Here is a 72,089-nt window from a genome sequence, read left to right on the forward strand (position 1 = left end):
GAGCACTATCAAAAAACCCCTGAAACATTCTGCTTAAATAACTGCAGATCATTTAGATTCTAAATTGCTGTTTGATTGGCAAAGAATTGAGGTTTTGCTGCTGCTCTTTTTATTATAGTTTGCTAGCTGAACCATGAGTACAATGAGTATAAATCAAATTACATTGAAGTTCTTTTCACCTTTGAAAAGAGTACAAGGGTATCTATTACCATTATCACTAGAAATAATTAGAAGATAACCAGTGAATTAATTTTCTAGAGGAAGCAGGGGCCATTCTCAGGCCTAGAAGTCAGACAGTGGCCCCAGGTAAGGCCACTGGGCAGCAACTGAAGGGCCATATGAGCAAGAGTGCAGTGCACTTACTGATGGGTGTTTTGTAAGATCAATTTGGATTTGAGCTTGAAGATTCAGTGTTTAATACTCAGACGGGCATGTTTTATTTTGCTTGGAAGATGTCCTATAATCATTGTGGAGATTCTCTCAAGATTTGGAGGCATTTCAACATATTGCAGAAAAGCTGTTACATTGAAAGAAACACCTCAATCCTAATAATATATTTAATGGCTTCAGAGGATCTTATGTGAGAGATACAAAGCAAATAAACTGAAAAAAGAAATGGAAAACAAATTGGGAAGACCTCAAGGAAAACCCCACAAGTTTTATTATGGTCTATTGAAAAGTGGTACCAGCCTACTTAAAAGAGGTAAAATTTGAATAACACATGGACTTTCAAATACCTGTGTTCCTTAACTAGGCCTTGTTAGGTGTGTTTATCACAATTGGCATTATCTCTAAGAGTCACTAACAGATGTTATTCTTTATCTGTTACCTAAATTCTAGTTAATATATCTTAGAAGTATTAATTCAGAGGTGAGAAAAAAACGTTAAGTTGTACAGAAAGATCATTAAGAGCATAGTGGAGCTGGTGGAGGTACGATTTGGTATAAACTCTTGTGAGTAATTAGGTGGTAATGCAGCAATTTTAAGTGTATATACCTTTTGATTCAGCAATTCCCTTTCTGTGAATGTAATCTATAAATATCTCTGCATATGCAAGTAAAGATTTACACATTACAGCAATATTTGCAGCAGGAAGACTATAACACAAATGCCCAGTAGGGGGCCATATGGACAAACTGTGGGGAAGATACACAAGGGATTAATACCGACAACATGGAAAACTAAAACTGAAAAAAAACAACCTGATTTTAAAACGTGCAAAGATACTGTACAGCAGAGATTGGCACAACATAGTAAATCAACTAAATTTCAATTAATACAATAATAAAAAATAATAAATTTGCAAAGGACTTGAATGACATTTCCTGAAGACATACAAACAGCTAACAAGTGAAAAGATGTTCACTCATCACTAGGGAAATGCTAATTAAAGATCACCACCCCTCAACTAGGATGGCTGCTACTTCATACTATTGGACTATATACTTTGAAATGGTTAGAATAGTAATTTTTATGTTATCACAATCAAAATTTTTTAAAGGATTTGGGAATATCAATTTATGTGTTTCTTCTACCTTTCTCAAGTTTTCTTGGAGAAATTTAAATAATATATGAAAGTACTGGATACATGATGGCAGTATGAAGAGACTTGCCTGACTCTTAAAACGACAGTGTTTAAAAATGTAGAATTCAGTGTTTTTTATTTCTGTAAAACTAGAAGTATTTAAATTTGAGTTGAAATTTCTTGTGTGGATCTTAAGGACTATAGCATTAAAATTTCACTATTTACTATCTTTATTTAAAGAAATAAAAGTAAATTTTATCTCCTGTAATATTAAGATCAGTTTAGAGTCTAAAGCTTCTTCAGTGTTGTCAAGGCAGTGAAAAAGAAGCTGTTAACAATTTTTTTTTCCTGTGATAAAAGAAACAAGTTGATCTTTCTCAATCGCCCTTTATATTTACCAAATAGTATTTAGTACTTTAATACTTAACCTACTTTGAGATGAAACAGTGAAAGCATTTCATGGGACCAAAATATGCAACAGCTATTTCTTACATTTTAGCCTAGCACCCCATGCTAGAATAAATCTTGGATAAATTTATTTCCATGAAAACATGACTGATCATGTTCCCTTACTTTCCCCTATAGTTTTGTGTAGTTTTCTGTTCCGTATATGATAATTACTAATATTAACATTTAGTATTTATATTTGTGTATAATTAGTTAGGCTCTCATTACCTAATCTTACATTATTTATTTATGCAGTAAGTTTCCTGGTATTACTGATAGGCAGATTAGAGAGAAAAGGAAAGGTAAAAGTAGAAATTAATAAATTAGAAAATATGAGTTCGGTGAAAAACAACAGCTGACTCCTTTTGAGTTATTTTTGTGTGCACGGAGTCTTCCTTGCTATACCTTGGGTTTTCTCTAGTTGGGGCGGGCGGACTTATTACAGTGGCTTCTCTTGTTGCAGAGACGGGCTCTAGGCTGCGCGGGCTTCAGCAGTCGTGGTCTGCGCTCTCAGTAGCTGTGGCGCACGGGCTTAGTCGCCCCCAAGCATGTGGAATCTCCCCAATTCAGAGATCTAACCCATGTCCCCTGTATTGCAAGGTAAACTCCTAACCAGTGGAACACTGAACGTCAAATATGAATTCACAAGTGTGACTGTATCTTCCTAAATTAGCAAATTTAAGCTGGTAGCTAAGTTAAATAGATAAAACAGAAGAAACAGGAAAAGTAATCAAGGGCTTTCAAGAGGGTAAATCTGGCATACCAGAAATAAAAGATGAAAACTCTTCAACTCACGTAAATCTAGGATGTGCTGTGTGCTGTGCTGTGAGAGACCAGAACATTTTTCATTATACCCAACTATTATCAACCATAATTTATCAATTACATTCATTAAACTTTAAGAAGTATCTTCTGTATCACTTATGGATAGGACTTCTGCCTTTAAAAGTTCTGATATCTTGAGAGTTGGAGAAAAGGATATCAGGTCATGTTAGATAATTATTGTTAGTATGAGAACAGTAGGAGGTAGGAAATTACTGGTTTGGGGAGAAGGATGTTGATCTGCTTAGGGATGAAGTATAGTGATATGTGTAAATTACTTTGAAATATTTTGGCAACACATAATGTATGTACATATAAGTACAATTATACATGTATGTGAAAGTGAAAGTCGCTCAGTTGTGCCCGGCATATGCATATACATATGTGAAAGTGTTAGTCAGTTGTGTCCAACTCTTTGAGACCTCACGGACTAGAGCCCACCAAGCGCCTCTACCCATGGGATTTTTCAGGCAAGAACACTGGAGAGTTGCCATTTCCTCCTCGAGGGGATCTTCCCCACCCAGGGATCAAACCTGTGTCTCCTGCATTGGCAGGTGGCTTCTTTACAACTGAGCCACCTGGGAAGCCCAAAAGCTAGGATAACTGATAACAAAACTGAAAACATAGCATTAAATCAAGACGATCACTGAGGTCCAATAAAAACTCTCAACTCAGGTGAGCTTCCCTGGTTGGCAGTATTTGTATTTATTGTTATTCACTAATGACAAGAGACAAAACATACCCATGACTTCCCAGGGAATAAAGAACAGAATCTCAGTGTTTTGTACTCTTGTGGACATTTTGCCTTGGCTAATTTGAACCTGTATCTTTACTCTGTAATATACTGTAACCATGAATATACTCATTTCAGTTGAGTTCTATCTTTCCAGTGACTTATCAAACCTAAGAATGATTTGGAGCAACTCCTCAAGCTGCAATTGATGTCAGAAGTGAGTGGTCTCAGGGGGACTGTCTTCCCCCTAACTATACGGTTGTTTAAACTGACATAACACTCTTCAGTGATTCCCCTCCCCTTGAGTATGGGTGGAAATAGTGACTTGCTTCCAACCAATTATGTGGTAAAGGTTATGAGATACATATGATTACGTGTTCACTGTTAGGTGAAATAAGACTGTTGCACCCTCTTGCTGTTTTTCCCTCCCTTGCCAGCAGTGAAGTGCTGACATGCTGAGGGCTGCCAATGCTGGCCGGTTCACATGGCAGGGAACTGAAGGTAGTTTCTAGCAGCTGAGGACAATCTCTGGCCAACAGTCAGCAAGAAACTGAAGTCTTCAGTCTTATAACCGTAAGAAACTGAATTCTCTGATCAAGTCTCAGATAAGACTGCAACCCCAACTTACACCTTGATTGAAGTCTTGTGAGATGTTGTGCAGAACCATCCCAGAATGCTGATCCAGAGAAACGGTGAGATAATAAATGTGTATTATGTAAGCCACTAATTTCATGGTAAGTTTAATGCGGCAGTAAAAAACCAATATAGCCCAACGCTCTCCACCATCATTGTTACACATAAGCACTCTGACTGTACTATCTTCTCCATATAACTAATCATAATCCTGATCAAATTAATAACCAATAGTTATACTTTGACTTCATAAATACAGCTGAGCAATATTCTCAAACTAGACTATGATTTTCTTTTCTTACACAATTTTTCCTGGAGTTAAAAGAAGCTTGAATTTTTTTGTTTGCCCGATTTTTTATTTATTTATCATACTATTTTCTATTTTATTTATTTTTATTTTATTTTCTATTTTATTTTTCTATTTCTATTTTATTTATCACTGAAACTCTTCTCCAAATGTCCAATGATTAGTATGTTCAAACACATTAGGTTGTTAAACAAGATACATAAAATTGCACATAAGCATAAAGACTGGTAAGTTCAAGAAGTAAATTTTAAAACCTCACTCACTAAAAGACACAAAAAACGATACAGACAATCCACACAGAAGTTATTCGTTACATGAGAATGACAACAAAATAAAATGACGATGAGAAAACAATAAAATAGCCAATAAGAAAATGTGCAAAATACATGAATAGAAAAAGGTTAACAAGCAGCAGCTCCGTCAAGTTGAATGCTGCCTGAGTCCAGAGGAGAGAGGGTAACATTTTCGTCCTCTTTTGAGTTTTGTACCGTATGTGTATTACTGCCTTTTCAAAAATACATATAAAAGTATTACTGAAAGTAAAAGAAAATAAGTTATGTTTTATATTTAGCCATGTAGTAAAGTATCCTATATTTTTCTATAAAAGATAATCAATTTCCCAAGACATGCAGAACCGATTTTTCCACTTCCTTCTTACCTATCCTAACACATAGGACAGGACACTGCTTCCAAATATATTCATATGTTCAACAAAATCTACCTGTTCATAGAGGCAATGATCATTTATAACACCGTCTCTTGCCACCTTCCATACATTTGTGCTAGGTGAGGAGTGCTGTTCAGTAAGTGCTTGATGAATTTAATTGAGGTGATCTGTATTTCGTCCTTCTTTTCACCTCACTCTGATAAAGCTTTTATATTTTACATACTTGTTTTTAAAAGATTTACTTATTTATTTATTTATGGCTGGGTCTTCGTTGCTGGGTCTCAAGTTGCAGAGGGTAGGAGCTATTCTTGAGTAGTTCGAGGGCTTTTCACTGTAGTGACTTCTCCGTTATGGAGCACAGGCTCTGGGGGGAGCTGCAGCACACGGGCTCAGCAGTTGCGACTTGCAGGCTCCAGAGCTCAGGCTCAGTAGTTGTGACACATGGTTAGTTGCCCCAGGGCATGTGGGATCATCTCAGACCGAAGATCAAACTCGTGTCCTCTGTATTGGCAGGTGGATTCTTAACCATTGGACCACCAGGGAAACCCTTAAATCCTCCTTTGCTTCTATTAAATAATCTCTTTTCTAGGATAATCCATCCTTTTATATTGATTAGACTTTATGAAGACAAACTGATGGCTGAATAACTATATTCATTTTAGTCAATCACTGTTGTGAAACATTTCAATTATTATAAAGTCACTCTAATTCTTGGATTCTTTTTAAAAATAAAATTTCAAAATTCATAAAAAACTGGAAATCCATTGTTTTGCTCATATTCAATTTGCTTTGACAGAAATTCTTTACTTGGCTTGTCAATTTCGTCTCGAGAGAAGAGATTGACATCAGGAATGAAATAATTCTCAAGGTGTTCTGTCTTGAGGCACTGAAGAAAGTATGTCACACAGTTATCAAAGCAGAGCTCCAGATCCTCGTAGTCCCACTGACTGTCACGTGGGTCCCGGGTACAGATGTGAAAGAAGGCCGTCTTCACATGGTAAGAACAGAAATTATCCAGTCCCCTTCGGTTTCCAAACTTTTTTTTGAGTTGTTCTAAAAGGTATTTCATCAGCTTTAAACACTCTTTTCTGTTGAATAGAAAAGAGAGGCATTTATTTTTATTTCTTTACAACCTTTTTCATTCCACAAAGAACCTTAGGCATCTTACAAGAAAAACATACAAAGATATAATAAACAATACAGATATTATAATACATATAAAGACACACAAAAAATGGTAAAGGTATGTATGTGTGTGTGCATGTTCAGTCACTTCAGTCCTGTAGGACTCTTTCTGACCCTATTTACTGTAGCCCACCAGGCTCCTCTGTCCATGGGATTTTCCAAGCAAGAATACTGGAGCGGGTTGCCATGTCCTCCTCCAGGGGATCTTCCCAAGCCATGGACTGAACCCACATCTCCTGCACTGCAAGTGGATTCTTTACTGCTGAGCTACTGGGAAAGCCCAAAGATATGTATAAATAATATAATTAGAGTCATTCTAAAACCTAACTATTTTTTCAAATACATACTTCAAAAGTTTCAAAAACATTTTCTCCTTTCCACTTCCCCATTCCTAGCTTAAATATTTTATTCTATTAGGATTGATTCAACTACATGAAAACTAGCAGATATTTACATTATTCATCAAGTTATTTGGTATTTAGAAAAATCTTGTTTTAATTTTTATAAAATCATTGTCTTATTTTGATTTACATTAATCATTGTTATTTTGGTAGCTGACAAATATAATGTTTATAAAATTATTAGGCCTTATCAACAACATACTTTTCTTAATGCTTGCTTCAAAGCCTGCATGTGAAGCCTTAAAGAACCCCCTATGCTCACACTTTGGGCATCCTTGCTTTAACCTTTTAACTTTTGTGATCCTTATTCTATTCAACTTTGAAAGTGAAGGTGACAGTCGCTCAGTCTTGTCCTACTCTTTGCAACTCCATGGACTATATTCAGTCCATGGAATTCTCTAGGCCAGAATACTGGAGTGAGTAGCCTTTCCCTGCCCCGGGGGATCTTCCCAACTCAGGGATTGAACCCAGGTCTCCCACATTGCAGGCAGATTCTTTACCAGCTGAGCCACAAGGGAAGCCCAAGAATACTGGAGTGGGTAGCCTATCCCTTCTCCAGCGGATCTTCCTGAACCAGGAATCGAACCGGGGTCTCCTGCATTGCAAGCGGATTCTTTACCAACTGAGCTATCAGGGAAGCCCAACTTTAGAAGCTCAAATGAATGATTCTTTTCAAAACTCAGTTCTTTATCGTATGTATGCTAATCAGGAAAAATAATTACCCACATCTTAGTGCTGTTTCAAAGTTGGCTTGTCATTCCCTGGCCTTCTTCATAGCTAAACCATCTCAGAGCAAGCACCAGCATCTAATAAGAGTGGTCCTTTGGTCTCCTCCCATTATGCAATATTAATATTCATTACCTTGAACCAACCAGAACACTAAGGCAAACCCAATTGTCATGCCTAGTCATGACTAGTATTCACACCCTCCACTCTCTCCTGCTCTCAGACATCCAGAGCATCCAGGCTCAGGTCTATGCTCCCCAGCAGTCCCTTTTTTTTTGTAAAGGTTATTTTTTTTAATGAGGATCATTTTTAAAGTCTTTATTGAATTTGTTACAGTGCTGCTTCTGTTTTACGTTTTAGTTTTTGTGCCTCAAGGCACGTGGGATCTTAAGCTTCCTGACCAGGTATCGAACCCACACCCTCTGCATTGGAAGCTGAAATCGTAACCACTGGACCACCAGGGAGGTCCCAGCATCACCTTCTAACAACACTCCTTCCTTAGTCCCTTGGACCTGGTGTCCTTGGTTTCATGCTTACACTCCAATACCCCTGGTCAATGCAGCCATGCGCTGCCCCCAGAACTCAACCCAGCAATGGTAATCTTCAGGTTTCAACTGTGGAGTCAGCAAAGAACTAAGCATTCTATTGGTATGTCTGTCATTTACAAAATAAGGAGGTTACCTGCAACATTTTACTCCATCAATTTCACAGCACGTTTTCGATTGTCCGTGATTTTTCAAAATGTCCTTTTCAATGTGAGAGAAGGACAGCCGCCATGTTTCTTCTTAATATCCAAAAGAAAAACAGAAAAGCACTTTATCAAAAACATCCATTTACAAACAAAAAATATTTAAGTGATTTCCTTCATTAAAATATAATTCTGAAAAATTTCTAGGGGGAGATAGACCAAAAGAAGTGAAGAGATAAATAATGTGATTGCATATTAAAACAAGTGATTTGACCAAGCAAACAATGGGCCAAGACAGAAAACAATCAGGGGAAGAAGTCGGAGCTTAATATAGTGAGCCATGGTAAGATCTATTGCTTTTTACGTGTTGCTAAATTCTGTTTGCTGATGTTTTGTTTCTATAATAATTTGCATTGATTGAAATTTTTTGTTTATTCTTTTATACTATCCTTGCAAAGTTTTAGTATTTATGCAAAATGAATCAGGGAACATTTCCTTTTTTTCTATTTTTTGGAAGTTTATGTAGGAATAGAATGATTTCCCCCATCTCCCCAAGTTTTACCATGGATACCTCTGACCATCCTATCACTGTTGAGTTTTAATACCAGGAATTGGTTTTTAATTTTAAAAATCAATCAACACAACCTGTCGCATTAACAGAACAGGGGAGAAACATATGACCAACTCAACAGAAGCAGAAAATGGAGCCAATAAAATTTAACATTCATTCATTTTAACATTCATTAAAAGAAAACACCTTTCAGTACTTTAAATGCAGATGGAACCTTGATCTGATGCTAGCAATATGATAATCTAACATAAAAAGTTGAAGTTTTTTCTTTGAAAACAGGAAAGCAGGCTGCTATCTTCATTTTGTTTGACACACAATGGCTATCCTAGCAAGCACAGTAAGAGAAGGAAAAACAGGGTGATAGCACTGGAAAGAGAAAAACAAAGCCATCATCACTGATAGATGATACAATCGTTTATATAGAAAATACAAAAGAAGCTGAATGACAGGTATGCATGAGTTCCATATATTCTTCAGTCTACTTTTCTGTTGTTTTACAATTTTTCATAATGTTACAACTGCCTATGAGTAAATCTGATAAAAGATATACAAACTTTCTGTGGATAAAATTCTAAAACTTCACTGAAAAGTATTAGAGGCAATCCAAATAAATAGAGATGTGTACCTGCACATGAATTCAAGACTCATTATTATAAATATATCACATCTCCCCAAATTCATCTATAGATTCAATGCTCTCACAATCAAAACTCCAAAAAAAAAGTGTTTGTGGAACTTGACAATACCAACATTTTTATAAAAATAACAAAGGGTCAAGAATATCTAAAACACTCTTGAAGAAGGACAGAGTTGGAAAGCAAATATCGAGACTTATAAAGTGACATTATATATGACATAATGGTATATAGCCCATGGACAGACAAAGATTTTGGGGGGACAGAATAAAGCATATAATATGTACACAGTATACAGATAATAAATATATGGAAAAGGTGGCACAGAGAGAGGTGTGCTCACTGCTGCTATAGAAATCCATTTACAACAATCCATTCATACCATTCTGGAAAAGGCAAACTGCAGAGATGGTAAACAGGTCAGTGGTTGCCAGAGATTTAGGATGGGGAAGGTTGAGTAAGTAGAGGGACTTTTCAGGGAAGTGAAACCATTATGTAATTATAGATAATGATGCAATGCATTTGTCAAAACCAATAGGACTTCATGGCTCGAAGAGTGAACCTTAATGTACACAAACTGTTAAAAAGTCATTTAGACGGTCAGGGGATCTCGGGAAGGAATGCAGACTGTGAAAAGGGGCTCTAACTGTATTGCAAACATATGACACAACCTCCCTGAAGGGGGTGGGGGCAAAAGGTGCTGACCTAAGTTACTTTGGAAACAGAGTCTGTAAGACTGAAGGCAAAAGGAACTGGACATGTGCACTCTGCACACAGGGGAATGGGTTTGCAATTCTGAGCATCCATATGTGTGGACGGGAACTGAACAAGGAACGATGGACTAGGCGGGTGGCAGGTGGCAGGAGCCAGTTTCTCACTGTTGGAATAAAAGGTTACAGATAGCAAGGAGGGAAGGTAGGATGATCCACGTGGCAATGGATTACAGTCAGAGACATCAATATGAACTCATGTACCCCTTGATACAGATACAGGTGGTGAGCTGTGCATATCCTGGGGATAGTATACATACACACATTTCCTTGCTCCTCCAGCTAAAAGGGATGATACTCTAGCAGCAGAACACACACAGCACCCAGATCATTGTTCTAGTATACACTCTCCAATAAAGGATCCAGAGAGTTCCTTGGAGAAATGGCTGATTCTAGGACTGAAGCAAGGTGAGCCTGGAGCATGCTGTAGTGCCAGAAAGTGAGCTAGTGCTGAAAATAAAAAAACCCAGTTATGGGACCTTTGTCAAAAGGATACAGGAGCCAACTGCAAGAGCTCCTGAAGACCATTAGGCAACAAAATGAAAGCAGTATTGAATTATAGCCCAAAATATGAGACTAATACCCATGAGTCCATACTGATATGATTTAAGTAAATAGATTACAGAGAAGAGATAAATCTCCCATGCAGAAGAATTCCAAATAATTTGTGTAAATACTCTGCCCTTAAAAGGTGAGCTTAAGTGTGAGCTGTGCACAGTGACTTCCTTCGAAAACGCACAGTACAAAAAGGGGGAAAGAGAAGATCTTAACAGTGAAGAAACCTGGCAAACACTCCCTGAGCCAGGAGATTAAGGTCCACACCAGCAGAGCCAAGTCAGGCCCACGATGTACCGTTGACGCAACGTTACAAGAATGGCACTTCATTTCTGCAGTCCTCCTCCCCCAAACCCAGAACTCCAATCTAATAGCAAGAAAAACATGAAACACATGCCAAATGAGGGCTGTTCCACAAAATATCTGACTGGTACTCTTCAAAACTGTCAAGGTCATCAAGAACAAGGAAAGACTGAGAAACTGTCACACTCAAGGAAACTAAGGCGACACGAGGACTAAATGCAAAGTAGCATCCTACATGGGATCTTGGAACAGAAAGAGGACATCAGGTAAAAACTAAGGAAATCTGAGGAACAAGACTACATTAATATTGGTTCATTAATTGTGACAAATGTGTCATATTAATGTAAGATGCTAAAAATGGACAACTGATTATGTGGTATATAGGAACTCTCTATACTATCTCTGTACTTTTTTGGAAAATCTTAAACTATTCTAAAGTTAAAAGTTTATTTTAAATAACTACATTGAGGTATCAGTTCAGTTCAGTCGCTCAGTCGTGTCCGACTCTTTGCGACCCCATGAATTGCAGCACGCCAGGCCTCTCTGTCCATCACCAACTCCCAGAGTCTACCCAAACCCATGTCCATCGAGTTGGTGATGCCATCCAACCATCTCATCCTCTGTCGTCCCCTTCTCCTCCTGCCCCAAATCCTACCCAGCATTAGGGTCTTTTCCAATGAGTCAACCCTTCGCATGAGGTGGCCAAAGTATTGGAGTTTCAGCTTCAACATCAGTCCTTCCAATGAACACCTAGGATTGATCTCTTTCAGGATGGATTGATTGGATCTCCTTGCAGTCCAACGGACTCTCAAGAGTCTTCTCCAACACCACAGTTCAAAAGCATCAATTCTTTGGTGCTCAGCTTTCTTCACCGTCCAACTCTCACATCCATACATGACTACTGGAAAAACCATAGCCTTGACTAGACAGACTTTTGTTGGCAAAGTAATGTCTCTGCTTTTAAATATGCTATCTAGGTTGGCCATAACCTTCCTTCCAAGGAGTAAGCATCTTTTAATTTCATGGCTGCAGTCACCATCAGCAGTGATTCTGGAGCCCAAAAAAATAAAGTCTGACACCGTTTCCACTGTTTCCCCATCTATTTCCCATGAAGTGATGAGACCAGATGCCATGATCTTAGTTTTCTGATCCTTTTTGAGTTATTGGCAAACATTTCAAAGTTTCATGAGTTCTGTTGATGAAGCTGAGGGTGAAATGGGCACTCTCCTACACACAGCTGTTGGGAATGCAAATTGGTAAATTCTGTATGGAGGTGACTTTGGCAATACTAGCAAAATTAGATATGGATTTACTATTCCTTGACAAGCTGCAAAAATAGACTATAAAAAGGAGTGAGTGCTCAAAAAACCCCACTAATTTGAAAAGGTACATGTACCTCAATGTTCACAGCAGCATCATTCACAATTGCCAAGATATGAAAGTAACCCAAGTGTCCATCAACAGATGAATGGATAAAGCAGCTGTGGTATATATACAGTGGAATACTACTCAAGTCATTAAAAAGAAAAGAACGAAATTTTGCCATCTGCAGCAACATGGATAGACTTGAAGGGCTTTATGCTAAATAAGTCAGACAGAGAAAGACAAAAATACTATACGACATGATTTATACATGGAATCTAAAAAAATAAACTAGTGAAAATAACAAAGAATAAGGAGATTCACAGATATAAGAGTACAAACGAGTGGTTACCGGTGGAGGCAATATAGGGGTGGGAAAGTGGGAGGGACAAACTACTGGGCATAAGATAAGACTACAAGGATGTATCATACAACACAGCAAGTATATAGCTAATATTTTATAATAATTCTAAATAGAAAGTAACCTTTAAAAAGAGTATAAAAATTTTGTTAAAAAAAGGAATGAGTGCTGGGCTTTTATGGTGGCTCAGTGATAAAGAATCCACCTGCCAGTGGAGGATCGGCAGGAGACACAGGTTCGGTCCCTGATCTGGGAAGATCTCACAGGCCACGGAGAAACCAAAGCCCATGCACCGTTACTATACAGCCTGTGCTCCAGAGCCTGGGAGCCACAACTGTTGAGCCCATGTGCCGCGACCACTGAGGCCCATGCACCATGAGAGAAGCTGCCGCCACGAGAAGCCTGTACACCACAACTAGAGAGAAGCCCCCAGCTCTCCACAACTAGAGAAAAGGCCAAGGAGCAATGAAGACCGAGCACAGCCAGAAGAAAATAAATACACAGAAGTATTTTTTTAAAAAAGGAATGAGTGCTGTCTCTATAGAGAGCTATGGAGTGACAGCCAAGATATCGTATTAAGTAAAAATAGAAAAACTGTACTCATTATCTTAAAAAGGGGGTTGCATATAAAAATATATACATGCATATATACACACACAAAATACTTGTACTTTTTAAAAAAGAAAGGTAAACCCAGAACAATTAATGGATTTCCAATCAGGAAAGGAGAGAAGAGGGTAGGGGAAACATACAGGGAAGCTGGGTTTCCCTAAGAATACTTTTCTCTGTCGCTTTGACTTCGGGACCATGTGAATGCTTTATAAATGTAAAAAACAAAACTGAATCAACATTTAAAATCCAATATCTAAAATTAGAAACAATAATGAAAACAATGAATTTTAAGCATGCTGAGTTGGTTAGCTTAACCCACCAGGCTTCAGTAGCTGCAGAACATGAGCTCAGTAGTTGCTGCTCTGGGTCTTAGAGCACAGGCTCGGTAGTTGTGGCCCATGGGCTTAGGTGCCCCGGGGCATGTGGGATCTTCCCGGACCAGGGATCAAACCCATGTCCCCTGCACGTACTGGCAGGTGGATTCTTAACTACTGAACTACCAGGGAAGCTGGAGAAAAATGTTATTTTAAAAACAAGTTGTGGAATTAGTTAGAATACTTTACCCATAAACATTTCTGCATGAGTATTACAGAGTTCAGTATTTATCTGTGTGTGTTTGATACTTAAGATTTGCAAACAGTGAAACACACAAATCTTAAAATGTTGCATTTGATGAGTTTTGACAAATGACTACACCTGTGTAACTTAAGCCGTATCTGGAGTTAAAAAGTTATCATCACTCCAGAAAGTTCTCTCGTGCCCCTGGCTAATCAATCCCCAGTTACCTCAGGCAACCAGTGTTCTAATTAAAAATAAAAAACCGCAGATAAATTTCGCCTGTTCTCAAACATAATATAATTGAGATTATACAGTATGGACCCTCTGTTTCTGTTTTCTTTCACCTGTCTTAATGTTTTTAAGATCCTCTTTTATCAGTAGTTCATTGATTTTTGTTGCTGGGTAGTATTCTAGTTTATAAACATACCACAGTTTGTATATTCATTATCTTTTGATGGACTTCTGGGCTATTTACAGATTTTGGCTATTATGTATATTCTTGTATAAATGTGTTATGGACTTTATGTTGGATTAGGAAAGACATATGTTTTACTTCATAAGAAACTGCCAGACCATTTCTCAAAGTGATTGCACTATTTAACACTTCCATCAACAGTGTATGTATTATTCTTTTTAAATAAAGCTTTTCACATTCATTGATTGGAATATCAGAACTGAAATTGATGAATAATTTCTTTTACACTTAAATGAATTCAAAATGCAGGGCAGACAATTTAGATATTTGAGAACACTGCAGTTTTACTGATTTTTTTTCTATTTTAGCACTTATTGCATACATGCCTTGACATGAGGTATTGAGAAATGTGATGAAAATGTATAGTCCTTGTCATGCTCATGAAGTATCATTCTGAAAATGATCTTTAATGCAAAGAAATAACTTCTAGTTTTATTTTATACATAACAATATTTGTACTTAGTTGATGGTCAATCCCTTTTGTCAGATAAAGTCAACTATGGATGATTACCAGTTTGAAGGAATTTGTATTTTAATGTTTGTACATTTTAGTGTAATAAAAACTATATGTTTCAAGTCTGAAGGTCAAAAAAATAAACAATATTTTGACTGTCTCTTTATCTTAACAAAAAGAACTGCAAATAAAGTTTATACTTTTTAAAAATAATTATACTTGTGGTAATAACACCTGTATTATTATTTTGATAATAATATTAATTTTTTTCCATTTTTTGATAAAAATATCAAAATCATATTATTTGGTTTTGATTGAAAAAACACATTGAAATTTTTGATCAAAAACCAAATTATATTTTTTAAAATATAGCTTGTGACCAGGAAATTTCTAGTAAGACATTTGAAAAGAAAAAAACTAAAATAGGTGTTATACATATCTATTGATAATACAAGTATTTTCATTGCCGCTCTTAGCCACTCAGATACACACAGCCACAGCCACAGGGTTTTGCCTAAATATGAATAATCTGAAATGAGGAGAGATGGAGACCAGTCAAGGTTACCAGAGCAGAGGTCAGCTGAGTACCTGACAGCCTCCACTTTTATCTTACGCATGGATATGAGGAACTATCCAACCACGTTGGCCTTTGTACAGCTACATGGCCACTGAAGGATGCTTCCTCATCTCTAGACTGATAGGTCTCCCAGTCACCCCCAAGGTAGTTGGCCAAGGGCCACAAGGAGGGTCCTGTTGAGATTTCTGTATCACATGCAATGAGGGTCTCTCAGGACAGCCCTTCTAGAAACTGTACAGGACTGCCACCCTTCTCCAGAAAGTTATATTCCTTTTATTAAATCATAATGATGCATGTAATTCCTTCTTATAAACAACTTTTCTTACAGAAAATGACTCCTATATATATGCAGTATAAAGTTATGATGTGTGTCCACAAAACAAGCCATCAAACTAACTAAGCATGATGGACGATTTCTCGGGTATGTTCAGCAGTATTCATTTATAACTTGGGTTCAGTTGTTATCTGATCTCCTCCAATTTCCTTGGAGTCCAGCAGTAGTAGGTGCCAAAAGTCCTTACATAATTCATGAGAGAAAAAGAAAATAATCAGTGAATTCTTTTTTCTACCTCAGAAGGTATCACCATTACTCAGTTTCACCTGTAGACTACCTCAGCTCAGTCCCCACAACTTGAATGTTACCAAAGAGCAACACCTGAAAACCTGTCCTGACCCAGAAGGCCAGGGTACACAGGTGAGGAGACCTAACCAGTGGGCAAAACTGCAGCTGAGGCTGCAAGGAAGTTCTGCCAGCAGCGTGGGGAGCAGTGGAAGGAGGTGAGGAAAGAGAGAAACTAGGCTGGAGTGACAGCTGAGGCTCTGGGGATAACATCAGTAACACACAACTGCCATTAACTCAACTAAGGATTCTATAAGTACTGCCTCATTTTCATCTTCCCAGAGTCTTTCAAGTAGTTTTGATTAACCCACATATGCAGATGACCAAAATAGGTTTAGAGGGACTTGATAACCAGCTGCAGATCACACACCTAATGAGGGAAGAAGCCTCAGGATTCAAATCCAGGGCAGTCAGATTGCAAGGCCAGTACTGCTTTTCTTTACTAGCAAGAAACAAAAACAACATTCAAATGTAGGCTAGTAAACATTTTAAAGCTGAGTATTCGATATTACTATTAAAATTACGCCCTTTGCAATTCCATCTCTCACCAAACTCCCATCTTGAAGCCTCTTTAGCCCAGTGGTTCTTGAAATGCCAACAGCACCAGTTGATCTCGCACTGCCCTAGGATGTAACATTAATGACTCTTTTATCTATGGATGTCTTTTCGTAAAGCTTCATAATCAAGATACCTTGGATAAGACTTCCTTCCTTTGCATGCTTGGGTACCAGGTAAAATGGCTGTCGTCTTAGATTGCTCTTAACTTTTGCTCCAAGCCAGTTATTGATGGGCAGGCCATTCTGGGTGCTAGCAGGCCAGCTGCTTCTGGACTCCAAAGCCAGGATTATATCCACAGATATTTCTCTAGGTTTTCTAATCAGGAGTGTTACTGCAGGGCTCCCTCTTTTCTTCCTCTCCATAGTGACATCAGTATCTGTTTAAAGATATGAGAAAGGGCTTATCAATCCATTTTTCTCTGACAACACAGGAAAAATAACTATAATTGGAGATCTGTAAGTACTAACTGTAAGACAAAAACTAGTTCTAAAGAAGAAAATGACCCCACAAGGCAGTGTTTTACTCATTTAACCAGTATTTATTGATACCCCTCATGCGGTGGGGGTATCATCAAGATTCTGTTTCATATATAAAACGAGGAGCCCCCGAGGACTGTGGCATCTGGGAGTGCTGTGATTGAATTTGCATTTTAATTTCTGTATGGCAGCTGGAGGGAGGCCTGCATATGAGGCCAGATGAGCCACACGGAGGAGACGTGATTAACAAGACCTCAGCAGGAAGTCCCCAGCAGTCCAGTGGTTAGGACTCCGAGCTGATGCTGCCAAGGGTGGGGGCTCAAACCCTGGTCTGGGAACTGAGATCCTACAAGCCATGTAGTGCAGCCAAATTGTAAAAAAATAAGAAGACCACAGCAACAGACCAACTCAGAGGGCAGAGGCCTGTCATACAGAGAGGCAGTGAGCATTAAGACACAGAGAGCAACTGTCATTCACTGTAGCGTTATTCACAACAGCCAAGATACAGAGACAATCCACTGACAGATGAATAGGTAAAGAGACTGTGGCACATACAGACGATGGAATATTATTCAGCCTTAACAAGGAAGAAAATCCTGCCATTTGTAACAATGTGGATGAATGTGGAGGTCATTCAGTTCAGTTCAGTCACTCAGTCTTGTCCAACTCTTTGTGACCCCATGGACTGCAGAACACCAGGCCTCCCTGTCCATCTCCAACTCCCGGAGCTTACTCAAACTCATGTCCATGGAGTCGGTGACGCCATCCAACCATCTCATCTTCTGTCATCCCCTTCTCCCACCTTCAATCTTTACTAGCATCAGGGTCTTTTCAAATGACCCAGTTCTTTGCATCAGGTGGCCAAAGTATTAGAGTTTCAGCTTCATTATCAGCCCTTCCAGTCAGGACTGATTTCCTTTAGGATGGACTGGTTGGATCTCTTTGCTGTCCAAGGGGCTCTCAAAAGTCTTCTCCAACACCACAGTTCAACAGCATCAATTCTTCGGTGCTCAGCTTTCTTTATAGTCCAAATCTCACATCCATACATGACTACTGGAAAAACCATAGCTCTGACTAGACGGACCGTTGTTGGCAAAGTAATGTCTCTGCTTTTTAATATGCTGTCTAGGTTGGTCATAGCTTTTCTTCCAAGGAACAAGTGTCTTTTAACTTCATGGCTGCAGTCACCATCTGCAGTGATTTTGGAGCCCAAGAAAATAAAGTCTGACACTGTTTCCATTGTTTCCCCATCTATTTGCCATGAAGTGATGGGACCAGATGCCATGATCTTAGTTTTCTGAATGTTGAGTTTTAAGCCAACTTTTTCACTCCTTTTTCACCTTCATCAAGAGACTCTTTAGTTCCTCTTTGCTTTCTGCCATAAGGGTGGTGTCATTTGCATATCTGAGGTTATTGATATTTCTCCCGGCAATCTTGATTCCAGCTTGTGCTTCATCCAGCCTGGCATTTTGCATGATGTACTCTGCATATAAGTTAAATAAGCGGGGTGACAATATACAGCCTTGACTTACTCCTTTCCCGATTTGGAACCAATCTGTTGTTCCACATCCAGTTCTAACTGTTGCTTCTTGACCTGCATACAGATTTCTCAGGAGGCAGGTCAGGTGGTCTAGTAGTCCCATTTCTTTCAGAATTTTCCACAGTTTATTGTGATCCACACAGTCAAAGGCTTTGGCAGTCAATAAAGCAGAAGTAGATGTTTTTCTGGAACTCTCTTGCTTTTTCAATGATCCAGCAGATGTTGGCAATTTGATCTCTGGTTCCTCTGTCTTTACTAAATCCAGCCTGAACATTTAAGAGAGCCTGACAAGGTCTAGGCTTGAGGCCTCAGGGACTTAAAGGGATTAAGATGAAGAAAGTGTGAAAGGAAAGAAAGGAAGAGGGAACAGAGTGAACTGGATACAAGGAAACCTTTGGGGAGGATGGACCCTTGCCCAGCCAGTGACAGAGAGGCAGAGGGAGCTAGAGCTCAGGGGACAAAGCTCCACCAGCCTTGCTGGGGTCCCCTCCCAAGGAAGGGGCAGAGCGGGGCGAGAGACAGGAGCTCCCCACATCCTCTGCGGTTTCAGTGTCCTGGGCGGGCCATCTGAGCGCTTCTCACGTGTCAGGGGGTGTCATGCCTGCATTGAAACCCTCCTTGTGGGAGCAGGTAACTCAGCTGTCACTCAGCCCTGTCTGTTTCCCAGGTTTGGGCATGACCCCTCCATCTCAGGGAACATGCATGCCACTCAGAAGACACTTGGGTACAGCCCTGGTGGTCCAGTGGCTAAAATGCCTCGCTCCCAATGCGGAGGCTGAGTGGCGCTGGAGCGTCTTTCAGGAGCTACCCCATGTCAAGGGCAGGGGAGAAGCCCCAGCAAGATGGTAGGAGGGGCAAAATCACATTTAGAATCCAACCCCATTCCTGCCAGGGATGCTCAGAGGGCTCAAACAAACCTTGTGTGCACCAGGACCCAGAGAACCCATAAAGACTGAGACAGAACTGTGTTTGAGTGTCTCCTGCGGAGGTACAGGTCAGCAGTGAAAGTCACTATGCTAAGCAAAATGCATGACTTTATTTATACAAAGAATCTAAAAAAGTCGAATACATAGCAGCAGACTGTAGAACAGTGGTTACCAGTGGTGGGCAGATGGGGGAAATGGGAAGACGTTCACCAAAGAGTACAGAGTTGCAGTTATGTACGGCAAGTAAGTCTACAGATCTAACATACAGCATGATGACTATTAATACAACTGTACTGTTTGTGGGCAATGTGCCAAGAGAGTAGATTTCAGATACTCTCACTTCACACACAAAAAAGGCAACTCTATGAGAAGATGCTAATTAGCTTGACTGTGCTAGTCAGTTCACTATGTGTATCAAAACATCACGCTGTACACCTTGATTATGGACAATTTTTATTTTTAAAAAAAGACCCAAGTAGCATAAGTGAAAGCAATGAAAGAGGTTCAAATAAATAGAACTGGTAGATAAAACTGAACCTGTGAGGTAAGGGAGAAGGTAGGAGTCAGGGAGGCCACCCATGACTCTGGCCTGGGAAATGGTTGACGCGGAGTCTGCTGTTCAACACAGAGTTGGCAGAAGGAGAGAAGACTGGATTGCGATGAACTTCACCTCATACACACCGAGTCCTACGTGCATGTGGGACACCCAGCAGGAGATGGCCACTGGCCAGAAATTTGGGAAAGGCTTCTAGAGGAGAGACACTGGCTTTGGGGGGCGGAGTGTACAAGCAGAAGTGAAAGACCTCTCCCAGATAAGATTTCCGGAAAGGACCACAATGGGAGAGAGGACATATCTCCAAGGAGAAAATCCCAGAGCATATCCTCATTTTCTTTGTCACTAAATCCAGAAACCCACCCCCTTCTTAGCCATTACCTCTCCTTTAATCCTATTACCACCTGGGAGTGTCCATCCACCTTTCAGAGGCCGCCCTGCACATGGTCTCTGGATCCATTCCTTCTTACCTCGCTCCTTCCATTGCTCCCTCTCCTGCATCAATGGCCTCCCCTCCTACCGGATCATTCTTGTCTTCACACAAAGGGATCCAGTGTCTCTCATCCTAAAGGACACTCTCCGTTGACCCTGCATCTATGCTGCCTCCCCACTTACCCATCTTTCTACTTCCTTTGCAGCCAACACTTTCTAAAGAGTTACCATAATGCTATCTCTCTACAGCATCCCAGCCCTTCTCTCTCATGTGCTGAGGACTCCACTGAAACTTCTGAGTCAAACTTACCAACAACCCCCAGAAAACAAACCAAAGACCAAGTGCAAACATAATCTGGATATTAGTGTGCTGTAAACACTCCACTCCTGCAGAACACTCATAGTTTCATTTTGCTCCCTCTCTTCTCTCCAGCCCCTAAAGAGAGCCTCTTCTTACCACTCTGCTTAATACTGCAATTTCCCCCCAAGGCCATCCCCCAGCATTTCTGAACCCTCTTGCTTTACTATACTTTATCACCATAGGATTCTCTAACTTACATCCAAAGCCAAACTCTCAACTGCCTTCCTAAACTATCTTCTCCACAGAAGTCAGAGCAAATTTTTAAAAGTATGAAGCCAATCAATCATTAATGAATGAAAGTTGCTCAGTCGTGTTGGACTCTTTGTGACCCCATGGACTATGCAGTCTGTGGAATTCTCTAGGCCAGAATACCTTAGTGGGTAGCCTTTCCCTTCTCCAGGGGATCTTCGCAACCCAGGTCTCCTGCATTGCAGGCAGATTCTTTACCAGCTGTGCCACAAGGGAATCAATCATTACCCTCTAATTAAGACCTGGATTCTCAATGGAACATGGCATAAAATCTTAACTCCTTTCCAGGATCTAGAAGTCCTCCTAGAATCTGGCCCCTAGCCACTTTTACTTCATTTCATGTCACTCTTTCCCTTGTCCACATGGCCCTCTTTTTGCTCCTTGAGCTTATCAAGCTCTTTTCTGCCACAGGGCTTTACTCCACCACCCAGTCCATCCCAACTGCTACCACATGTCTCAGTTCATTCCCTTCAAAGCACACACTGTAATTTGTTTTTACTAATTCAGGAGGGGAGTCCCATTGATTTTATTCAACCACCTACACCCAAGGGTGCAGGCAGCATCTCAGCAAATATTCAGTGAAGATCAAAATAGAGCCAATTGGAAATTCTCTGGTGGTTCAGTGGCTAGGACTCTGTGCTTTCACCACCAGGAGCCCAGGTTCAATCCCTGATCAGGGAACTAAGATCCCACAGGGCCACATGGTGCGGCTGAAAAAAACAAAAATAAAAACAAACAAAATAGAGGCAATCAACATTTAGGATGAATACCAAGAAAATGTAGTAGCCTAAAATTAAGAGCAAAAGCTTGTTTCTAGAAGGTAGTCTGGGCTTCCCAGGTGGTGCTAGTGGTAAAGAACCCACCTGCCAATGCAGGAGACATAAGAGACACGGGTTCAATCCCTGGGTCAGGAAGATCCCCTGGAGGAGGGCATGGCAACCTATTCCAGTATTCTTGCCTGGAGAATCTCATGGACAGAGGAGCCTGGTGGGCTACAGTTTCCATAGGGTCTCAAATAGTCGGACACGACTGAAATGACTTGGCATGCATGCAGTCAACAGTCTGCTGCAGGGAAATCAAAAAAGATCAGGAGAGGAAACTAGTAGGTATGATTAGACCTTAAAGAATCAAAAGTCAAAGATCTTACCTTCAATATTTTTAATTTCTTCCTTAATGATTTTCCTAAACCTGGACAGCATCAAAGAAGCCGATAAGATTCCCCCTTTTAAGAATTGATCCAGAGGACTTCCTTTGGGATTTCTTTTGAATTTCACCAGGTAATGAGCACTACTGTTGCAATATTCTTCCAGCTGAATTCGGGGAACCTCCAGTTTGAACATAACATCAAATTCATTAGGAGCAGAAATCTAAGAAACAGGAAAAATAGCACTGATTGTGTTTGCTTGTAAATATTTTCCAACCCACTACAATCTTTTTCTTGAAATTTCCACTTAAAATCATACTGTGAAAAGCAAGATTCCTAATATTTATACCCACTGAGACTAGTAGAGCTGGGAGAATATTATTGGTTTCAGTTTGCAGGTTCTATACTCATTTTTTAAAACAATTTAAAATAATATTCAAGGTTTAAAAATCTGTACCAGTTTTTTCCCTGAGTTTAAAGCTTGATAAAATTAAAGACCTTTAAGATGCTACCTTTTATGTCACAACCTACACACTGAGCCACCCTCCTGTCACTGGTCTCAAAAATGTGTGTAGTTACCTCCTGGCTAGTTGAGCAAGGGCCCTGTCCTTATAGCTGTCATCCAGATTGAGTATTAGCTCCAAGTCACATACTAACTAATTAGTGTCTTTGAACCACAGCATTTTAAAAGCTTCAGGGTATTCCCTGGAAGTCCTGTGGTCAGGACTCTCAAGTTTTTGCTGCCAAGGGCACATGTTCAGTCGCTGGTGGGGGAACTAAGATCTCAAAAGCTGCACAGCATGGCCAAAAAATAAATATCATCATATTTATAAAGAGCATCAAAGAATCTTCATCACCACAATAATAATGATAGCAATTATAATAAATGATTACTTTCTCATATTAAAAATGCAGGGACTTCCCCAGTGGTTAAGAATCTGCCTTGCAATGCAGGGCATGTGGGCTCAATCCTTGTCAGGGAATTAAGACTGCACACGCCGTGGGGCAGCTGGGCCCAAGACCCGCACCTGCTGAGCCTGTGCAAGCTAGTCTGTGCGCCGCAACTCAAGAGAGGCCCACGTGCCACTGCAGAAGATCCCATGTGCTGCAGCTAAGACCCCGTGGAGCCAAAATAAATGAAAAATAAACAATATTTTAAATGCATAAGTCTTTCATTCCTTAGCAGTAAGCTTCAAATACAGCTACTGGACTGTATTATTGAACACAATTATCTGGTAGCCCTATGTCTTTTGCCCCTCAACATCAACGTGGCTAGTCCACATTGAGATACACCAGGCGGTGTGTGAACTGTATCCTCTCCAAATTCATATACTGAAGCCCCAGCCCTCATGTGACTATACTTGGGAGACAGGGCTTTTAGGAATTAATGACGGTTAAATGAGATCATAAGGGTAGGGTCTTAGTTGACAGGATTGGTGGACTTATAAGAAGTGAGATCAGTCATGTCTCTGTTCACGTGCTGAGGAACACGGTGAGCACACAGGGACAAGGTCTGCAGAGCAGGATGAGAGCCCTCACCAGAACCTAGCCATCCTGGCACCCCGATCATGGACTTCCAGCCTCCAGAACTGTGAGAAAATGTCTGTTGTTTAAGCCTCTCAGTCTATGACATTTCGTTATGGTAGCCCAAGCTGACTAGAACATACTACAAGGGTAAAACAAACACTTGAAGTGCCATCTGTGGGAATGAAGTACAAGCCTCTGAAAAGCCATTCCTCCAGAAATGGTCAAATTCAGCTTTTTCAGATCTCTGTAAATTAACCAAATGACCTGCAACAATCCAAGGAGGATTTATTCAAGAAAAACAGCTGAGTCTCAGTAAGGACAGTGAGCCTTGTGGACATTCTAAACTCTACACTCTACTGCCATGCCCAGCAGCATTCCCACTTCTGATCAGAAACCTCCACCAACAGTAGCCACAACCCTGACTTCTAACAGCAAATGTTAGGTTTGCCTGTTTGGGAACATCATACAAACTAAAGCATATAGTAGGAACGCTTTACATCCAACTTCTTTCATTCATCATTGCTTGTGATATTCATCCATATCATTATAGCTATAGTGGCAGTTCTTTCTCATTCTGTAAAGTATTCCATTGAATTAATGGAATATAACAAAATAGATTTACGTATTCTGTTGTTGAGTACTGTTTCCAATTTTTACTACAAACAGTTCTGAGTTTAATTACTACAGTTATTCTGAGCATTCTTACATATGTCTTTGGGTGGCCATGGGCACTCATTTCTATTGGATATACACCCAGGAATAGGACTGCTGGACCATAGGACAGGCAAACCTTTAACTTAAGAAAAAATTTTTAGTTTTCAAAAGAGGAAATACCAATTTATCCTCCCATCATCAACATAAGGGAGTTTCAGTTGCTTCACATCTTCCTCAAACTTGGAATTGTCGAGTCCTTTAAAATTTTAGCTAATGAGCAAAAAAATAGGTCCATGTGGACAAGAGGAAGGTGACATGAAACAAAGCTGAAGAGGAGGCCAGGGCCCAGATTCTTCAAGGACACGCAGATCCCAGAAACGAGTTCAGATTTATTCCACCGTGTTCATTGAGAATGCAGGTTTTAGCTTCATATTTTTGAAAATTTCCTCTGGCCTCTGTGGAGAAGATATTACAAGCAGGCAAATAAGGAGATCAGAAAGGCAAAAGTTCAGGTGAAAGATGGTGGTGGTTTACATGGGGGTGGGGGCGAGGTGCTGGGGACTGACAAAAAGAACATATGAACTGGCAATCCCACAGGGAATTTCTACAAAAAAATTTCCAGATTTTCACCCAGAATCTGATATTACATACAATAAAATACAGGAATGGAAATGCATCAATATGAATCCAAGTGAAAGAGTTAATGAGAAGTGTCTTTTACTTCTCAAAGTAACGGAATCCAATCACAAAGTTTGGATTCAAGTTTGAAATTCAAGTGCATCCATAAAATAAAAAATACACCAAAATAACGGTGAACAAAATAAAAAGCAATAATATTGTTCTTTTATGTGCTTTTCTGAATTTTCCAGGAACCTCAACACAGAACAGTGGCAAATACGGGGGAGGCTGAGGACAGAGGTACGGAGGGGTAGTATTGCTGTGCAGCGGTCTACTGGAGGGCAGGCAGTGGGTCAACTCTAAAATGAACATGAAGACCTTTTATAATCAATTTTTTTAAAATCAATATATGTTTTAGATTAAACAGATTTCATTGGATTTCTTTTCATCAGCTTGATTTTAAAAAGGAGACTTGTGAATGGATTAACAAGGAACTCTGCTCAATATAACCTAAATGGGAAAAGAATATGAAGAAGAATAGATACATGTATATGTATAAGTGAATCACTTTGCTGTACTCCTGAAATTATCACAACACTGTTAATCAACTATACTCCAATATAAAATAAAGTTTAAAAAAACCAAATAAAAAGGAGAGTGATTCTGATTGGACACTGCTCTCTAAATGTCTTAATTGTCCTTCAGTTCTAATAACTTTCTCTTTTCCTTTGAACCATCCATAGAACTGAACAGTTTGATATTTATGTAATAAGAATCATGCTTAAGACAGATAGACTGATGTAAGTTTTGTTCACTTGGCTTTCAAGTAGCTTTAGATGAAATTATGAGTGGTTTTCAGTGCTAAAACCATTTAAGATCCAAAACCAGATATATGCACTACATCTTCCTGTGATAAATATCACTGCATGCGTGCCTGCGCAGTCTTGTCCAACCCTTTGGGACCCTGTGGACTGTAGCCTGCCAGGCTCCTCAGTCCTTGGAATTTTCCAGGCAAGAATACTGGAGTGGGTTGCCATTTCCTACTCCAGAAGAACCGTACCAAAAAAAAAAAAAAAGTCTTAATGACTTGGATAACCACGATGGTATGGTCACTAATCTAGAGCCAGACAACTTGGAGAGTGAAGTCAAGTGGGCCTTAGGAGGCATTACTACAAACAAATCTAGTGGAGATGATGGAATTCCAGCTGATCTACTTAAAATCCTTCAAGATGATGCTGTTATAAGTGCTGCACTGAAACTGGCAGCAAATTTGGAAAACTCAGCAGTGGACACAGGACTGGAAAAGGTCAGTTTTCATTTCAATTCCAAAGAAGGGCAATGCCAAAGAATTGGTTCAAACTACCACACAATTGCACCCATTTCACATGCTAGCAAAGTAATGCTCAAGATCCTTCAACCTAGGTTTCAACAGTAAGCGAACCAAGAACTTATAGATGTACAAGCTGGATTTAGAAAAAGCAGGGGAACCAGAGATCAAATTGCGAACATCTGCTGGATCACAGATAAAGCAAGAGAATTCCAGAAAAACATCTACTTCTGCTTCACTGATTATGCTAAAGCTTTGACTGTGTGGATTACAACAAACTGTGGAAAATTCTTAAAGAGATGAGAATACCAGGCCACCTTACCTGCCTCCTGAGAAATCTGTATGCAGGTCAAGAAGCAAAAGTTAGAACCCAACATGAAACAACGGACTGGTTCCAAATTGGGAAAGGAGTATGTCAAGGCTGTATATCGTCACTCTGCTTAATTAACTTCTGTGAAGAGTACATCATGCAAATGACAGGCTGGATGAAACTCAAGCTGGAATCAAGACTGCAGGGAGAAATATCAATAATCTCAGATATGCAGATGATATCACCATCTGGCAGATGATACCACCTAATGGCAGAAAATGAAGAGGAACTAAAGAACCTCTTCATGAAGGTGAAAGCGAAGAGTGAAAAGCTGACTTAAAACTCACCATTAAGAAAACTGAGATAATGGCATCCAGTCCCATCACTTCATGGCAAACAGAAGGGGAAAATATAGAAACAGTGACAGATTTTATTTTCCTGGGCTCCAAAATCACTGTGGACAGTGACTGCAGCCATGAAATTAAAAGACGCTTGCTCCTTTGAAGAAAAGCTATGACCAACCTAGACAGTGTATTAAAAAGCAGAAACATCACTTTGCCAAAAAACGTCCATCTAGTCAAAGCTATGCTTTTTCCAGTAGTCATGTATGGATGTGAGAGTTGGACCTTAAAGAAGGCTGAGTGTGAAGAACTGATGCTTTCAAACTGTGGTGCTGGAGAAGACTCTTGAGAGTCTTTCAGACAGCAAAGAAATCAAACTAGTCAATCCTAAAGTAAATCAACCCTGAATATTCATTAGAAGGACTGATGATAAAGCTGAAGCTCCAATACTTTGGCCACCTGGAAGAGCTGACTCATTGGAAAAGACTCTGATGATGGGAAAGATTGAGGGCAGGGAGAGAAGGGAGAGACAGAGGATGAGATGGTTCCACGGCATCACACAATCAATGCACATGAGTTTGAACAAACTCCCAGAGATGCTGAAGGACAGGGAAGCCTGGCCTGCTGCAGCCCATGGTGCAGCAAAGAGTCAGGCAAACACGACTTAGTGACCGAACAACAATTACTCCAGGGGATCTTCGCCATCCAGAGGTCGAACTCAGGTCTCCCGCGTTGTCAGACGGATTCTTGACCACCGTGCTAACCGGGAAGCTCAAACAGCACTGTTCAGTTCAGTTCAGTTGCTCAGTCGTGTCCGACTCTTTGTGACCCCATGGATTGCAGCACGCCAGGCCTCCCTGTCCATCACCAACTCCCGGAGTTTACTCAAACTCATGTCCATTGAGTTGGTGATGCCATCCGGCCATCTCACCCTCTGTCGTCCCCTTCTCCTCCCACCTTCAATCTTTCCCAGCATCAGGGTCTTTTCAAATGAGTAAGCTCTTCGCATCAGGTGGCCAAAGTATTGGAGTTTCAGCTTCAACACTGAACTTCAAACAGCACTGAGTCCACACCAATAAAATAAGCAGCCATATAGGGTTCAAAATGGTGTAAAACATGCTCTGACGGTGCAACTTACAATCCAGCTGGGAAGCCAAAACAAGTCAGCGTTTTAATGAGGTGTCCCAGACCACTCAAGCACTACTTCCGAAGGGAAGTGAGGGGCGCGGGGAAGGTGGGTATTCGCCCGGGAACTGCGCAGGAGGCTCCCGGCGGCTCACCTTCACGCGCTCGTAGTAGCTCCCGGTGCGGAGCAGGTCGACGCCTTTGAACTCCGACTCGCGGCTGTTCAGCCGCCGCAGCAGGCGGTCCACCAGCCGGTTCACCACCTCCGCCGCCAGGGATATCTCCTGACGTCTCAGCTTCAACTTCTCCAGCACGGCCCGGGGCTTCCAGGCGCCGGGCGCCTCCTCCCTTCGCCCGAGATGCGGGGCGGGGGCCCGCGGGCCGGGGCCGGGGCCTTCCGGGGGCCCGGACTGGGGTCTCCGCGCCCGATTGGGGCGCGCGGTCGCCCGGCTGCGAGCGGTAGCCCCGGGCGGGGGGGGCGCCGGGGCCGCGGGAGGCTCTGCGTCTGCGGTCGGAGCCGCCGGGCCCTCCGCCTGGTCCTCGGCGCGGGCCGCCCGCGCGCGCACCTGCGGCTTCTCCCGCGGGTCCCGGCCGCTCCTCTCCCTCCGGGACCGCGACGCCCCCACGGGACCGCACCTGCGCGCGCCGGGCCGGGCGGCCTCGGGGACAGCCGCGGGCTCGCGGGGCTCCGCGGACGCGCCGCCCTTGACACCCGGCGCCGAGACCCCGGAGGCGGTTTCCGAAGCTCTCCGCGTCGCCTTTCCCCGCGGCGGGGCCATGGCTGGCGTTCTCTTGTTCCCCTGAGAGAGACCAGCTCCGGGAACAGGCCGCGCGGGAAGAGAAACCAGCAGTCGCGGAGGAAATGAAACTTAAAAATGTGGCGGGAACTGAGCGAACGCGGAGGGGCGCACGCGCGGAACGCCAGCGGGGCGGTCACGCGAAGGCACGCCCCCGCCTCGGAGCGCCGGCCCGCGCGCGCCCAGGTGCCCGCTGGATTTCCTTGCATCCAGCGCTACCTTGTGGCTTGGGAACCAGGCAGAACCAAACCGAGGAACGCGCAAAAGAGCTTCCCGAACTTTGAAAGCGAGAGGCGTTTAATGGCGTATCGCCTAAGAACATTTGGGAAAAACCATCTCACACATTGAACTTGACGGAGCAACTTTCTAAATGCAATAAATAAAGGATTTTCTTATTAATAGTAAATAGCAAAGGACTTTTTTTTTTTACCAGATGGAATCATATGGATTGAATATTGAATAATAATTGGATTGAATAATAGGGATTGAATATGGAATAAATATTTATTACTTAACCTTTTTTTTAAACTTACCGTTTTAAAAGCACGCACAATCTTAAAGTGTAAAGTTCTTATTGGTGAGTTTCATCCACTGGTTCTCAAAAGCCCATCAAACATTGGCACTTATATTTTAAATAATTAATACTGCTTCGGCTGCTGTGATTCCAGAGTATCTCAATACAGGCTTTCAAGTATCGATTTCTAAAGCCAAGTCCTTTACAGAAACACATATTTGATAGAAAGTCCTAGGTTTAGCATGCCTTGGTACTTTTTTTTTAACCATCCTAATCATTTTAAGTGTACACTTCAGTGTGAAACCATCACCACCATCAGTCTCAGAACTCTTCATCTTGAAAAACTGAAACTCTACCCATTAAACATAACACCCTATTCCCTCCTGCTTGCTCTGACTTCTGGAAAGCACCCTTCTACTTTCTGAATCTGACCATCTAGGTTCCTTATGTAAGTGGAATCATACAGTATTTTTCCTTTCATGGTGAGTTTATTCAATAATAAAGTCCTCAAGTTTTATCTGTGTTGTAACATGCCTCAGCCTTCCTTTTTAAGGCTGAATAATTTCATTGTATTATATGTATGTAGAGGGGAAGAGGATGACAGGGGATGAGAGGGTTGGATGGCATCACCGACTGGATGGTGTAGGGAATATACTGTGCACAGGCCTGTACTATAATTAACAGGGCCTCTTTGAAAAATAAGAGTGACTTTCTCATCACCCCCAGGCAAAGGGCTGGGAGTAGTAAAAAGTACATCGTGGAAAGACATCTTGAAAACAAGATGTTGAAGTACTGATGTGACTGATGGAAAACCATTAGTGACTGTTCCCGTAACCAGAGACTTGAGGGAGTTCCTGAGAAAGGGCGTCACTAGCCGAAGGACTAAACGAAGTCATGAAAGGCCTGAAGATTTGACATTGAGGACTGTGCATTGTATATCTTTATCCCCGATCTGAGATTGTAAAGAACAGATATCTCTAGAGCACGAATAAGGAAGTAGAAGTTAACAATAAAAGGCAGGCAAGGATTAGGATCTGGGCTTCTGCATGCGAATGGCATCAGCCACCTGATCCCCACTTTATTTCTGAGTCTTATTCTTTATTCTTCTGCGGCACCACTCCCTCAGGTCGGTTCGTCGTTGGGCTGGTCCCGTCAGATGGACATGAGTTTGAGCAAACTCTGGAGCTGGTGATGGACAGGGAGGCCTGGTGTGGCGCAGACTGTGGGGTCGCAAAGAGTCGGACACCACTGAGCCTGAGCGACTGAACTGATATGTATGTACCACGCATTGTTTTCCATTCATCTGTCAAGGGGCAAAATGCCTTGATTACTTTTCTAAAAGGTTTCTTTAAAACCAGTATTTTGATGTATCCTCTGAATTTTAAAAGATGTTTTTCTTTTGTTAAATGGAAGGAGGACTAGTGTGTAGTCAGACTGCTTCTCAAGCAGACCAATTTCAGGCAAGAGTAAAACGGAAGTTGAAAGATGGAGGCCATTTCCTTAAAACTGCAGGTCCCTTGGACTGTCTTCCAGGATGTGCAGGAGTATGCCTCTTCCACACTGAAGACGTCTGCTCTGTGGTTCTGTTTTTGTCCTCCAACGGCTCCACGCCTGTCCTGAAATCCTGTAAATGTGGAGGTAGCCGGTTTAATGTTGTCTTCTAGCTGTTTTCAAAGTGCACTAGTGTGAGCTTAACCAAAAGCGTGCAAGCAACAGGCCACCAGACCACAATCAAATACCTCTTCTACTGACCTGTCAAAAGAGGAAAACGTATTCCTTACTTAATCTTGCAGCAGCAATCAGTGTCCAAATCACAGAAGGAATGACTATATGGAGTTTGGACTTTATCAGGTAGGAAAAAACAAGAGATTTGTTTGTGGGTTTATATTTTACCTAGATGATTTTATATCTTCTTTTATGTCCCAAGTTTGTCTCAGTAATTCACTTAGTTATTCAACAAATATTTCGCACAAATAGTATGTGCCAAGCTCAACCCTAGGTTCTCAGGATATACTGATAAACAAAGATCTTGCCCTCCTAGAGCTTGGACTCTGGCAGGGAGAAACACAATAAACACATAAATTACCCCATATCATAGAAAATGATGAGCTGTATTTGAAAAAGTGAAAGTCACTCAGTCATGTCTAACTCTTTGGGATCCCATGGACTGTAGCCCACCAGGCTCCTCTGTCCATGGAATTCTCTAGGCAAGAATACTGGAGTGGGTTGCCATCCCCTTCTGCCGGGGATCTTTCCCACCAAGGGATGGAACATGGTCTCCTGCATTTCAGGCAGATTCTTTACCATCTGAGTTACCAGGGGAGCCCAAATAACATATGGAACTTGGGGCCATTTAGGGTTGAAGTGAAGTATTAGTTCCTCAGTCATGTCCAACTCTTTGTGACCCCATGGACTATAGTCTGCCAGGCTCCTCTGTCCAAGGATACTGGAGTGGGTAGCCATTCCCTTCTCCAGGGGATCTTCCTGACCCAGGGATTCCACCTTGCAGGCAGCTTCTTTACTGTCTGAGCTACCAGGGGAAAACGGTGCAAGAAATAACAGGAAAAAAAAAAATAGTGCAAGAAAAATCAGGAATGAGGAATCGTATAATACTAAAATAGTGTTCAGTTCAGTCGCTCAGTCATCTCTGACTCTTTGCAACCCCACGGACTGCAGCATGCCAGGCCTCCCTGTCCATCACCAACTCCTGGAGCTTGCTCAAACTCATGTCCAACCATCTCATCCTCTGTCGTCACCTTCTCCTGCCTTCAGTCTTTCCCAGCATCAGGGTCTTTTTCAATGAGTCAGCTCTTCCCATCAGGTGGCCAAAGTATTGGAGCTTCAGCTTTAGCATTAGTCCTTCCAATGAATATTCAGGACTGATTTCCTTTAGGATTGACTGGTTGGATCTCCTTGCTGTCCCAGGGACTCTCAAGAGTCTTCTCCAACACCACAGTTCAAAAGCATCAATTCTTTGGTGCTCAGCTTTCTTTATAGTCCAACTCTCACATCCATACGTGACTACTGGAAAAACCATAGCTTTGACTAGACAGACTGTTGTTGGCAAAGTAATGTCTCTGCTTTTTAATATGCTGTCTAGGTTGGTCATAGCTTTTCTTCCAAGGAGCAAGCATCTTTTAAAATCATGGCCACAGTCACCATATGCAGTGATTTTGGAGCCCAAGAAAATAAAGTCTCTCACTGTTTCCATTGTTTCCCCATCTATTTGCCATGAAGTGATGTGACCGGATGCCATGATCTTAGTTATTTGAATGTTGAGTTTTAAGCCAGCTTTTTCACTCTCCTCTTTCACTTTCATCAAAGGCTCTTCAGTTCCTCTTTGCTTTCTGCCATAAGGGTGGTGTCATCTGCATATCTGAGGTTATTGATATTTCTCCCAGCAATCTTGATTCCAGCTTGTGCTTCATCCAGCCTGGCATTTTGCATGATGTACTCTGCATATAACTTAAATAATCAGGGTGACAATATACAATAAAGCAGATGTAGGTGTTTTTTTGGAACTCTCTTGCTTTTTCTATGATCCAACGGATGTTGGCAATTTGATCTCTGGCTCCTCTGCCTTTTATAAATCCAGCTTGAACATCTGGAAGTTCTCACTTCACGTACTGTTGAAGCCTGGCTTAGAGAATTTTGAGCATTACTTTGCTAGCATGTGAGATGAGTGCAATTGTGCAGTAGTTTGAACATTCTTTGGCATTCCCTTTCTTTGGGATTGGAATGAAAACTGACTTTTTCCAGTCCTGTGGCCACTGCTGAGTTTTCCAAATTTGCTGGCATATTGAGTGCAGTACTTTAACAGCATCATCTTTCAGGATTTGAAATAGCTCAACTGGAATTCCATCACCTCCACTAGCTATGTTTGATGCTTCCTAGGGCCCACCTGACTTCGGACTCCAGGATGCCTGGCTCTAGGTGAGTGATCACACCATTGTGTTTATCTTGGTCATTAAGATCTTTTTTGTATAGTTCTTCCATGTATTCTTGTCACCTCTTCTTAATATTTTCTGCTTCTGTTAGGCCCATACCATTTCTGTCCTTTATTGTGCCCATCTTTACACGAAATGTTCCCTTGGTATCTCTAATTTTCTTGAGGAGGTCTCTAGTCCTTCCTATTCTATTGTTTTCCTGATAGCTCAATTGGTAAAGAATCCACCTGCAATGCAGGAGACCCTCCGATTTGATTCCTGGGTGAGGATGATCTGCTGGAGAAGCGATAGGCTACCCACTCCAGTATTCTTTGGCTTTCCTTTTGGCTCAGCTGGTAAAGAATACACCCGCAATGTGGGAGACCTGGGTTTGATCCCTGGGCTGGAGAAGGCAAAGGCTACCCACTCCAGTATTCTGGCCCAGAGAATTCCATGAACTGTATAGTCCACGGGGTTGCAAAGAATCGGACAAGACTGAGCAACTTTCACTTTCACTAAAATAGTGAGAGAATGACATTTGAGCGAAATTTAAAGGAGGGAATACTCGGGGGAGAGTGTGGGTTATCCCCTGATTGCCTCTCAGCTTCAAACATGCTCTTCAATAAAAGCTTACTAATAAACAGAATTCCTTTAAGCTTTTATCTTTTATTTATTTATTTTAAATTAATTATATATTTAAGAAAAATTTTTGCCTTTGCTGGGTCTTTGTTGCTGTGTGTACTTTTTCTCTAGCTGTGGCAAGCCATGGCTACTCTCCGGTTGTAGTGCTCAAGCTTCTAATTGCTGTGGCTTCTCTTGTTGCAGAGCATGGGCTCTAGGCATGCGGGCTTCAGGAGTTGTGGCACGTGGGCTCCGTAGTTGCAGCTCCCGGTTCTGGAGCCTGGGCTCAGTAGTTGTGGCGCATGGGCCTCGTTGCTCCAGGGCATATGGGATACTCCTGGACCAGGGGTCAAACCAGTGTCTCCTGCACTGGCAGGTAGATTCTTTACAACTGAGCCACCAGGAAAGCCCAAGCATTTCTCTTTGAAAGTGCCTATGGTAACTTTTCTCAGTAGAAATTGCTGGAGGAACATTGCAGGAAGATGTTTCTCACAGTTTCCACATAATAGAGGGAGTGGCAGGAGATTGACAGAATGAAGGTATCAAGGTTCAACCTGACACCCAGGTCTCCCGCATGGCAGGCAGATTCTTTACCATCTGAGCCACCAGGGAAGCCCAAGGAAGTACCATATGATCCCATTATTCCACTTCTGGATATTTATCTGATGAATAAAAAAACACTAATTTGAAAAGATATGTACCCCTATGTTCACCACAGTATTATTAAAATTAACAATAGGCAAGATACAGAAACAACCTAAGTGCCCATTGACAGATGAATGAATAAAGAAGATGGGTCTATATGTACAATGGAATACTACTCAGCCATTAAAAGATGAAATCTTTCCATTTGCAACAACAATATTGAGGATATTATGCTAAGTGAGATAAGTCAAACGGAGAAAGACTAATAACATATGATTTTACTCATAGGTGGAATTTAAAAAAAACAAAATAAGCGAACTAACCAAACCAAACAAAAACACATAGATATACAGAACAGAGTATTGATTACAGAAGGAAAAGGGAGTGGAGGGAGGGTGAATGGGTAAAGGGTATGGTGACTAATAGAAAGTAAACTTTTGGTGGCGAGTACCCTTCTGTAATGTATACAGAGAAGAAATATAGTGTGGTACATGTGCTCAGTTCCAAAGCTGTGTCTGACTGTCTGCAGCCCCACGGATTGTAGCCCGCCAGGTTTCTCTGTCCATAGAATTCTCCAGGCAAGAATATTGGAGTGAGTTGCCACTTCCTCTTCCAGGGGTCCGCCCCACAGATTGAACCTGTGTCTCTTGTGTCTCCTGCATTGGTAGGCGGATTCCCTATCACTAGTGCCACCTGGGAAGCCCATAATATGGTACAGGTGAAACACATAATGTTATAATCCAGTGTTACAAAAAAGAAAGAAACAGCTGTGAAGGGAAATAGTATTAACATATAAAATGTCCACCTTCTTGCCTACAATTAACTTCCTTTTGTGCTGAATGCTATTCTTCTTTTTTTAAGCATGAAATACCATAAAGTTTGTGGGGAGATGTGGGTGCAGGACAAGGGTAAAAGGAAAAATGTATTCCAGGCTGAAGGAACAGCAAATGCAAAAGAAAAAAGACTAAGAAGGTATTTGGAGGCCTGATAATAAGGAATCCAACCACTATGCTTTCCTTTTAGGATGACTGACTTCAAGTCCATTTCATAAATCAATTCTTTTAAGAAGCAAGCATTTCCTATCATCTGCCATGGGCAGGATTACGCCCTCTGTAATTGCAGCTCACTTTGGCTTTATTCCAGAGTCCACCAACTGCAAATCTGAAGCCTGCGCGCTCTAGAGCCAGTGCTCTGCAACAAGAGAAGTCACCACAATGAGAAGCCTGTGCACCACAACTAGAGCACAGCCCCTGCTGGCTGCAACTAGAGGACAGCCCACGCAGCAACGCAGACCCAGCCAGCCAATAAATAAATAAATAGTTAAAAATAAATAAATAAATATACACCATGTGAAGGGAATAGTCAAATTGAAAATGTAGGCCTGTGATTCTCTAATCAAAGGCTCAAGCTATTGATTTTAAAATATTTATTAATAAAACAGTACATTGTATAGCCTTGAAAATGACATAAACCTGTATTCCTTGGCATAGAAAAATGTCCATGATAAACTATTGTCTGAGAAAGTAGGTTACAAAACAGTGTACACAGATCTCCTAGTATGACCATATTTTCATTAAAAGTTAATGAAAATAATTTATAATTAAAACTTAATTAAAATCTAGTGCTGGCTACCATGTGATGAAATAATCTTACACTGTCCGTGCAACCTGACACAAAGATTTTAGAAAGTTACTTTAGTAGTTATCAAAAATTTAAACATTGAGGAGTCCTTTTACCCAGAATTTTCACTTATAATGAGTCCCATAACTTTTTTAAAAAATAATTTTTATTTATTAGTTTTTATTTAGTTATTTTTGGCTCTGCTGAGTTTTCATTGCTGCGAGGGCTTTTTCTCTAGTTGCGGCAAGCGGGGACGATTCTCAAGTTGCAGTGCACCCGCTTCCAGTAGTTGTGGCACGTGGGCTTAGTTGCTCTTCAGCAGGTGGGATCCTCCTGGATCAGGCAGGGATTAAACTTGTGTCCCCTGCATTGGCAGGTGGATTCTTTACCACTGAGCCACTAAGGAAGCTCAAGAATCCCATAACTTTTAAAAGATATATGTACAAAGATGACCATATCAAAAAATTAGAAATGTGAACTAAGAGTTCTGCCTGCCATATCTGTAAACAAAGGATGTTGGAGCCATCAAGCCACTACATGCCTGGATGGTGAGCCCTGACGGAACACAGGATGGAAACCAGGAATGCCCACCATCCCATCCGCTCAAAAATAAAGTATGGTTCATATAAACAACTGACTATATCACTAAAAAGTGAGATAGATTCATATATATTGGCATAGAGATAGTTAAAAAAAAATACATTGTTTAAAAAAGTACCAAACTAAAAAACAATATAATCACATGTAATACATTACATGTGCAAAATAATAGTAGCATTAGTATAAGTATAAAAATTGAGACACTAGGACTTTCCTGGTGGTCTAGTGGCTAAAACTCCATGCTCCCAATGCAGGGTGGCTGGTTCGATCCCTGTCAGAGGAACTAGATTCCACATGCTACAACTATGTTTGAATGCCACAAGTAAGACCTGGTGCAGTCAAATAAATAAATAAAAATAAGGAGGCATTAGCAACAAAATGCTGACAATCATTACAGAGATGAAAGTTGGAAGGCCTGATGGAAATTACAAGTTCCTTAACTCTCAAAGTTTTGTATTTCTGTAAGCTTTAAACTGTGTATAAAAAATACAAATAATGTAATGACAAAAATTAGGTATTCGATAGATATTAATAATCAGAATAATAAAACGGCCACATGGATCGTTTCACAATCCAACCAGTGAAAAGTTTCTTCTCTAAGGAAGGTGTTCAGTTGCACACTACCCTCCTCCCCCCTACCAGGGTGTATTTTTGCACAGCTTCAAAACTGAAGAGACAGCCTGGAGTCAGCACAGAGACATCAATGGTTTAAGGGACAGGGAGTGCTTACTTGCCTGCAGCAAGGTTCTCGAGCGACACCCCACTGTGTACCTTGGAGGAGGGACAGGCCACAGCAGTAGAATTCCCCCCCAGTGGAAGGGGGAGGTTACCAGTTACAGGGTGAAGTAACTGCGACATGACCCCCTCAGCAGCCCTTTGCTCAGCTGTCACCAGCTAGGGCCTGGGGCAAGAGTACACAGGAAGGTCAGTCATGTGAGTAGGGTGTAGGTGAGGTAGACACTGGCTGACTAGGGCATGTACACAGAGCAGGGGATGTACCTGACCACAGAGAGGTTTTAAAAATATCAGTTCCAAAAGGCTGGCCATTTAACCTTCAACCCTTCAATTCTTCTAACTAGCCATCATGAACCTTTCATCCACAAATTCACTTGAACGTCTTTGGAATCTATCCCCATTCAGACTCTACTCTTCATAAGCAGAATGCAAGGTGATGGGTGCACCAGAAATTTCAAAGACTCAGATAAAGCAAAGGGGCCAAAATTATTGCTTGTAGGCAGCCACCTGGTGATTAGGACTGCAATTCGCTGAAAAGGACAAAAGATGACCGAGAAGTCCTCCCGAATCCAGAACCATAGGTAATCCAACAGCCTCCGCAAAACAAGAAAAGAGGAACCCAAGTGCAGAGACACTCCAACGCGCTTCGCCAGGTAAGCCGCGCCAAACTGCCAATCAGCGGCGACGCTGGACGTAGACGCGCTACGCTGTGACATCATAGCAAGATGGCCGCTCTCTGAAACCTTTCTTTGCTAAGCGTTTTCCCCTCGCTAATGTCAGGCTCCGAGTTACAGACTCTGCCTTTCTCCAGCAATGTTCTGTATCCGAGGCTGTGGCCGCCGGCTCGCGGTTTCCCTCACCAAACAGCACCTTGCGTCGGTCCGGTTCGGCGGTGACAGCGCGGCGCCATGGACCCCGCACTTCGACGTGGTGGTCATCGGCGGAGGACACGCAGGGACCGAAGCCGCCGCCGCCGCTGCTCGGTGCGGCTCCCGGACTCTGCTGCTCACGCACCGAGTAGACACCATCGGTGAGTGGCCCGGCGTGAGGCTTGCCGAGGGACGCACGCTGCCAGGGTCCTCCTCCTCCCCCTCCCAGTGCCTTTTCCTCCGGTTGCTCTGGTGAGAATCCTACCGAATGTTGTTTTAGCCTGACGTGTGTTTCGAGAAAAGGAAAGATATACCCATTTGAATGCAGAGTTCCAAAGAATAGCAAGGAGAGATAAGAACGCCTTCCTCGGCGATCAAAGAAATGGAGGAAAACGATAGAATGGGAAAGTGTAGAGATCTCTTCAAGAAAATTAGAGATGCCGATGAACAGGGAGGCCTGGCGTGCTGCAGTCCGTGAGGTCGCAAAGAGTCGGACATGACTGAGCGACTGAACTGACTAATTACTCTAACTAAGTAATTAGTTGGAGGAGGGTGGGGGGAGGTGCGTTGAGAAAAGAGCAAACTCTAAAAATACTGGTGATACTTTATTTCAGTGTTGCCATTTTGTGAAACCCTTTTGAAGAACGAGGCTACTTTTTAAATTGTATTTTATATTCCTACTGAATGTTTATTCCCCAGTTTTGTGGTTAGGACCCGACTGTGCTTTTTGGCACTCAACAAGCAGTGGTTGGACGGCCGTAATTTAAAGCAAGGCCGCTCTCTGGCATCATCATAGATGCCAGTTAGTACACTGTCTTGTAAATTATGCATGCCTATGTCCTTCCTCGTGCATTTTGCTTACGAGTGAACAGTAATTGAGATGTTAACTTGCTTTCTGTACTGAAATACTGTTTAGAAACAACCAGTTTATAACTGTGGAGAAATATATACTTTTGTTAACAGCGATTCTTTTGGAGAGAGGCTATATGATTACCCAAGTAAAAACCAGGTACTGCATTTCAATAATAATAATTTTAAAAGTCGAATAAACAAAGTATTATTGAACTAAGATGATCAGATAATAGTATAAGTAATGTAGTTTTGTCAAGGATAAAGGAATTCCCATCAAAACCTGTATTTATATTCTTATACCAATACAATGTGACCTAAGTTTTCTTTTTAAATAAATGGATTTCAGAGATATTTAATAGCTCTTATAAATGAGCTTAATGAGTGACAGTTCTATCTTAAAATCAAAGTCTCATTTTTTTAAGGTACTTTGATGTAGTGGAGTATGAAGTATTTATGCTTGTTCTCAGAAAGATAGCTTTGACTTAGAAGGTTAAACTTCCATAGGAATACAGAATGCAGTAATTGTCTGTATCAATTCAGTCGTATCACCTGCCATAATAAAGTCAAAGGTAGAAAATTTTTTGTTTTATTAAAAATAATACTTTTTGACAAACTGTTTTTTGCTATTCATGACAAAAGAGAAAAGCCTTTTAACACTAAACCACTCGCTGGCAAGTAGGAACAGGATTACTTTAGATCAATAAAAATTTACTCCTAAACTAAGTTTAGGTCACACTCCCAAAACACAAAGCCTCATCAGGAAGAGTGTTTACCTAAATAAATAGTGATTCTATATCAAAGGAAGGAGGACAATAATCTACCACAGCTGTCATCCTTGTTTTTACAGTAGGGACACTGAGATATAGAATATTAGACAACTTGCCAGTATCACGTGGAGCTTGTAAGTGGATACAGTAGGGACACTGAGATATAGAATATTAGACAACTTGTCAGTATCACGTGGAGCTTGTAAGTGGTAAGTATAGAAACTGAGCCAGAGCTCTGCTTCTTTCTAACCCATGCTCCTAATGACAGCACAATTCAGCTTCCCTCTGGAGACCGTGAAAACTTTTGGGGGCCTTGATGCTGGCCACAGAGGATCAGCAGATGGCATTTATGGAAGACATAATTGATTATAACTGTGAACCAGTACAAAAAAATTTCTTAAATTATGCTTGATTTAGGAAGAGTTCATGAGGTAAGGTTTTCAAAATCACATTGTAACGGAAAAGGCAGCATAATGAAGTGCTAAAAATATGTACAAGCGAAAGATTCAAAAGAAACTTCCAGCAATAGTTTGTCTTCCAAGATGCACTGAATAACTCTTGCATCCCTTTGGGACTTCAGCAGTTTTAGTGTTTGCTTCAAGTTTTTTATTTTTAATCACATGATTCTAGTCACTTGTACAGACATTTCCCTATTAAGCACGCACTATGTGTAAGATGCTCATGTATTTATTTTGTTTATGTCTGTTCTCTTTAGGTCAGATGTCCTGTAATCCTTCCTTTGGTGGCATTGGAAAGGGGCATTTAATGAGGGAAGTTGATGCCTTGGATGGCCTGTGTTCTCGAATCTGTGACCAGTCTGGTACACATTACAAAGTATTAAACCGGCGTAAGGGACCAGCTGTTTGGGGTCTAAGAGCTCAAATTGATAGGAAGCTGTATAAGCAGAACATGCAGGTAAGACCAGGGCATGAAAACAGGAAAGATTGTAGTGATTATTTAACTGATGTTTTCAACTTGCATTCTCTTTTGATAGAAAGAAATCCTGAATACACCGCTGCTTACTGTTCAGGAGGGAGCCGTAGAAGATCTCATTCTTACAGAACCAGAGCCTGCTCACAGTGGGAAACACCGTGTCAGCGGCGTGGTTTTGGGTATGCACTGCTTACAGATGATGATGACGGTATCAAACTCCACGTGAAAAGTTTATTCTGAGTAGCGTATGGAGATGTTCTGCTTATGCTAGGCAATTGTTGTGTTTTCTGTTCAAGTATGAGGGAAACTGTATAGAAAAAGTCCTATTTCTCATTTCATTTTCACCATGCAGCTCACATTCTGTACTGTCTTCTTTTGGGACTCTGTAGCCTGCATAATTGTGTATTTTCCTCTTGGTATTTCTGTGGTAATTTTTATTTTTCTTAGTTCTGACTTTAAACATTTTAAATTTATATTTTACAAGATTATTATGTATGTTTTTATTTGAGGTACATATCAATTTTTAAAATAAAATTGCACATGCACATATTTTTTACAGAAATTAAATAGAATTTAAGTTTGAATGGAAAAGCAATTTATCTCTGTTTTCTCCCTTTAAAGACTTAACCACTTTAGCCTTTTTAGCCTTCACTGCAAACGCTAATTGGAAGATGTGTGTGTGCACAGTTATTTTATGGCTTGACTGACTCTGTCCAGTCTAATGATTAGGGATTGAATTGGCCTTTTTGTTGGGGAATTCCCAAACATCTATGTCTGTTAGTCCTCAGGAGAAGAATCAGTCTTCTGCCAGAGGACTGGACTGTTAGCTTTCTAGGAACAAAGTGGTAGGAGGGGCTGCACTGGAGAAATTTATCCTTTTTTTTTTTAAATTGGAGGATAATTGCTTTACAATGTCTTATTGGTTTCTGCCATACAAAAATTTCATCATTTAAAAATACAGATATTAACTTATTTTCCCTGTTTAAATTTTATTATAGACTTATTTTTTAGAATGGGATATACATATTAATTTTTTTACCTAGAAAAAATTGAGTGTATTTGTCTTACACAATAAGAAGGACATGAGTAGACAGTCCACGTTGTATGAAAGTCCCAGCCATGTCACCAGACACCCGTGCCCCTTCCACTGGCCTGCTCTATCACCTTTGGCTGTAGCTTTCATTCCAGTGTTCATAAGACCAAAGTCACACATCCAGGTATCCATTATCATATCAGAAAGAAAAGGAAAAAGAGGAAAAGGGTAAAGACCAAAATAAAGACAGAGCAAACAAGCTGTATTTCCTTTTAAACAAGATTTCCACTTTCCTATTAATAGAAGTCTAGCCCAGCATCTTCTTGAAGTCCATTGATCAAAACTGCATCCTGATGGCCTTCTGTGGCCTCCAATTGGTGTGAGAAGATAAATATTTTTAATTGATACATTTCACCCAAGGAAAATTAGAGTTATTAGTCAAGAAAACATGTCAGTTGGATAAGGAATTACTTATATTGAGAGTGCTATCTGACATAAATATATCACCTATAATTTACATCCCACATAGGCATTGAACATATCTGGTGTTACAAGTAAAAACAATAATCAGACACTGTGGTAGCCATACAATGAAGCAATCCACAATGCAGCAATCCCTCTACTGGGCATTTACCCTGAGAAAACTTCATGATTCATAAAGACAGATGTACCCCAATGTTCATTGCAGCACTGGGTACAATAGCCAGGACACACAAGCAACCTAGATGTCCATCGACAGATGAATTGAGAAAGAAGTTGTGGTACATGTACACAATGGAATATTACTCAGGCATAAAAGGAACGAATTTGAGTCAGTTCTAGTGAGGTGGATGAACCTAGAGCCTGTTACACAGAGTGAAGTAAGTCAGAAAGAGGAAAACAAATATCATGTATTAACACATACATGTGGAATCTAGAAAAATGATACTGATGGACCTATTTGCAGGGCAGTAATAGAGACACAGACATAGACAACAGACTTGTGGACACAGCTGGGGAAGAAGAGGGTGGGACAAATTGAGAGAGTAGCATGAAAACATACATAACCATGTGTAAAATAGATAGCAAGTGGGAAGTTGCTGTGTGATACAGGGAGCTCAATCCAGTGCTCTGTGACAACCTAGAGGGATGGGATCTGATGGGGAGTTGGAGGGAAGGTTCAAGAGGGGGGGACATATGTACACATCTGACTGATTCATATAGTTGTTCTATGTCAGAAACCAACACAGCACTGTAAAGCAATTATTCTCCAATTAAAAAGAAAAAGGAAAGACAAAATGCAGAAAAGCAGAATGATATTGCTCCAACTTTACTGTGAGGAATTTGGTGGAATCAAAGAGTAAAAAGAAAATATATTGACTAGAGAAGGTGCTTTGGAATTAGACTTGTGTTCAAACTTAGCTTTGGGTTTCAGTTTCTTCACCTACAAAATTGGGAGAGGAATGTATATTTCACAAAATGAGAAAATGTGACTTGATGTTGTCATATAGTAAGGATTTAATAGATTATAATAAAATATTTAAATAATTACAGTGAATTAATAAATAATTGCAACATTATAAATGTTAATAATAATAAAAAAACATGGTAGCTGCAGCCAGCTAATGCCTAAAAAAATTTTTTTAAGAAAAAATAAATTGCCATTTACCACAGGCAATTAAAGCCAGAGGTCTGAAGAAATTTTCAATTTGCTCTACATTCCACCTGAATTTTTAAAATTCCATGTAAGTGATTTCTGATGTGGGCATCTTTTCATAGATTAGAAAGCCAACTTTCGTAAAGTTCAGGTAGTTTCCCCAAGTCCCACAGATAGAAAATATCACAGTCAAGAACTTAATCCAGGTATTTAAAAACTTAAATGTTCCTTTTGCATCATCAACAGTTTAAAGGGGATGAAAGAAGGCGGAGTGAAAAGGTGGTCTCTCTCTCATCTTGTGCTCCAGGCAGCCAGTTGCCTTCCTCAGGAGCATTCCTAGGCTCTGGTGTGGTCTTTCTGTCTGATTTTACACTTGACTTCATGCACGGGTATATGTATTCTCCCCACACACATAGCAGTAACATACTGTGCACACCTTGCTGTACTTTTTTTCTTTCAACCACTTAAGCTGTATTTGCTTTGCTTCTTGGGAGCTATGTTTCTTTCTTAAAAGTCCATGGCTTTTGTTCTGTGATTACCTTAGTAACTGCGATTTTGTAGAATACACTTAATCTTCCCTTTCTTCTGTCACTGTTTCCTGACTTCCCTGTGCTGAAGAGTTGCTACTTTTATTTTCATTTCCCTTCCTCTCTGCCTCCTTTGCTCTCCAGACTTGATGATTATATTGTTTTTATTAGGGTAGCCCTTTATCCTTTTTGAATTATTTTTACTTATTACTTAAATTAGTATCTTCAAATGCTGTCTCTTGGACCCTGTCCATATTTTATGGGCCCAACAATACAATTTAATTAACTTATTTTACTGAAGTGTAGTTGATTTACAATGTTTCAGATGTACAGCGAAGTGATATATATATATTCTTTTTCAGTCTTTTCCATTATAGCTTATTAATAATCGGTTTTTTATTGTAGTAAAATGTATATAGCATAAAGTTTGCCTTTTAGCCATTTTTAAGTATACAGTTCCACGCCATTAAGTACCCCCACAATGCTGTGCAGCTGTCACCACTCTCCATTTCTAGAACTTTTGAAATTTAGTTGAAATACTGTACCCATTAATAGTAACTCCCTTTTACCCAAAGAATTAACCTACATTTTCTTGTATGGTAGATCCATCTGTAGACAAACCTTTAAATGCAGGTTTCAACTCTTTCTCTCATCTTCAGCCCCCAGCTACATTCCTACATTTCTCACACTCAGTCCTCCAGTTTCTGAGCCTCTGCAGGGCAGATTACTTCATTGTCATCTGTATGGTCTCTTCAGATTCTTGAGTTACAGCTTTCTCCCCTCTGCTCAATCAGTTATCTTATCACTCTTCCAACCACTTTAAAAAAAAATTTATTTTATGTTAGAGTATAGTTGATTTACAATATTGTGTTAGTTTCAGGTGTACAGCAAAGTGATTCAGTTAAACATACATAATGTATATATCCATTCTTTTTTCAGGTTCTTTTCCACTGTAGGTTATAGAATATTGAGTAGAGTTTCCTGTGTTATACAGTAGGTCCTTGTTGACTATCTATTTTATATATCGTAGTGTGTATATGTTAATCCCAAATTCCTAATTTATCCATCCCCCCCAACCACTTTCTGTCTTTCAAAAATATTTGAAATTTCTCATCTTTTGACAAGTTCTTTCCCATTCTTGTGGTTCTCGTGGTTTTATATCTTTTTTGCTCCTTTATTTTCTTTTGAAATTTTAAGAAGCAGAAGAAATCATGTGAGGTGGGATCTGTTATATTTAACTAGAAGTCTAAAATTAATTAATTTAAAAAATTAACTGAGACCAGCTATTCAGTGCTGACAGGACTTTAGGAACATGTGTATCTATGATAATACATAATACTCTCCATCTCAACTTTCTTGGATTCTTCAGGTTGATAACATATAGTCTTCTTACTGATTTAAAATCTTTTAACTTTCCAAAGACAAAATTTTTCTGTAGTTCCCCTACAAAAGAGTAACATTCTAATTTGATCCATTAGATCAGTTAGAACATGAGTTTTGTTCTCTTTCCTGTCTTTTAGCGAATGGAAGTACAGTGTATGCAGAGAGTGTGGTTCTGACTACTGGGACGTTTCTGCGAGGCATGATTGTAATCGGATTGGAGATGCATCCAGCAGGACGTTTAGGGGATCAGCCTTCCATAGCGCTGGCTCAGACTCTGGAGAAGTTGGGGTTTGTAGTGGGAAGATTGAAGACTGGGACTCCGCCCCGAATTGCCAAAGAATCCATTAATTTCAGCATTCTAAACAAGCAGACACCAGATAATCCATCCATACCATTCAGCTTTATCAATCAGACAGTGTGGATTAAGGTGAGATAATTTATGAAAATCTGGCTTTAAACAGGGAATATAGGCTTTTTTTTTGGTATTCACTTTTCATCACTATTAATTAGGACACAAAAATGTGTTCTTTAAAAGGATTAGCTGATTTGGCTTCTTGGGTATTTCCCCGTAAATTCTTAAATTTTATTGCTTTGATAACTTTGCCTATTTAAACTTTTTGAAATAATTTCAGAAAAGTTGTAGGACTGTTACTTGCCCTCTCCATGTATAGAGACATAGAGACACATATTTAACATATAGAACAGTAACATACACATTTATTTTTATTCTTTTTTTCTTTTCCCGAAACATTTAAGAGTAAGTTGCAGAGGTCATGACCTTTTACCTCTAAATACCTCAGTCTGCATCTCAGCTAAGCACAAAGACATCCTCATATAACCTCAATGCAGTGATGAAATTTGGGGAATTTAACATTGACACAGTGCTGTTACTGAATATAAAATTCATAGTCAGATTTTTCTGACCACCCCAATACATTTTTTTGTCCCAACATTCTTTTTCCAATCTAGGATCATATATTGCATTTAATTGTCATTTCTTTTTAATCTGGAATAGTTCCTCAGTCTTAATAGTACTGATACTTTTGAAGATATAGGCTACTTTTACCTATCCTTGGAATTTAAAAAAGAAAAAAACAAGCTATATATTGTGTGTTTAGAATTAAGGACTAGTAGTTGACACTCCTAATTTCTGGTGAGTGTTACCCTGATGAGTGGCTATTTATTTATTTGGCCATGCTGCACACCTTGTGGGAACTTAGTTCCCCAACCAGGGATTGAACCCATGCCTCGTACAGTGGAAGTGTGGAGTCCTAACCACTAAACCATCAGGGAATTCCCTCTTTTGACATTTTTATCTTTCCTCAACACTTTGTTCTTAACTGAGTTTTAAAGTAATAGTCCCAGACATCATTTCATTCAGAAATACCTTGGTACATGTCTTTAACAAATAAGAATTTTGTAAAAATCAACCACAATACTATTATCGCACATAGCAAAACACAATTTCTTAATATCATCTGATACTCAGTGCTCAATTTTCCCTAGTATTTAATATATATATTTTATTCAAGTATAGTTGACTTACAATGTTCCAAGTGCATTCCTAGTATTTTATAGTTGTTTTATTTGAATCAAGAACTAAATGAGGTTCATACATTACATATCTTACAATAGTTCCCCTCTTTTTTACGTCTTGTATGCTGTGCTGTGCTTAGTTGCTCAGTTGTGTCTGACCCTTTGCAACCCCGTGGACTGTAGCCTGCCAGGCTCCTCTGTCCATGGTGATTCTCCTGGCAAGAATACTGGAGTGGGTTGCTATGCCCTCCTCCAGGGGATCTTCCCGACCCAGGAATCGAACCAGTGTCTCCTGCATTGCAGGTGGATTCTTTACCAGCTGAGCTATCAGGGAAGCCTCTTTTAAATCTATATGTGGAAGAAACTGAGTCATTTCTTTTCTGAAATTTCCTACATTCTAGATTTGTAGGTTTGTCTGATTTCACTGCTCTGGTGCTTTAAACATGTTCCTGCATCATCAATATTTCCTGTAAACTGTTGATCTGGAGGCTTGTGTAAATTTAGGTTCATCTTTTGGGTTGTTTTTCACAAGCATACTTCACCATTAGTATTTGGCATTATGCATAGATTTGATGTCTATACAAGTAAGTTTATATCACGTGTGGAATTTATTTGAATTAGAAGCGAACTAATAGAGAAGCAAAACAGTGTTGTGACGAGTTGCTGTGTTTTAGCCAGAAGATCAGCTGCCATGTTACTTGACTCACACTAACCCTCGAGTGGATGAGATTGTCCTTGAGAACCTTCACCTTAACTGTCACGTTAAGGAAACTACAAGAGGACCCCGGTAAGGACAAAATACCAGCACTTAATTACAGTAAGTGTCAACCCTCTTTTATTTGTTTCGTTACATTTTTAAATTCCAATGTCCTATTCTAGATACTGTCCCTCCATTGAATCAAAGGTCTTGCGTTTTCCAAACCGTGTACATCAGGTTTGGTTGGAACCTGAAGGAATGGATTCTGATCTCATCTACCCCCAAGGGTTATCTGTGACACTGCCAGCTGAATTACAGGAGAAGATGATCACATGCATCAGAGGGTTGGAGAACGCTAAAATGATTCAGCCAGGTAAAGAGAATGCCAGTTGCCCTTTGGTCTGAGCTCAGCATTGCTTAGCAGACAGTGGGGAGATTGAAGCTACAGTCATGGTGCTTAGAACCCCAGAAGACAAAACCCAGCGTCTGCACGTTTATTAATAAAATAGTCTTCACATTTGAAGAGCATTTAATGATAATCTTTGCATCTCTGCCCCGAGGCAGACCCAGCGCCGTTTTTGATTATCTTGTGCCATCTGTTCTCTGGCCAGGCTACGGTGTTCAGTATGATTACTTGGACCCCCGGCAGATCTCTCCTTCTCTCGAGACTCATTTGGTGCAGCGGCTCTTCTTTGCTGGACAGATAAATGGCACTACTGGTTACGAGGAAGCTGCAGCTCAAGTAAGAAGTGGTTCAAATGTTACTGTAAACAGAAAAGGACTATTTAACTGGTGTTCCTCCTCTTGACATCTGTCATGATTGCTATATAGGGCTTAGATACAACTCATAACTGTAATAGAAAACTGACTTCTATTTCAGGACATATGGGGGTGGCTTCTGTATACAACAGGATTTTTAAAACACTATGTCTTTGTTACTCTTTTCTGAGCTCCTAGAGCCAATTGCATATTTTGATTAGATTTTTGTATTGCTTCTGAAATGTCAAAAAAGAAAATTTAGTTCTTTTAACCTAACCTAACTTTGTTGAAAATTACCCTGTTATTACTCCTGTTTAAACAGAAAGTTATGTTATTTTTACTTGTAAGTGGGAAAAGGCTAAAAAAGTCTTACATGTGGATTTTTTTTTTTTTAAAGATGAGCTACCTGGTTTATCAAGAATATTAGATATTTTTGAAAACAATGAATTATAGCATTCTAAAGTGGTACATTACCCATATTCTGTTTGTGAATATGAACCACATTTTTTGTCTCTGTTGTGTCCCTTCTGGGCAGGCCTGCTTCCTTACTGCCTGAACCATTTTTTCCAGGTAGTATCTGAATAGGATAGCTCTTTGTTCAGTTCATAATGGCCTTTTAAACAGTTCAGTCTTCTTGTAGGGCGTGATAGCTGGAATCAATGCAAGTCTTCGGGTCAGACACAAGCCTCCTTTTGTCGTTAGCCGAACAGAAGGTTACATAGGAGTCTTGATTGATGACCTCACCGCACTGGGCACCAGCGAACCATACCGCATGTTTACCAGCCGAGCTGAGTTCCGTTTGTCACTGCGTCCTGATAACGCCGACAGCAGGCTCACATTCCGAGGTAACTCATACACTGAGGCCTGCAACCAGACGTTCTCTCCTCTAAGACCTCTGTCATTATAATCTCCCCCTCCCCTTTCTAGGGTACAAGGAAGCTGGTTGTGTGTCCCAACAACGATATGAAAGAGCTTCTTGGATGAAATCTTCTTTAGAAGAAGGCATTTCTATGCTAAAATCCATTGAGTTTTTAAGTACTAAATGGAAAAACTTAATTCCAGAGGCTTCTATAAGTAGTGGTAAAAGTCTGCCTCTCAGGTATGCATTTTTTGTATAAACTTTCTTTTTATATAAAAACGGAGTCATCTCAGAGAGATATTACCTACAGGTTCCCTACCTACACATTTTAAACGAATGCAGCTGTTATGTGTGCTTCTTTTCAAAATTTTGTAGACATAACTTATCTCCTTACTCACTAATGACAATATATATGATTCTAGATTATTTTTTATTTTATTTCTCTGGGGCTCCCATTGAGTTCTGCCTTTCCTAAGATTTAGAGGGCATAAACCAAGAAATAGCATAATCTGGTTTCTTTTTTAGGCATTGAACAATTGGAATGGTCTCATCTTGCCTGTGAGCCATAGCAGGGAAACTTTGATTAAGCAGTGTTACCAATTCTTAAAGAGTTCCTTGCTACATTTTAGGAGTTTTTTTTGTCCGTGTTTTTACCATTCTGGTTGTATGCACTCAAAGTCTAAACGACATTAATAGAGAGCTTTTTTGATTCAGAGATACATTTCTGAAAACCTCATGTAATTCAAAATTTGCATCAGTCACCACTGATTTTTCCCATTTAAAAAATGTAAGCTAACGGAGGGGGGTACGGTTTAGAAGGTATAAATCTACAATCATTATGTCTTAGAAGCACACATGCTGACTTGATCTTGCTGCTGTGTCTCCAGTATGTTTTTTGTTTATAGTTTTCTCCTTTTTCTCAGTCCCTGTTTTGCTTGTGAGGAAATTTGTAGACTTAATGGTATATTCATTTTAATGCCACTTTTTATCATCCACGATCTCTCCAAGTGCTCTGTCCTTAACTAACAGCCAGATATAACATGTCTTTGACTTTCATCTCATCACAGTGTTTTTTGTTTACAATTTGTGTTCCCAAATTTTCATTTTCATGGGAATTTCCCAAAGCACTGGCACTACTGTTAGAGGATAGTAAGCAGTTTTTAATTATAGTAACAGTAAATAATGGGCTTCCCAGGTGGCACTAGTGGTAAAGCACCCACCTGCCAGTGCAGGAGACATAAGAGATGTGGGTTCGATCCCTAGGTCAGAAAGACCCCCTGGAGAAGGACATGGCAACCCACTCCAGTATTTTTGCCTGGAGAATCCCATGGAGAGAGGAGCCTGGTGGGCTACAATCCAGAGGGTAGTAAAGAGTCAGACATGACTGAAGCGACTTAGCAACAATAAAGAATCTGCATGGTTGTCACCCAAACCATGGGGTCTCATTCACAGGAAAGACAGCTTGGTTCACAGATAAGGGTGACAGATTGATTTGCTTACCAGCTAAGTGGTACTGAGAGATGTTAGTAGCATAAGCATAGTTTTATATTTCACTCTGTTGTCCAGCTATTTGTTTAAATTTAAGAGGGTTTATTATTATTTCAAACTTCGCAGAAGAATTTATAGGATTATGCTTCATTTAGGTCAAATATTGCACTATGTTAGATTTTATATCATTAGAATTTGCATTCAATGTGACTAATGTGGATTGAGGTCATAGTGAGAGCAAGGGAAGTGATTGTTTTCAACACAGTTTAGAAGGCTAATTGATGAATAAAAATATGAACAAGGAGGGGGCTGTCAGTTTTATATTTTTGCTTAATCCCAAGAGTAGCCATTTTGTTAAGGTAACTTTTTTTTAAACAGTAATTTGACCAAATGCTTTTATTGTTAATTCAGGTGTCTTTCCTTTCAGAAAGAAACAGCAGCCTCATCCTCCTGTTTAATTTTGGTAGAATATTTATAGTCTAGTGTTGAGCCTCCCTAAAAGAACTCACTTGATCAATTCCTTGATATATAAAGCTAGAAAGATAGAAAGGTGGTCCAAGGACATGTGTCGTATCTGCTGCACACATAGCAAGCTGTGAGCCAGGCACTGAGAAATAGAACTGGACTTCGAGCTCTCATTTTGACAAAAGAGATCCACAGAGCATATGCACACACATTTCCTGTCAGGATCATGGGGAAGCGCACTGATGTGTCAGGTAGCATGGAAACTGTCTCTTGTGAGTGTGCTAACTTGTCCATCTGTGGCAGCCCTCTGTACTCTGAGGCTTAGGCTTCATTCAAAGCTGGTCTTGAAGTTTGGACCTGCAAACAGCTCCAAACCTTCTAGACAAATTGTGTAAAAGCTTTTAAAAGATGTATTTATTTTTGGCTGCTCTGGGTCTTCATTGCTGCCCATGGGCTTTCTCTAGTTGCAGCAAGTGGGAGCTGCTCTTCACTGCGGTACCGGGGTGTCTCATTGCAGTGGCTTCTCCTGTCCTGGAGCACAGGCTTCAGTAGTTGCAGCTGGTAGGCTCTAGAGTGCTGGGTCCGTAGTTGTGGCCCACGGGCTTAGTTGCCGGGCGACATGTGGGATCCTCCCAGATCAGGGATCAAACCCACGTCCCCTGCATTGGCAGGTAGATTCTTAACCACTGAACAACCAGGGAACCCTAAGACCTTTTTAAAAGTTAAATGGTCATAGGCTTTTCTTTGAGGTCACCATCCTGTAAGATTCCTAAGGTAGCTCTTTTTTTGGTTAGTCATTAGGAGGTGTGTTCCTGTATGTTCTGTAATTTTTTTGTTTTATTTTTGGCTGCCCTGGGTCTTCATTGCTACATACAAGCTCTCTCTAGTTGTGGCTGGTGCAGGCTGCTCTCGAGTTGCAGAGAGAGCATGGGCTTCTCGTTGTGATGGCTTCTCATGTTGCAGAGCCCCAGTTTCAAGGCGAGTGAGCTCTGTAGTTCTGGCACACAGGCTTAGTTGCCGCATAGCATGTGGAATCTCCCCAGACCAGGGATTGAACCCATGTTCCCTGCATTGGCAGGTGGATTCCTAACCACTGAGCAACCAGGGAAGTCTTGTTCTATAATTTCTGAAAGGACAATCCCTTTTCTTTTGGAGTTTAGGGTTATTTGGTTTCATTGTATCAACAGCTTATGTGATGAGACTTCTGAAATTAATTGACGTAATTCATCTTGTGGAGTACAACAGAGTTGACAGCTCCTTGTGGGAAGAGGTGTCTGGCCTTTCCTAGACTGTCTGAGATAAGAGAGGCCTCTGCAGAGGGTGTGACAGATGACTGTGGTGATAGAATGTGCTGTAAAAAGAAAAAAACCAAATGCATCCGGGAGGCCTGAAAGGACTTGGGACCCTGGGATGGGCAGATTTGACTTTCTTTTGACTTGATAATTAATTGGTTTAATTGATTTGGGGTGGACAGAGTTGATCAAAAAAGCGATCTCCTGAAAGAGGGAAAGGGCAAAGTCAATAATATAGTGTAGTGTAGGGATAGTGTATATGTCAGTGAAACCTTACGAGAACCAAGCAAGGTGAGAAGGAAACTGCAGGGTATTTTCCAGTCTTGGAACAAACAGGAGATCTCCTTTAGTTGGTTCTGAGCATGCGTGCAGAATCATGACACATTCTCAGGACGTGGGCTTAACATGACTTAGATGTAAATTCTTAGGGAGTTCAATCACACCCTTGTTTTCAGAGGATATTCTGTCCTAAAAGGAAAGCTCCAGAGGACAAGTGGATTGTTGTAGTACCACTTTACCAACTTCTTAGCCCTCTCGATAAAGGAAAGGAGTTGAAAATCACATGCTCTCTTTCAAAAAAATTGCTGAGGAAGGAACACTTTCAAACTCATTCTGTGAAGCCGCCATCACCCAGATAACAAAACCAGACAAAGACATCACAAAAAAAGAAAATTACAGGCTAATATTACTGATAAACATAGACGCAAAAATCCTCAACAAAATTCTAACAGAATTCAGCAACATGTAAAAAAGATCAGAAAGGGATTGGCGGGGGATAAAAAAAAAAGATCATACACCATGATCAAGTCGGGTTTATCCCAGGGATGCAAGGATTCTTTAATATATGCAGATCAATCAATGTGATACACCATATCAACAAATTGAAAGATAAAATCCATATGATAATAGATGCAGAAAAGGCTTTCGACAGAATTCAGCGTGAGAATCACATGCTGATCTTGAGGTCCTACTGTGCTGCAGATGCTGCTGTGTTTGCTCAGTGTACTTGGGGAAAATTAGAAATATATTGATATTCTTTATTCTGAGATTTGGCATTATTTTCAAAGAATTTTGTTCTTAATCTGCCTGATATGATATGAACCCTGTGTTAATGAAACTTTTGTGTGTTTGTAGAGCTCTTGATGTTCTGAAGTATGAGGAGGTTGACATGGCACTGTTGGCCAGGGCTGTTCCAGAGCCCTTGAAGAAGTACACCCAGTGTAGAGAGCTGGCCGAAAGACTGAAAATAGAAGGTAGAAAATTTTTTACTTAGGACGTCTGTATGCTCTCTTCTTTGTGCAAATAATGAATGAATTTCAGATACACAGAGAACTCTATGTCAAGAGGAGCTGTTATTACCATAAGACCAGCATCGTCTTAGGCTCTGACCACTCAGTAGGTTTCCCAGGTAGCATTGTAACACATCGGAATGTGTTAGGAATGCACAATCTCAGGCTCCACCCCAGACCCACTGAGTGAGCATTTGCATTTTAACAAGATCCCTAGGTGATCTGTGTGTATATTTCATGTTGGGAAGTGCCACTGTAGAGCTCTCCTTTAAAAAAAAAAAATTTTTTTTTCCTTTTGAACCTTTTTTTAAATGTTCTAATAATGAAGAAAATAATGCTATCTTTGGCTTTGATGATATGTTATAATACTCTTCCATTAACAAAGACTTATTTTGTATCAGGCAAAGAAGTTCACAGTCTGCCCCTGTATATTATAACATTTGGCTGCTCTCATACTCTTGGTCAATATATTGACCATCAAAGTCACCTGTGACTTTTGGAGTTGTACTGCAATTTTAAATTTTTTCTTTATAAAAAAAAATTCAGGACTTCCCTGGTGATTAAGACTCCATACTCCAAATGCAGGGGGCACAGGTTTGATCCTCAGTCAGGGAAGAGCCCACATGCCAAAAAAAAAAAAAAAAAAATTCAAACAGAAATACTGATAATAGCATTAACTTCTGCATTGTGATAGAAGATTTTTTTTCCTCCACTGAAAGATTGTGTGGAGAAAAAGTCAGGGAACAGAATGAGATGGGAGAGAAGGGTAGGAAAAGCAGGATGAAGGTGGACTGTTCAAACAGCAAAGAACTTCAAGCTCCTTGGGGACCAGCAAAGATGGTAAGAATGCTGCAGTCCTTCTAGCAGTAACATTTTCTTTCAGTTCCAGAGAGGTCTGTCACCTTGCTATGCTTTGACTGCTTATATAGGATGACCCAAAGGCTACCTATTATTCTTCCAAATGACCATGCCCTGGTCATTTGCTAATGTGTAAGAAGTATTGTTAACCTTATATCTCAACATCATGATCTTTCTATTGAGTAAAAGTTACTTTATTGAACATTTAGGCCTTTAGCATCTGGGAAAAGGTGATTAAACTCTGTATTCTAAACTTAGTTTGCAGTTTCACCGTGTCCAATAAATTGTCCAAAATAATTATCTTCAACTTGTTTATAGGAAACACTGACTTCAGCCATGGAGTAGCTACTGTTTTGCCTGTTCTTTAACACTGACCCATGGCTTAAAAGAAACCACACTAGATTAAAATATAGCATATTATCAGTAGTTTTCAAATCACTACCTAGATCCTCCACTAGATAAGTTTTTTCTTTTTTCTTTTTTTTTTAATGTGGACTGTTTTAAAAATCTGTTGAATTTATTACAGTATTGCTTCTGTTTTATGTTTTGGTTTTTTTGGCCCTGAGGCATGTGTGATCTTAGCCCCCTGACCAGGGATCAAGCTCACCCCTTGAATTGGAAGGTGAAGTCTTAACCACTGGACTGCCAGGGAAGTCCTTAGACAAGTTTCTTGAAGGCAGAAATCAGTTTCAGATTGTTCTTTGTACTGTCTCTCATGTTTTGCTATACATATTTGAAAAATTAAATGTATCTTTAATACATACATTATTTATATTCTATGATCCTATAGTCTATTCCTAGTTTTAAAATTTCATTACAGTTTGTCATGCTGATGTGTTATTTCATTTGATACTTAAAAAGTGTCATGTGAAGGATAGCTACTAGCATTATGTGTTAATTTACAGATAGTCATAACTTGCCCAGGGTCACACAGTTGGGGAGTGGCAGAATTGGGCTTTGAACCTAGTATATCTTGTCTACAAGGCCTTTGCACCTCACAGCTCTCCTTTGTTGTCAAAAAGACCATCATAAGTCCTCTGGGTCAGTCCATAACATTTCAAGACAAGGCAGCTGAGGCGCAGAAGTATCATGTGTTCATTGTCAGAGGGCAGTTTATTGGTAGAGCCAGGCTCAGAGCTGAAATATTCTGGCTTCCAGTCAAGTGATGGAAGCAGAAGCTGCCAAAACCTCTAGGGAAGACTTGCTTTTCTTAAACAGGACGGAATGACTGCCTCAATATAGGTTTTAAAACAGGTCTTGAATTTCTTTTTCTAAGAATGGAATGCTTTAATTAGAAAATAATTGCTGAATTGTCTTTCTAAGTTCACTCTGAATAAAACTTCAGTTAATTTATTTAAATTATATGTTATCATCCAAGAATATATACTTTTAACAATTATAGCTTTATTTGAAAACCGTCTTCTTGGAGAAACACCTTATCTGTAGGACTTCAAACCTATAGCGTGTTGAAGAAAGTGTTCCACCAAAATTTGCATTGAGAAAGAAAGCAATTTTTTTTTTACTAAAAATTTTCTAGATTTTTTAAATGAGAAGGACATGAAATAAACTACCAGAGAGCTAGTCCCTCTCTTTATTTTAATCTCAGTCTCCTCTTCTGCGAAAGGGAACACCTACCCCAGCTGTCGTGGACTGAGATCATGTATGCAAATTGCTACTGCTACTGCTAAGTCGCTTCAGTCATGTCCGACTCTTTGCGACCCCATAGACGGCAGCACACCAGGCTCCACCGTCCTTGGGATTCTCCAGGCAAGAACACTGGAGTGGGTTGCCATTTCCTTCTCCAGTGCATGAAAGGGAAAAGTGAAAGTGAAGTCTCTCAGTCGTGTCCGACTCTTAGCGACCCCATGGACTGTGGCCTACCAGGCTCCTCCGTCCATGGGATTTTCCAGGCAAGAGTACTGGAGTGGGATGCCATTGCCTTCTCCGCATGTATGCAAAAGCTCTCTGTAAATTGTAAAAAGCTAGAAACATGTAGGTTGTTAATGTTATCTAAGTGTCACAACATAATTAATTTTGTTCACCAGCCACTTATGAATCAGTATTGTTCCATCAGCAACAAGAAATAAAGGAAGTTCAGCGAGATGAAGCTCTCCAACTTCCAAAGGACCTAGATTATTTGACTCTCAAGGATATATCTTTGTCCTGTGAAGTTCGAGAGAAGCTCCATTTCAGTCGCCCACAGACGGTAAGAAAATAGACAGTGGATAGGAACAGATCATAAAGAGCCAATGCTTTAATTTCTACAATATTGTAAAGTAATTAGCCTCCAATTAAAATAAATAAATACATATTAAAAAAAGAATTAAAACAATTAAAAAAAAACTGAATTTGTAGTGGCCATATAACTAAGGTTTTATTTCATCATAAAAAGCTTAACCTTATTTTCATATTCTCTTTATATGACAGGTGTCATTATATTTTTTATGAGAGATAAAAAAAAGCTTAAATATCTGGAAGTTCAGAATTGGGTTGATTATAATTATCTAGCCATGTGCATACTTGTTGATATGCATGACTTTACTTTAGGTTAAAATAGAATATATGTCAGTGGTTTTCAGATTACTGCTTAGATCCCTCCAAGGAGTTCCATAGTGTTGCCTTGGGAGCCAGTAGGAGAAAGTAGAGGGGCAAAGAGGTCCCCCACCCATGATACTGCCTGTGTCTGTGTGTGATTTGCATTTGCATGAGTACATGGGCACCACGCTGTACACATCTGTTAAAAACTTTGCAGCGTACAGTATTGAATTTGCAATAACAAATATTTAAAGACTTGTAGGCTGTATTTATTGATTCTGAGATACATTTTTAACATCTCTGAGTTGTAGCTTAAAAATCAATGGTGTATCATAGTTTAATGGGCATTGGGTTGGGTTTTTTTTTATTTTTTTCAGTGGTTCATAAAATAAAGGGGCATTTAACAAAACCATGACCTGCAAAAATATTTGGAAAGTTTTTAAAAGAGGAGTGATTTCATCAGCTAACATGGTATTCTTAGTCATAGTCATCATGGAAAGCAGCAGAGAGGCCTTAAGTTTTATAGCTGTATCTTACTCATTTTGGGTTATGTTTTTGTGGATAGTCATAGGCTGCACTGCCCAATATGATAGCCGCTAACCAAATGCAACCATTTACAGTAATTAAAATGAAATAAAGTTAAAAATTCAACTCCTCAGTCTTACTAGCCACATTTCAGATGCTCAGTAGCTACAAAAGGCTATTGGCTACCATATTGGACAGTGCATTTTTACACTGCCAATGTTATAGAAATTTTCCATTATCACAGAAAGTTCAATTGCATTGTACTGGTCATCGGAGTTCACCTCTTATCCAAAATTCTATAACACCAAAAGCTCTGACAAATGTTTGCTATAGAGTCATTTGGTGGCAAAACAGACCTGAACTGATATAAGGTCTTTATACCACTTGGAGTGAATAATTCATACATTTCACTGCAAAAATATACCATAGAAATATTACTGAGATTAGTCATAGGGTGCTGATCAACACATTGCTAGTGATGTTAGTTTAGTTTAACGAAAAGAAAAGGTTAGGTACTCTAACATCTGTTAGTTTACATGATCTTAGACAAGTCATTTTAATGTCTCTGAGTCTCAGTTTCCCCTGTTTTTAAACTAAAGATATTAATTATGATCCCATTTCTTTTATCTACTTTCTAAAGTTATTTTGACAATATATTAAGATGAAGTTTTGAAAATGTTTTATAAACTATAGCATACAGATCGTTATCAGGAGGAAAATAAATTTGCTTCTAACTGACATGGCTCATTTATGTGTCTCTTGTGGTTTTAATTCCTAGATTGGGGCTGCCAGTCGTATACCTGGAGTGACAGCTGCTGCCATCGTCAACCTGCTCAGATTTGTGAAGACCACTCAGCAAAGACAGGCAGCTATGAACAGATTGCCCAAAACTGATCAACAGTTATGTGATACAGACAGACTTGAAGAGCATCAGTTATAGCTTTCTATTCATAGAAGACTCTTAATCTGAAGGAGAGTGTAGACAGGAGATAAGTATTTATATTTAGCACCTGTTAAAATAACTTTATTAGGTTTTGTGGCTTTGTCATTAATTTATAAATAGGTTATAATTCTGCTTTTTTGTATATCTGAAAAAATAGTTATAAAGTCAATTTATACTCTTTGTTTCAGGTGTTCTAATACAGCACACCTATTAATATAAGTTTGGGCAGTGTTCATCAAAGAGAAATACAGTGGAACTAAAACTGAACCTGAAAAAAAAAATTCCAGCTTGTGGATTTGCCTACTCATGAGGACAAATTACCGGGAATTCCCTGATTGCCCAGTGGTTAGAACTCCGCACTTCTACTGCAGAGGACCCAGGTTGGAACCCTGGTCAGGGAACTAAGATCTGCGTGGCATGGCCAGAAATAAATCATAAGAGCTTTGTCCATTAAAGGTACCAAAGTAAAAGTCTTATCTTTCAACTAGTTTTGAAAGTTGGCAGGCTTCTGCTTAGTTATGTTATTTCAAAGCCCTCAAATTCTAAGGCTAAAAATTTGAAACTATACAAAATCATTCACAATCATTCAGCTTATTTCCAGCATTGGGCTGCAGCATGGTGACTAAAGTTCCCCTATTGAAAGTCAGAATTGACAGAAAAATCTGAATGGCGCTGGTACTCTCCAGTACTTCTGTGATACGTGATTACAAGGGTTAGGGGGGTGACCAGCCGGGTCTTTGACTAGCTCCTCAGACACCTTGACCTTTCTTCACTGACTAGAGGATGAATGTAGCCAAGTGGACAAGAGGACCCTACTTATCCTTGACCCTACTTAGACCTTTCCTTCAGTTCGGGGAGAAGCTTCCATGTCAGCCTCAAGCCAAAGCAGGTATCTCAGACACTTCTAAGTGCCCTGAAATCACTTTGGTTACAGATCTATGATGTGTTAAGCATGATTATGGATGTGGGGCAAATATCTTCTTGCTATAATCATATGTAGCCTCTTGGATGTAGCTCGGTTTCCATGGGTTTCATCTAATTTTGCCTTTCCATAACGCAGTCCAGGAGCAGTAGCTAGTAAAAAGCATTGGGTTGGCCAAAAACTTTGTTCAGAAGATGTTACGGAATACCTCGAGTGAACTTTTTGGCCAACCCAATATATGTAATGCTGGATGTTTTAGCAGTGATGAATTCTTTTTGATACTTGATTTAGTAATTTCAATAAGTGGTAACTTTTAGTTACTATGGCCATTCCTAGGCAGAATTCTTAACACAGAGGCATATTGAGTACAGTTCTGTATGGTGTTTTTAAAAGAGGGTCTTTTGTACTACTTGGTTACCACTAGGGGGGAACCATTGATTGTAAACTTTTCTTTTTCTGGCTAATTGCAGGAGTAAAAGCAGTGAATGGGGTGCTTATTGAATGGAATATAGCAAAAATTTATTTTGAGGAAATAAAAAATTCCTAAATGCTTTGGAAGTTTCTCACCAGCTGTAATTTGGGCCTAGTGACACTACATATAAAGAAGCTTGGGTTTTATAATGTGATTCTACTACAGTAGTAACTATCTTACTGAAAAATGTTTGGTAGAAAACATATGTTTTAGGTTCCGCATTTAGTTGAGGGTATGAAACCTCTTTAAATCCACAAAATATGTTGTTATATATATTATACAAAATTATCTTACTTAACAGAATATTTCAGAATAGCCTACCTCCTGGTGCTGCTAGCCAGAAATGCTACAGACTATGATACCCTGGGAAACATCAGCTGAAAATGTAATCTTAGTCCATTTACTCCATGGAAATCCCCCAACAATGACAACAGTCAGCATTCAACAGAAGTTGGCCTTATGATTTCCTCCACCCACCACAGACCACATAGCCTGGTAGTTTGAAAAGCTAGGCACATTTCAACAGGAACACCAGAATTAAAATGAGGAAATGAGGGACTTCCCTGGTGGTCCAGTTGTTAAGAATCTGTGCTTTCAGTGCAGGGGACACGGGTTCGGTCCCTGGTCAGGGAACTAAGATGTTATGAGCCACACTGAGTGGCCAAAAAAAGAAATGACTAAGAAACACTAAGTATTTGTCAAAGTGGTTGAGGAGGGAGGGAATATGAAGATAAGGACCCACGCTAAATTAAATCATCACAGCCTTGAATTACAAGTTACCTTATAGACAAGTGTTTGAATTTTATTACTGATTGTTTTAAACTGTTTTGTCATTTTTGAGTTTCAGCTTCCATTGGAATAGCCATGACTTTTCCCCTTCAGAAATTTCAACTCCTAGAAGAATGCCCTGCTCAGGAGAAGTGGTCAGAAGTACCAGGAAAGCCACCAACAGACTAGGGGTTCCTACAGAGTTGGCAAAGCTGCTTACGCTAGAAGGTACACAGTATCGATAAACTTTCCCCAGGCTCCCTCTTCACAATCTTCTCTTGTTGCACTTACCTCATCCACCTTAATTCTTAATACCTGTCTTACTTTAATTTATTCTTATTAACATATAAATGTTAACATATCAGTGCAGGCAGTGCCATGGTTGTAGACAGAACATGTTTTTTGAATAAATGAAAAAATAGTACTAAAGGCAAGAGATGGCAAAACTAAAACTTAACTGAATAATTAAATGGGATAAAAAGATTTATAACATGTTAAGAACTTCATACTTAAGCGTTTGCCTTTCTCTCTCTCTCTTCTGTCTTCACATTCTCTTCAGTTTCATATCCTTTATCTTGCTGTACTCTTATCCCTGCTTTTCCCTGCTCCTGATATGATACTAAAGCCTAGTTTTTATATTCAAGCCATTTTATTCAATCAGAAAGTATTTCCTAATTTAAAAGCCAGATTAATGATGCAATTGAGGAAATTCCCTGGCAGTCCAGTGGTTAGGACACAGTGCTTTCATTGTCAGGGCCTGGGTTTGAACCCTAGTTGGGGAACTAAGATCCCATAAGCCACATGGTACAGCAAAACAGTAATAAACATTTAAAAGAAAATTAAAATGGGCAAAAGGCTTGAATAGACATAGCTCCAAAGAAGATATGCAAATGGCCAATAACCCTGTGAAAAGATGCTCAACATCCCTAGTCATTAGGAAAGTGCAAATCAAAACCACAGTGAGGGACTCCCTAGACTGTCCAGTGTCCAGACTTCAAGCTTACACTGTAGGGGCATGGTTTCTATCCCTGGTCAGGGAACTAAGATTCTAAATGCTGCACAGTGTGGCCAAAAATAAGAGAGATACCATTTCACACCTGTCAGGATGGCTGTTAACAATCAGGAAATAACAAATGTTGGGACTTCTGTGGTGGTCCAGTGACTAAAACTGCACTCCAATGAAGGGAGCGTGGGTTCGATCCTGGTGGGGGACCCGGATCCCACACCCTGCAACTAAAGATCCCTGGTGGCACAACAAAGATCCAAGATCCAGCATGCCACAACTAAGACCCAGTGCAGCAAAATAAATACATAATATATCTTTAAAAAAGAAAACAACAAATGTTGAGAACACTGTGGAAAAATTGGAACACTTAGAACTGCTGGTGAAAGTGTAAAATGGTGTAGCCAGTTTGGAAAACAAGAGTGACAGTTCCTCTTAGAAGTAGAGTTACCGTATGATCCCGAAATCTCACACACACGTATATGTTCAAAAGAAGTGAAAGCAGGGTCTGAGATCTGTTCCAGGGTCATGTTCATAGCGTTGTCCACAATAGCCAAAGGTGGAAGCAACCTAAATGTGTCAACAGATGTATGGATAAACAGTGTATATAAATGCAATAAGATACTTTTCAGCCTTTAAAAGGAAACAAATTCTGACACAAGCTACACCTGGGACAAACTTTGAGGACATTATGCTAACTGAAATAAGCCAGTCACAAAAGGACAGACTCTGTATTTACTCCACTTACATGGGGTATTGAGAGGAGTTAAATTTACAGAGGCAGAGTAGAATGGTGGTTGCTAGGAGTTGGGGCGAGAGAGGAGTGGGAATTTACTGTTTGATAGTTTCAATTTTGCAAGATGAAGAGTTCCGCAGGAGGATGATGTTAATGGTTGCACAACAATGTGAATATACTAAACGCCACTTTATAGTTAAAAACAGTTTCAGATGTTGGAACTTCACCTGACATTCCAATGGCTAAGACTCCATGCTCCCAGTGCTGGGGGCCTGGGTTTGATCCCTGGTCAGGGAACTGGATCCCACATGCCACAACTAGGAGTTTGCAAGCCACAACTGAAAAAAAAAAAAATCCCACATACCGACGATCCCTTGTGCTGCAGCTAAGACCTGGCACAGCCAAATAAATTCTTTAAAAAACTGATTAAGATGTTAAATTTTATATTGTATAACAATTTTAAAAGCCATAAATTAACTTGTATACGTATCTCAGACTCCAAAACCTGCTTATTTATTACTTAGCCCCTTCTTATTTCTAAAAATATAATTGAGACATTTTAAACGGAAGGGTTAGGAAAAGTCACATTACATTTAAACGTTAAACCGTAGTTCTTCCTGTCCCATCAAGGGGACCAGGAGAAAACTTTTTCCTATTAACTAAAATCTAAGAGAAATCACATAACCTCATAGGGAGAATTATGCTTTTCATTGGTGTTTAGTTGCTCAGTCATGTCCGATTCTCTACAACCCCATTGGCTGCAGCATGCCAGGCCTCTCAGTCCTTCACCATCTCCCTGAGCTTGCTCAAACTCAGGTCCATTGAGTCTTCATGCCATCCAACCATCTCATCCTCTGTCGCCCCCCTCTCCTCTGTCTTCAACCTTTCCCAGGACCAGGGTCTTTTCCAGTGAGTTGGCTCTTTGCATCTCGTGGCCAAAGTATTGGAGCTTCAGCTTCAGCATCAATTCTTGCAATGAATATTCAGGGTTGATTTCCTTTGGGGTTGACTGGTTCGATCTTGCTGTCCAAAGAACTCTCAAGAGTCTTCTGCAGCATCACAATTCGAAAGCATCAATTCTTGGATGCTCAGCCTTCTTTTAAAAGAGTAGCTACTACTTAATAATGTTTACCGTGTGTCAGATATGAAGTTAAGGGCTTTACATGGATTCTTGTGCTTTAACCCATGATAAAGCAGTTCCTGTTCTAGAGATGAGAAACAACACTTGGAAACATTAAGAAACACTGCTGGTTGTCTTCCTGATAGCCATGTCTGTGCACTGCCCTCTTCCTTGCCTAAAAAACAATGCTTTCGTTCACTCTTTTCCTTCCACAGCCCCAGAAGCTTAAACTCTTCATTAGTTTAGAGTAGTCTTGGTCATTGCAGCCTCCCAGCATCTGGTCTAGGCCTGAGGCTGGTATGCAAACTAACCCAATGAATTGGAAAGGCAGTCTTCTGGGTAGCCTCTTTGCTCTTTAAAAGGGCACTTGTTTTTAAGGTGATGAGTATGTTCTGAAGTTAGATTGTTGTACAGTTTTATGAACATACTAAAGACCACTGAATTGTACTCTTTAAAAGGGTGAATTTTATAGTATGTGACATATATCAATAAAGCTGTTATAAAAAATAAAGGAAGTATGTATGATTGGCAAGCCCTTGAGCAGTGATTTTTTTTTTATCTTTTTAAAAATATTTTTTAAAAATATTTTAAAATATATATATTTTTCATTTGGCTGTGCTGGGCTTTAGTTGTAGCATGTAGCATGCAGATCCCCCAACAGGGATCTAACCTAGGCCCCCTGCATTGGGAGCATGGAGTCTTAGCCACTGGACCACCAGGGATGTCACTGAACAGTAATTCTTAGACCTAGATATGTGTATGTGCTAAGTTGCTTCAGTTGTATCTGACTCTGCAACCCTATGGACTGGAGCCCGCCAGGTTCCTCTGTCCATGGGATTCTCCAGGCAAGAATACTGGAGTAGGTTGCCATGACCTCCTCTAGCAGTCTTCCCGACTGAGGGATTGAACCTGCGTTTCTTACTTCTGCATTGGCAAGCAGTTTCTTTACCGCTAGTGCTACCTAGGAAGCCCCAAAACCTAGTTGAAAAATGTAAAAGTCGCATCCGACTCTGCGATCCCATGGACTCGACCCCATGGACTATCTAGTCCATGGAATTCTCCAGGCCAGAATACTGGAGTGGGTAGCCATTTCATTCTCCAGGGGATCTTCGCAACCCAAGGATTGAACCCAGGTCTCCCGCACTGCAGGCAAATTCTTTACCAGCTGAGCCACCAGGGAAGCCCAAGAATGCTAGAGTGGGTAGCCTAGCCCTTCTCCAGCAGATCTTCCTCACTCAGGAATTGAACCAGGGACTCCTGCATCGCAGGTTCTTTACCAGTTGATCTAGCTAGACATCAAAATTTTCAATAGAGCTTGTAGACAGCCAACTTTATCACAACCAGTTCTAACTTAGTTTCCCTGGAAATGTCTTGGCATCTGGCAGGTCAGTTTATCTCTCTTCGTGAGTTCCTGTCTTGTCACAGCAAAAATTTAGAGCAGTGGTTCAAGAGTATAAAACAACAGACAAATTATAGCTCAGTTCAAGCAGACAGATCTTTTGTTAAACAGATACTCCCAAGACATGGGAGCAGGCTGATCCTAAAGGAGTCTTCCTGATTCTTCAACCTGATCCCATTTGGCTTCCCCTTTTCGTTCTTGCAGTCTCCTCTTGGTTATGGTGTGTGCAAAGTAGGGCTTATACCCACCACCAATCAATGAAAGGGAATGCAAATAAGCATACGCTCAAGGCCAGTTGATAATTGTAAGTTATATAACACCAGGCTGTGTTGTTTCTGTCTTCCCATGTCTTCCAATAATTCAGTCTGTTAAAATTAGATGTAGAATATTCCTAACTCCTTAGTGGCCTCCTAACTGCCTAAAGTTACTTGGAGAAGCCCCTGTGGTTATTTTGTATCCACTATGTGCCTAGGAACTCTCTTGCTTTTTCAATGATCCAGCGGATATTGGCAATTTGATCTCTGGTTCCTCTGCCTTTTCTAAAACCAGCTTGAACATCTGGAAGTTCACGGTTCACGTATTGCTGAAGCCTGGCTTGGAGAATTTTGAGCATTACTTTGCTAGCATGTGAGATGAGTGCAATTGTGCGGTAGTTTGAGCATTCTTTGGCATTGCCTTTCTTTGGGATTGGAACGAAAACTGACCTTTTCCAGTCCTGTGGCCACTGCTGAGTTTTCCAAATTTGCTGGCATATCGAGTGCAGTATTTTCACAGCATTACCTTTGAGGATTTGAAATAGCTCAACTGGAATTCCATCACCTCCACTAGCTTTGTTCGTAGTGATGCTTTCTAAGGCCCACTTGACTTCACATTCCAGGATGTCTGGCTCTAGGTGAGTGATCACACCATCGTGATTATCTGGGTCGTGAAGATCTTTTTTGTACAGTTATTCTGTGTATTCTTGCCACCTCTTCTTAATATCTTCTGCTTCTGTTAGGTCCATACCATTTCTGTCCTTTATCGAGCCTATCTTTGCATGAAATGTTCCTTTGGTATCTCTAATTTTCTTGAAGAGGTCTCTAGTCTTTCCCAATCTGTTGTTTTCCTCTATTTGTTTGCACTGATTGCTGAGGAAGGCTTTCTTATCTCTCCTTGCTATTCTTTGGAACTCTGCATTCAGATGAGAATACCTTTCCTTTTCTCCTTTGCTTTTCGCTTCTCTTCTCTTCCCAGCTATCTGTAAGGCCTCCTCAGACAGCCATTTTGCTTTTTTGCATTTCTTTTCCATGGGGATTTTCTTGATCCCTGTCTCCTGTACAATGTCACGAACCTCTGTCCATAGTTCATCAGGCACTCTGTCTATCAGGTCTAGTCCCTTAAATCTATTTGTCACTTCCACTGTATACTCATAAGGGATTTGATCTAGGTCATACCTGAATGGTCTAGTGGTTTTTCCTACTTTCTTCAATTTAAGTCTGAATTTAAGTCTGTCTCTTGAGAAACCTGTATGCAGGTCAGGAAGCAACAGTTAGAACTGGACATGGAACAACAGACTGGTTCCAAATAGGAAAAGGAGTACGTCAAGGCTGTATATTGTCACCCTGCTTATTTAACTTATATGCAGAGTACATCATGAGAAACGCTGGGCTGGAAGAAACACAAGCTGGAATCAAGATTGCCGGGAGAAATATCAATAACCTCAGATATGCGGATGACACCACCCTTATGGCAGAAAGTGAAGAAGAACTAAAGAGCCTCTTGATGAAGGTGAAGGAGGAGAGTGAAAAAGTTGGCTTAAAGCTCAACGTTCAGAAAACTAAGATCATGGCATCTGGTCCCATCACTCCATGGGAGATAGATGGGGAAACAGTGGAAACAGTGTCAGACTTTACTTTTTTGGGCTCCAGAATCACTGCTGATGGTGACTGGAGCCATGAAATTAAAAGACGCTTACTCCTTGGAAGGAAGGTTATGGCCAACCTAGATAGCATGTTTAAAAGCAGAGACATTACTTTGCCAACAAAAGTCCGTCTAGTCAAGGCTATGGTTTTTCCAGTGGTCATGTATGGATGTGAGAGTTGGACGGTGAAGAAAGCTGAGCGCCGCAGAATTGATGCTTTTGAACTGTGGTGTTGGAGAAGACTCTTGAGAGTCCCTTAGACTGCAAGGAGATCCAATCAATCCATCCTAAAAGAGATCAATCCTGGGTGTTCACTGGAAGGTTTGATGTTGAAGCTGAAGCTCCAATACTTTGGCCACCTCATGCGAAGGGCTGACTCATTGGAAAAGACCCTAATGCTGGGTAGGATTGGGGGCGGGAGGAGAAGGGGACGACAGAGGATGAGATGGTTGGATGGCATCACCGACTCGATGAACATGGGTTTGGGTAGACTCCGGGAGTTGGTGATGGACAGGGGGGCCTGGCGTGCTGCAATTCATGGGGTCGCAGAGAGTCGGACACGACTGAGCAACTGAACTGAACTGATGTGCCTAGGGTGCATGTGCAGGAGTTGAAAATTCTCTGGTTACTTTATAGCATATGTCAGCTCTCCTGGGTGCATCTGGGCTGGAGTTTAGAGATCAGCCTGCCTCCCTTTCAGCCAGGCCTCCCGTTGTTGCTCATGTCTAACTTCCTTCCTAACACATCTGTGTTTCTGATGCTCAGCCAACTGTGAGAATCACTAGCTTTCCTTCATAAATAAATATCCACTCGGTAGCTTGTGGCAGAAACAAAGCTGTAACTTTATAATGTGTGATGGCTCAGGAACCTAGATGACAAATAATTTGTATTGTTGAAGGAAGTACTAGAGCAGGTCAGTTGTGCAGAAAAGTGAGCTGACATTGTTACAAAAATTTAAGTCTAAAAGCTGTTCCACCTTTCAGTGAGAGGTGGGCTATGGTAATTTGTGGGCAAGGCCCAATTTTTTTCAAATGCACACTGTTTTGGATATACTTAATGCCTGTGGACAAATATATAGGGGTTAAGCTCCGATGCTTTTTTATTTACATATTTTTTGTCTGTGCTGGGGCCTCGTTACTACGCTGGCCTTTCTCTCGCTGCAGGGAGTGGGGGCTACTCTGCAGTTGCGGTGCTCGGGCTTCTCCCTGCGGTGGTCTCTCTCGTTGTGGAGCACAGGCTGCAGGTGCACAGGCTTCGGCAGGTGTGGGGCGGGGCTCATTGGTTCCGCTGAATGTGGAATCTTCCCAGACCAGGGATCAAACCTGTGTCCTGCATTGGCAGGCGGATCCTTCACCACTGAGCCACCTGGAAAGCCTTGAGATCCTATGCTTTTATGCCATAAAGAGAAAAAATGCAACTATTTTAATCTAGAAACCTTACTTTTGACTGTCACTGAGCTGAATCAACATTTTTGTAACTGCTGTCTGCAATTCATTATCAGGTCGTGAAATTAGTTTTTTGTCGTATGCAACAAGTGCTCTAATACTTTTGTTTCAGTAATTTATATACAAATTGTATTTCATAAATTTTAAGAGGCATATTTTTTCCATGTAGGAAATGGCAACCTGCTCCAGTATTCCTGCCTGGAAAATTCCATGAACAGAGGAGCATGATGGGCTACAGTGCAGGGGGTCAGAAAAGCTGGACATGACTGAGCGACTGAGCACGCACACACACACATTCCTCAAATTTTTCTAAAAAGCTTTTAAAAACAAGACATTGGTTTCTCCCTACGCTGTACCTGATTAAGTGATGTGATTTAAATGTAATTCCAAGTTGCTGTTGAGCATGGATCTCAGGTATTCTGACTTCACAATGCCTATCACTTTCAAGTAGGTTTTTCCTCCCAGGAAAGGTCCTCCACTGGATAAAGTGTTTCTTCCTCCCTCTTAAACAATATAGGGTAGAAGTTTGTTTGGGCTTATCCTTCAGTTCCCGCTCTCTCTCTTTGAAGACCATTTCATACTACATATTTATGGAGTTATGCTTTTCAGGTGTTTGCTAGACTATTTTTTAAAATCCAGTGTGTCCTGATTAATTCATTTTTAGTCATAGGTTGGTTTTTCTTTTAATTCTCTTTTAGAGTTAGTCTATACCCTTCTATAAATTTTGAAAAATTTATTTTTGGCTACACTGGGTCTTCATTGCTGCGTGCAGGCTTTTTCTAGTTCCGGTGTGCAGGCCTCGTTGCAGCGGCTTCTCTTGGTGCAGAGCACAGGCCCTAGGGTGCACAGGCTTCAGTAGTTGTAGCTCGCAGGCGGCATGTGTAATCTTCCTGGACCAAGGATAGAACCCATGTCCCCTGCATTGCACGACAGATTCCTAGCCACTTGATCACCAGGGAAGGCCAGTCTGTACCCTCTTAGTACCTGGGAAATTGACATTTTTTAATGCATAAATATACATAAAAACACTGCATAAATTTAAAACAAAACATTTATAGACTGTATTGTGTTTAAAACACGACCAGACTATGTATATGTGTGCAAGCATGCAATGTTTGAAACAATGAAACTTAACTGATTTTATTTCCAGCTTTACACAGAAAAACCTCGGGGGGGGGTTGCAGTTTAACAAACTGCAGAGACAGGTATCAAAGCTTTGAAGAAAAAAACCTATAACCTATAAGCAGTTTATATATACACATATATATATATATATATGAGAAATGGTGTTCCAAGGGATGCATCTCCTAGACTCAATATAAAGAGTTAGTATGGGAAAATGTTTTTTATACCCAATCATGACTGAATAAAAACCACCTCAATTCTCAGACATTTACTGAGTTGCCAGTTTCTACACAGAATCCTGTAGGAGGCTAAACAGAGAAGTCCACAGGGTCAATCAGGAAGGTATGACAATAGTTAAAAGAGAAGGGCTACAGGTCAAGTCTAGGTCAGGTCCTTCCTTTGTTGCAATGGCATAGCTGCAATCCTTATATCTGAAAGGTTACAACCCAGGGCTCAGAAAATTTTGCAGATGGCTTCACCACCAGGCTGAGAAGACCACATCCCCACCTTGGATTCCTCCAGACAGCACTGGAACTCAAACTCTTTATGTGGCAACCCTACGGTTAGTGGAACACCAGATAGGGTATTCTCTCAACCACATGATTTTACTGAAAACTCAACCAAGGGGAATATCTTGGGGTTTTTAGTTGTTTTTTATATTAGCCATCCGTTGCTTAACCACACGTGCATGATCATAGCACGCTCTCTTGGCTTGGTTTTTGATGCCAGTTACTCTTACTAAAATAAACTACCTACTTTTGATTCTGTCTGTTTTAAAATTGATTTGGCTTTGTGCAAGCAATAACCTACATTTTACACAGGGTATCAAAAGAGATAGTGTTAAAGGCAATATCCAGACTGCATATATTGTTAACTTTGACAAAAACCCAAAACTACCTGAACTCCTTTAGGGAAAGTGTGACTGGTTAAAATAGAAACTGTAAATTCTGCAATTTTTTTTTTTTTTTTGGTCTGCTCAAAAAGGCCAAGTCAATTTAAAGCTTTCACCTACTTCACCTTGCTTTAACCAAACATTTGATAAAATTTTCACTATGGTAATCCTGTGATTAAAATGGTAAGGTATGGCACAGGTTATTGTATTATTATTAGGTGAATTTGCAATTGGTGAGACAAAACAGCAGTTCTCTAATACATTACCAAGTTCCCTGTTTTTGGACCTGGTTTGCTTAGTACTTAACAATAATTAAAGTAAAACTAAAGAAACATAAAATGCTAGATGTATAAATGACAAAGGCCACACTTTTATTTAACATGGCTCCAAATCCAAAATTATCTCAACAAAATGATCAAGTATAGCAGAGATATAAATGTCAACTCCCAACATGTGAGTCTTTAAAATTAATCACACAGTGGTGTCTTGGATTGTGTCCTAATACAGAAAAAAAGACCATTTGAAAAAAACTGGCAAAATCTGAATAAAGTCTAGAGACTAATGTTGGCTTCTTAGTTCTGATAAATGTTTTATGGTAATGCAGGATAACAGCATGAGAAACAATAGGTAAGGGGTATATGGGAACTCTTACCTATGTTTGCAGCTTTTCTATAAATCTAAAGTTACTCCAAAATAAAGGTTTATTTGTTTAAAAAAAACAATGCAGTACAACTTAAAAGAGATCTTCCTAAAATATAATTTCTGTTTAAAAGCATCAGTTCTCATGGCAGGTCAGTGAGAGTGAGGGTAGGGGGTCCCTTGGCTGTGCTCAAGCATAGGCAGGGCCAGGAGTGGTGCATAGTAAGCAGGACTCTGACCCTTGGCTGTCACTCTTGTTTTCCACCATTTTATATATACACATATATATGTACATATATATACATTTTTTTTTTACAACATAGTTTACCCTTTTAAAATGTACAGTTCAGTGGTTTCTAGTATATGCATTTGCAAGGTCACAAAACTACCAATCACTATTTACTTCCAGAACATTTTCATCACCCTATCTAAGAAAGCCTTAATTAAAGATCACTCCCTAGTCCCCTTCACTAGTCTCTGGCAAGCATCAGTCTACTTTGGGACTTACCTGTGTGGTGCAGTGGGTAAGAATCCACCTACCAACGCAGGAGACATGGGTTCAGTCCCCGATCTGAGAAGATTCCATATGTCATGGAGCAACTAAGCCCTTGTACCACAACCACTGAGCCCATGCTCTAGAATCCAAGAGCTGCAACTACTGAGCCTGTGAGCTGTAACTACTGAAGTCCACGTGCTCAGAGCCTGTGCTCTGCAACGAGAAGCCACTGCATTGAGAAGCCCACACACCTCAATTAAGAGTAGCCGCTGCTCAACACCAGAGAAAACCCAAACAACAACAAAAAAGCAACGAAGACTCAGTTCAGTTCAGTCGCTCAG

At 40.3% G+C, this 72,089-nt stretch overlaps 2 protein-coding genes across 7 annotated transcripts; one reads left to right on the forward strand and one right to left on the reverse strand.

The window, feature by feature from the left end:
- Positions 1-4,695: 4,695 nt before the first annotated feature.
- On the reverse strand, positions 4,696-29,085 carry CGAS (cyclic GMP-AMP synthase). The gene is made up of 5 exons (XM_081530088.1): positions 28,283-29,085; positions 22,229-22,448; positions 16,678-16,920; positions 8,128-8,230; positions 4,696-6,222 (listed from the first exon to the last, which is right to left on the reverse strand). Exons 1-5 carry the CDS (start codon positions 28,904-28,906, stop codon positions 5,871-5,873), a joined length of 1,542 nt encoding a protein of 513 aa, XP_081386214.1. The 5' UTR covers positions 28,907-29,085; the 3' UTR covers positions 4,696-5,870.
- Positions 29,086-38,302: 9,217 nt separating this feature from the next.
- MTO1 (mitochondrial tRNA translation optimization 1) lies at positions 38,303-60,306 on the forward strand. Of its 6 annotated transcripts, none has more exons than XR_014065406.1 (13): positions 38,303-38,706; positions 40,789-40,988; positions 41,068-41,185; positions 45,723-46,012; positions 47,796-47,908; positions 48,001-48,191; positions 48,430-48,560; positions 49,218-49,422; positions 49,505-49,676; positions 53,816-53,934; positions 56,874-57,034; positions 58,667-58,881; positions 59,020-60,306. XR_014065406.1 is itself a non-coding variant. In XM_081530091.1 (12 exons), the coding sequence occupies exons 2-12, from the start codon at positions 40,794-40,796 to the stop codon at positions 58,826-58,828; spliced, it is 1,857 nt and encodes a 618-aa protein (XP_081386217.1). In that variant the 5' UTR covers positions 38,303-38,706; positions 40,789-40,793; the 3' UTR covers positions 58,829-60,306. The 6 variants fall into 6 exon arrangements, 3 of the variants coding, with proteins under 3 accessions (XP_081386217.1, XP_081386215.1, XP_081386216.1); XR_014065405.1 differs by having other exon boundaries at positions 38,303-38,615; XR_014065407.1 differs by having other exon boundaries at positions 38,303-38,615; positions 56,903-57,034; positions 58,667-60,306.
- The last annotated feature ends 11,783 nt before the right edge of the window (positions 60,307-72,089 follow it).

Source organism: Giraffa tippelskirchi, chromosome 9, assembly GCF_054371585.1.
Source record: "Giraffa tippelskirchi isolate mGirTip1 chromosome 9, T2T-mGirTip1v1.2.pri, whole genome shotgun sequence".
Taxonomy (NCBI): Eukaryota; Metazoa; Chordata; class Mammalia; order Artiodactyla; family Giraffidae; genus Giraffa; species Giraffa tippelskirchi.

Excerpts from the sequence above, each read along its gene's own strand:
- CGAS (XM_081530088.1), bottom strand. The coding sequence starts at position 28,906 with ATGGCCCCGCCGCGGGGAAAGGCGACGCGGAGAGCTTCGGAAACCGCC. Across the intron at positions 16,921-22,228 it reads AGAAATTAAAAATATTGAAG|ATACTGATGTCACTATGGAG; the intron begins GTAAGATCTTTG and ends ATCTTTAAACAG. Across the intron at positions 8,231-16,677 it reads GGAAGGAAGTCTTATCCAAG|AAGAAACATGGCGGCTGTCC; the intron begins GTATCTTGATTA and ends TTGGATATTAAG.
- MTO1 (XM_081530089.1), top strand. The coding sequence starts at position 38,399 with ATGTTCTGTATCCGAGGCTGTGGCCGCCGGCTCGCGGTTTCCCTCACC. Across the intron at positions 46,013-47,795 it reads ATCAGACAGTGTGGATTAAG|CCAGAAGATCAGCTGCCATG; the intron begins GTGAGATAATTT and ends GCTGTGTTTTAG. Across the intron at positions 49,677-53,815 it reads GGTAAAAGTCTGCCTCTCAG|AGCTCTTGATGTTCTGAAGT; the intron begins GTATGCATTTTT and ends GTGTGTTTGTAG.